The sequence below is a fragment of the Anarhichas minor genome, unplaced genomic scaffold (assembly GCF_050575085.1).
Source record: "Anarhichas minor isolate MPS153535 unplaced genomic scaffold, ASM5057508v1 ptg000045l, whole genome shotgun sequence".
Classification (NCBI taxonomy): domain Eukaryota; kingdom Metazoa; phylum Chordata; class Actinopteri; order Perciformes; family Anarhichadidae; genus Anarhichas; species Anarhichas minor.
In genome coordinates, this window is record NW_027466491.1 from 3,886,015 (window position 1) to 3,957,229 (window position 71,215).

Here is a 71,215-nt window from a genome sequence, read left to right on the forward strand (position 1 = left end):
TAAACACTCTTTCTCACACACACACACACACACACACACACACCCTCTCTCTATCTGACTGTGTTGTATGAATTAAGCCAGGTTGCTATTTTAACTGGGTCACCTCAGTTTTCCCATGGAGCAGTTTAACATCTTATGTAATGTAGCCAATCAGTGTTCAGGGTGTGTGTGAGCAGTAGCAGCAGGCAGCACCGCCATCCGAAGGAACTGGAAACTGTGTTGGCTTAAAAAGCCTCGAATATACAGTAAGAATTATTTTTAGGCGTATGAGTCACATATGCTGGAAGAATGTGATGCCGACACTAACTTCACGCCGTTCTTCTGGAGATGGTTACTGTTCACACAGGCCATATAATAGCATCGTACAATGATCCTGTCAGTGTTTATGACCGGCCGCGTGCAGTCGCCTCATGTTTAGTATTAACGACATTGGCTGTCACTCACTGACGGGCCTCGTGCCGACAGCTCGGCCAATCGGTCTGAGGGAAGGAACATGTTTTCATGTCGATAAATCAAAGTGTTTACAGGAGGATCCACAGTGATGTATAAGGATGTGTTCCTCGTGTGTGTGACAGTGATAATCACATCCAGTTATGAAGATCAGATGAAAGACAGACTTATCCCTTTGATGGGAATGTTTCAGTGAACCCATGTTTTGCCACCAGCACACTTCTCTACATGTTCCGTCAATTAGTTGTGGGCAGTGTACTGTTTATTAGGGTTGTGTTCAGGTGAACGTGGATTTAAAAATAAAACTGAAATAAAACAATGTTTTGGACTATTTGGTCATCTATTTTGCAATGAGATTGAGTGTTTTAAACTATAGCTGCAGCTAATTGTTTTATCATTTAATCTGCAGATTATTTTCTTTCAATGCAAACTAAATGATTCGGATGTCAACCAAAACAGTTTGAAGTATTCAGAAGTTCCTTCCCTCCAGAACAGATCTAAGGATTACAAATACTTGGTTGTTAAATTACATTTAGAATATTAAAATATTCAGAATGTTTCTCGTGATGCTTTTTATTTACTTTGCTCCTCATAATTTTCTCAAAATACAACAGTACACACACTGCTGCTAAGCCCCGCCTATAGTTTTTCCCTCTCTGCCTGTCAGTCAAGCCTATGGTCAAGCCTCAACCCCGCCCCCTTCCCTGACTGCCTGTCTATCAAATTAAGCACCGCCCATTCACTGCCTCCTTGCTCGTCGCGCAAAAAAAAAAAAGCGGCGACCGTTGGGGGAAGAGAGTAAATAGAGAGAAGCCTCAAGATGGCTGACTCGCTGGGCTCCGTTCACCCCACCGGAGCTGCTACTGCGGTAGCCCTGGCGGTCGCCTCCGCCAGAAGCCCGCTCGTCAAGCCGACCGAGGCGAGAGGAGCCCCGGACAACCGCTCGCTGTCTTCCCGGGATTTCAACGCACTGCCGCCCAAGAAGGTCCGAGTCGAGGAGCGGAGTGTTAAGCCCAAGAAACTCAGCGGGGACGGAGGAGTGGGAGGCGAGAAACTCCAGCAGAGTTACGGCAGCAGCAGCGGGGCGGGCGTGTGGAGCGTCAGCCCGGTGAAGACGAGCAACAATCCTCCGGTGCCTGCTACCGGTGGACTCCAACCACCGACTAACATACATAAAGTCTTCAAACAGAGCGATTTCTTCCTCCACAAACCCAAGAAACAGAATAAAGATAAACAGCGTGAGAAGGAGAAAGGAGGCGGAGAGGAGAAAAGGAAACATAATAAAGTATCGGTGACCTCCGGACCCGCGAGTAACAACAACCACAACGATATCAGCAGAATTAATCACACTTCTGCAGTGAAGAGAGAGAATGGGGATGTCATGTTGCCACCGAAAGGTAGGCATCGGTGTATTTATTTTTCTTTAAATTGTACTTAAAAGCGAGTTCATGAAGTTAGAGTTGTTTATTACAAGCAGGTAATAAACACAACTCTATAAAGCCCGGTTCAGTCGATGTTTTCTGCGGGCTATGGCTGCCAGCGCGTTCGTCGCGTGTTCACCCGCTCGTGAACCCCTCGAGCTCCACTACGACGTTCCAGGGCAATAGTCGCGCGACCTGGCCATTACAATTACAACCAGCTGCTGCGGAATTGTTAACGTAGTTAAGTCGTAGCTGCAAAAAGATAACCCGTTTTATTCCTATATGTTTACCAGTAACCGAGTCAATCAAATGTGTTATAAACGGCATAAAAAAGCGATAGTCAACGTAACGAATGTGGACAATTATCATGTTACATTAATGCGCCTTGTGTATTTTGTATTTCCTGCACGCTACTGTCATAATAATATGACAGCCGCCCGCCATTATAGGGTAAGTGTTGTTGTGGTGGAGCACCACGCCCCCCTCTGTAACCTCCGGCTGTATGGAGACAGACGGAGAGCCACAGCGTGTTGTTACTCCATGTTCTACAGGCAGAGTAGATTCATTCAACCACAGCTACGTTACTTTATAGGAAAATACATTTAATCATTAGAATAAAATAATACAAAATATTTATAGTCATCATATATACATTTATTTATTTTTTTACATAAAAGCCTAAATTTATTATGCATCATAAATATATTATACAATAAATACAGTAAATATGCTGCCAATGATCAACATACATGTGGCATCATAGACATAATGTACACTGGCTCATTAGTAAAATTACAAATAGTTTATTTTACAAGATATCTTTTTTGTTCCTGGGGAGGAATAATTTAAAATGACTTACAGGGTCACAGTGCTGAAGCTATTGTCTCATTTGTAAACGTTTTGATTTTAGCTGTTGTATTTTCTGTGGCTTGTTTTTGTCATCGTCAACACCAGTGTAGTGTTTTCAAAATCTCTGCCTTTGCTGTGTGTAAACGTTACTCGTGTGCAAGTGTTTTTAGACACTAGTGGTGGCACTGAACCGACACACACACGCACACATGAGTGCATGATGTCACACCTTTTTTCCAGTTGGGTAGTTTCGGAGGAGCACACCGTGCTCTGAACAGTCGGTAAGAACGCCAGAACGAGACGTGTTGTCGGCCTGTAGCTCCAACGCACCACAAACACAGTCTAGTAAGCAGTCTGTGGTGGATGTGCATCCAAACAGGTAGAGGCTGGTGTGAGTCTTTACACACAATCACAACACAACAGTGGGTATTTAAAAAACAATGTTGACGTTAAATAAACCGTGTCTTTTAACAATTAAATTCAATTTTTTTCAATTCAAGTTTGCTTTATTGGCATGAAAGTTTTGAAACAGTGTTGCCAAAGCATCAAAAAATTAAAACATACAATTATATCAATGCACAATAATATTAATACACAAAAACATTAATATAACATCTACATTGATTATTAATTATATATATATATAAAATAAATAAATAAAGTGTGTGTTTTTATTATGTTCATCTTTAAACTGCTAATGGTGTATGGGAGCGTGTAGAGAATATTTTCTAAAAAAAGACCATCTCTGAACCTGACGGGGGGGGGGGGGGGGGATTGAGATGCAGCCTTAAGTAAGAATACATAATTGCACTCTTTCAACAGCCCCGCTGAGGTGCTCTTGAGCAAAAATAATACTGAACCTGTAATTGCCGTAGTGAGCCGCTCAATGGCCAGCAGTAGGGAAACGGTAATTACAGCAAGTGGCTTGTGAATGTGTTGCTGGAAATCACACATTAATCCGCAAGCAAAAAATGTTTGGAGGATTAAAAAACGCTCAGTTCTGAGCTGCTGGTAACAGTCTGTCAGTCTTCTTCGTTGACTGTGACACACCTCAGGCTTATGGTTACGCTGGGAGAAAAATATACACAATTTTAATGTTGTTTTCTAATATGTGTCGAGTGGTGTGCAGGCCCACCTGTTAGTCAGACGGCTATTCAACATGTGGACACGGCTTTGCTCTGAAGATGATGGTGCCCTGACCTTCTCCTACGGAGTATCGCATCATCATCTCAGTAATATTATTAGTGTTAGCTTGGCGGTTGGAGCACGGCTTAAGCCAACTGGCAGGGAGCAGTGACTCCTGCTTACATTTGGTCTTGAAATAAGAGACACGAGTCCTGACTAAGTACCGTGAACAGGGACACATTACTGCGTTAGGCCGGTGGATCTAGCGTGAAATAAATAGTTTAACTCAAAGGTTACAGGTTCAATCCCCACTGAGACCAAGTTGACACCCGCTGTGTTTACATGTTCTTACATTTACACATTTGTAACAGATTAAGGCTGGTGCCTTATGCAAAACAGCTTGTTAAACGAGTAATATGGCTGTTTAGTTTGTTTTAGGGATTTAGTTATTGGGAGTAGTTGCAGTACTTCGTTTTTTTTTGTGTGTGTGTGTGCATGTAAATGCACCGTGCTGACAGAATCCCCGACCATCTGGACTAGCAGGATGTTCCCAGCGGGCAGGTTTACCTGTCCTGTTACAGCGAGTCCAAAAACCAAAAAGAGCTCAAAATCTATCCGCTTCAGTTTAACGCCAGCCGTGTGATATTTTTACTGCATGTCTTCCTACAATATGGCAACGTTTTATCTATTTGTTAATTAAGATTCACAAATCATCAAATCGCATAATAAGATCCGACAACATGCTAAATAGAAGTTATGTTAATAATATTAAAAGGGCATTGGAACCTTACCGCTCGCAGGTTTAATGGAAATCTTGAATCTATTGTTTTTGATCAGGTTATCCTGTCTCGCGTATCCCAGCATGCATTTGGCTTGCTGACCCAGTGGCTGGGCTACAGCATTAAACACTATGCTGATGTAATTCATTAGTTAAGTTTGAGAACTGGTGATTGGGGGAAGATTGTTGTAGAATTAAATTTAAAAAGCAAACGTAACGAGGAGTTGACTTTCTGGATTAATGAATCTGCGCCCCATGTTTCAGCGGGGACCAGTGCAGTTGGAGTTAGTGAAGTGTCGGCCTCTGGCCTTCTGTCTCTCAAAGTATTTTCTCTCCTGTGATCATCCACACAGCGAGAGTCGCCCGCTGTTCCCCTTCAAAAGCCGGCCGCTGCAAGAAAGTCAGAAAACAAAATCAAAAACACTGAGAAGCAGTTTCACTTGCGTGGATCCCGATGATATCTGATTCATTCACACCTCTGGTGTTGTGTTACGTTGCCCCGACAAAAGTTCAAATAGTTTCCACATGTTTGGAACGTGTGATTCTCCATGTGATAGTCTCCTCTTTCTATAACGACTAACTGCATGTTAATTAGCGAAGCAAACCGACCCACTGAGCTTCAGAATGCCGAGGTGTTTGTTTAAATGTAAGTGTATCGATGTACTTCTAATTGTCCTACTGCTCCTTTTTAAGCCTTTTTTTTACTTTCAAAGCGTTCTCTCTTTTGATCGTGCACACAGTGCGTCCAACCCCACTGTGTGCACTCTGCCCGCTCCACACGTCCACAGGAGAGACTTCTGAAGAACACAGCTTCCTCTTCTAAAAGACGGATCTGACTGAGTTCAAAGCAACAAAAAGTTCTTTGGAAAAGAAAGAGAGAATCAGCACAAGAGCTACTGAGGAAAAAATAATGGGGTTTCTTTTTTTAATGTGCGTTTGAAAGGAAAGAAGGAATCAAAGGAGGAGATGTATAAAAGATTTGATCAAATGAAAGTTATTTTAAGAAAGGTGACGTTGTCTGAGCTCTTTCCTGAACACGCGGATAAGTTAGGGCGAAGACACGTGAAGTGTGTGTGTCTATTGACGAGATGTAGCTCTTACGGTTGTGAGTATCGGAAGGTCATTACAGCGCCGTGGAAACACGAGAGATACGAGCAGAGGCTCGGTGGAGAGATGGATTTGTTGTAGGAGGAAGACCAACACGATTAAGGGAGAGGGTGATGGCCAAGGTGAAGCACTTGGCGAGCGTTTAGTTTAAGGGGTTAGAGGAAGAAAATCGAAGTGAATCGAGTGTGCTCAGCGTAACGTCTGTGTGTGTGTAAATCTTGAAGTGTTTCAACCATCGAGACCTAAAAGCCCTTTTTCTCTCTCTCTCTGCTTCCACAGAGCGCTCCGATGAGGCGACCGAGAGAGGCCGAGAGGAGAGCGAGAAGACGAAGGTCAAAGACGGAGAGAAGAAGAAGCACAAAGCGATAAACGAGATCAAGAGGGAGAACGGAGGAGTCAAGCTGCCGATTAGAGGTTGGTGGAAACGCACACACACACATTAATGCAGACCAGGTGATATATGCAGGACTGGAAGAGTATTTTTATTCAGTTCATAAAAAGCCCAAAACAGATGGTCCATTTGTTTACTGTTTCCAGAGCTCTCAGTCATTTATTGTGGCCTTCCTCTGCAAATGCAGTTGCTTTAGTTATAGAAAGACTTAATGGAGCGATATGGCCGAATAACAGAAGATGAACAACAGACGACAGCACAGTAACTAAAGAGAGAGCTCCAATCCTCCTGTTCATCTCGATCGAACAATTTCCTGGAGAGACGTTCAGCAGCAGCAGCACTATGAGACTCACTTAGGTTCAGTCTGTCTCCTAACTCTGTTCGAGGAACTTCATTATTTTTGCTCAATCCATCTCAAAAAGGAAGTCGTTCTACAAATTGAACCTTCTCAAGTCAAGTTTTAAAGTTTACACTTGATCACATTTCAAGTTGGAGTTTACATTTTTGGTGCAACTATCAAATTGTATCTAGGTTTAGAAATAAAATAAACGTTTAAAGACGGGTTTAACTTAAGAAAATACATCGGAGGGAGGAGAAGTTAGATATTCAGTCAGAGAGAGAGATACCATTGGACATAATAAACACATATAACACATATAAGAATGTGTAAAACATATTGTGAAGCTCCCATCAGACCGTATAGATGTACCTGCTGTGTGCCTCTTACACAACACGTGCTTCGCTGTAGAGGTTTTTCCATCTACCTGCAATCAATTGGCCACGAAGGAGCCATTGCTGGAAGGTTTATTATTAGCAGCTGCAGGCACACGTCAAACTCACACTTAGTCACCACTAAGTAGTTTGACTACATCTGTATTTGTACATTTTTATAGTGCGTTTTAGTGCGTGTCTGAATATTGGATAAGTAGACTATTGTTAATATTGTAATCTGATCCTAAGTTTGAAATGATCTTTTCAAAAAAAAAAAAAAAAAAAGATTTATTATCCGTATCTATATTTGAAGTTTGTACGAGCCGTGAGACTTGCATCCTTATATCTGTTTATTACATTTATATCACCGATCCAACGAATTTATCACACACCGCACATTTCCTCCATATCTCACTGCTCTTCTGTGGATTGCTGAAGGTTAAGGTGTGTGTGTGGGGAGTGAATTGGGGGGAGGGGTGACTTGTGTGTTAAAGAGCTTTTGGATTAGTAGCTTAGGTATTGTACTGCAAATACCTTCTCGCTGTTGCCCTCTTTATTGCTTCCACACACACACACACACACTGCTCTTTTTCATTGTCTTTCATTCCCGCCTTATCTGGCGATGAACGTGTGTGGGGTACAAACTACACTGAAGCTGTGTGTGTGTGTGTGTGTGAATGAGATGATATCTGATATTTGAATTATGCTGAGGCAGCAGCTATCAAAGCGACTCTCTCACACACACACACACACACACACACACACACACACACACACACACACACTCACTCTCACACCCTGTAAATGTATCTATGTCCACTTGTTTACACAACCACTCCTGGCCAGCCAGCAACACATTTCCAAATAGATGTGAACAACTCTAACACATACATACACACACATACACACACACACACACACACACACACACACACTACTAACAGCAGCGCTGTGCATAAATTTGCATGTTCCGCTCTGTCCGGCCTCAGGCTTCGTAGAGACGGTCCACCATGTACGGCATTATCTCCGTTCAGATATGTCACTGGAAAGCGTATTTCCTGGCTCGTTCATATCTGCTTTTCTCAGGGATGCCATTTATTTCACCGCATGCACCCCAGGAGATGCACCCCATCTGGGAGAAGCTATGAGTCATCTGTCCACGCTACAACTAGTTAGGAGTTATTTTTGTTTTATGGGTTTTTAAAAAGGGAATTATCACATTTGTTTTGATCATTAAAAATAAAAAAAAATAAAAAGTAAATTGTGTATTGTTTCTTTTTATTGACTCAGCTTAATCAGCACATTTTCCTGATTCTCTTCACCTTATTTAGATGCTTTTTCTGAGCTTTCGTCATTTTGAGAGGACTTAATTCAGTGAAAATGGTCTTCTTGCAGCGGGGGAATGAAGAGGGCTGAGGGTCGGTTTGTTGATCCATCAGACAGCAGACTTGAATAGATTTCTTTTTTTTTTACAAAGCTTGCATGAATGATTTGTCTCCCTACTCCCTTAAAGCCTTTTCAAAATTACATTACATGTTGATCTTGTGAGAATGTCTTCTCCTGTAAAACAAGTAATACGTTCCTCTCTCTCTCTCTCTCTCTCTCTCTCTGTCTCTCTCTCTCTCTCTCGCTGTCACTCCGTCCAGATGAAAAGGAGAAAGCGAAGATCAACTCTGAGGAGCTGCAAATCAAAAAGGTGAAGAAGAAAAAGAAGAAGAAACACAAAGAGGGGGAGAAGCACAAGCGAGTGAAGATGTACCACCGCTCCTGCCAAACCGTTTGCGCCGGCCTGCTTCTCCTCCCTTCGTCCTCCTCCTCCTCTGATCCCGCCGACAACTCCGTCCTGTCTCCGTTTAAGTCCCCTCTGCCGGTTTACCCTCCGCCCAACAACAAAGCTGCACATCTCCTACCTTCCTCCCCTCCTCTCGCCCCCAAATCCCCCTTTAACTCCTGCCCCCTCGACTCTCCCAACTCTCCGTCGTCCTCCATGAAGACGCCGCAGCCTTCCCAAACCAAACGCCAGCCGCGGTGCACCAACCCCGGCATGGCGGGCCTGGAGTTTGCTCCGTACATCCACATCGAGCACCAGCCTAACGGAGGAGCCCTGGTGGCCCACGCCTACGCATCCCAGCTGTCCTCGCTCTCCATGAGCCAGAGGCAGAGGTTTGCCCAGGAGTTCGTCACCTTAGCGTTCAGTGAGGACTCATCCCAGGTACGGCAGACATATTGATCCACGGGTGTTGAGCTCAGTGCAGTCAAGTGCTTTCACCTTATATAATTTGTTTCATTTGTATTTTTTGTTTCTAATATTTCGATTTTGTTACTGTCCTCGTTTTCCAGGCAGCTCATTACGTCATGGGGATCGTCCACGGGGAAGCCGGCTACCTGCCGGACTTCTTGGACTACTTCTCAACCAAGTTCCCATCGGCTCCGGTCAAAATGGAAATACTGGCCAAGAAGGACATAGAAACCACCACTATGGCTAATTTCTACTCTCAGGTCAGTCGGACACAATCACACACACACACAGAGGACATGTGGGTGGGACACAAAAACGATTGAAGGAAAAGACCGGAGGACTGCTGTATGCAGATGAAAAGTTGTATTGCTGAGGCCATCTGCTGTGTGCATCTGCCTCGATCTGTCCCGCAATAATTAGCGTTTGGCATTTATACTGATGTCCGATTCCTCGGAGTAAATGTCAACATGAACAATGGCGGCAGAGTCGTGTGCCGGACACACAGGCGGGGACGGCTCGCTTGATTGTTTTCGAGAGTCAAAACTAACACGAAAAGTAGTTTTTCTCCTTTTCTTTCCTAAAGCAAAAGTATATACCGTTTGAGGACAACTGGAAAAACAAGAAGTGTGTGTCTGTGTTGTATTGCTGTTGGATTGTCTGGATTGCCTCCAGCCAGACCTCTTCCTTCAGAGCCGTCTCACGTCCATAGTTCACTCATGAAAAGCCTTTTGTTGCCTCAAACCTCCCCGAGTGGCTTCGTATTGAGACACAACCTTCTCTTTTCCAACGCGAGGGCAGGCCCCACCGGCTACCAGACGGACCCCATATTGAGATAAAAAGGACTCAACATGATGGGACATAATATACCCAAAAAATAATCTCCCACACCAAAAGGGGCTTCCCAGGGTTTGAGCCAAACCCAAATGTTGAATTTCTAGTTCTGCGAGAACTGCCGACACACACTCATAAGGCTCGTATATACACCTTTTTGTTTTTTTCCTGTTAAAGTCTTTCTTGGCTAATGAAACTGCCCCGTAGACTTTGTTTCTCAACCTTTCCCCAAATAACAGACAAAGACCAGGCAATCAAGGCGGTCTGCTCTGAGGTGATTGTCCTTTAACCACGGGAGCTATTGAGCTTTTAATATTGATGCTATTGATTTGACTTACAGGTCAATACCAGCAATACTGTGTGTGTGTGTGTGTGTGTGTGTGTGTGTGTGTGTGTGTGTGTGTGTGTGTGTGTGTGTGTGTGTGTGTGTGTGTGTGTGTGTGTGTGTGTGTGTGTGTGTGTGTGTGTGTGTGTGTGTGTGTGTGTGTGTGTGTGTGTGTGTGTGTGTGTGTGTGTGTGTGTGTGAGACTACAGGGGGTAGAGCGGTTTATGTTCTCTTTGGCTCTCCTGGCTTTTCTTTTTATGAAATATTCATGACGTTATTCTGTGTGTTTGTTTCAGTTTCGGCCAGCTCTGCTTCAACAAACGCACCTTTGATGGCTGCATTAATGAAACCTAGATAATGAATGAATTACACATCTAGATTGAGCTTTCCCTGCAAACCTGTGTCCTGAGCTGTTCCTTTAAGAGTAGTGTTCCTTGCAGAGCTAACGTCATTGTCCACTGGTCTTGTTAATTTTTTTTCCCCCCCCCCTCCCTCCTAGCTCTCAGCAGTGACCTTGGGAAGCAGACATACAGTCCACACACACACACACACACACACACTAACAGATGTGAGCATCCTCTTTGATATATACACACACACCACAGGTACGCTCACACAGACAGATTAATGATTTCTCTCACATATTTTTCCTTCACCTCTCTCTCTCTCTCTCTCTCTCTCTCTCTCTCTCTCTCCTCGGCTCTTCTTCTGCCGTTCTCTCTCTTTTATCCCTCTCCTCTTCATGTTTCTTCTCTGTTGTTTGGTTCTCTGCTCCAGATGCAAACAACTGGACAGCTGCTTTCTGTAAATGTGTGTGTGAGAGGAAAAGGCTTGCGTTGTTCTTTGGTGTTTGCTGTAAAGTTCTGCTTATTGTTGGGCTGCTGGAGTGTAACACACAATCACTTGTACTCGATAACGAGCCGGGCGTGTTCAGCCCTTGACTGCAGGTATCCGAGCTGCTCTGTGAGTGTTTTGTATTCAGTCCCTGACTGAAGGCAGGATTATAGAAGATTACAGCACTCTCTTTTCTCAGGGCAAGTACAGCAAGATGTGCTCCAACAGTGAGGTCGTTTGGTCTTTCCGGTTCAGTCACTAAGTCATTATTTTTTAACGACATCAGATTATTCCTCATTCTGATGTCATTAAATTTTATATGGATCTATGCTCGTATTGCGCTCATGTTTATACTCAAAGCTGTGTCAGAGCATTCACAACAATGGTCTTCAGGGACATTCTTTGGAGAATTCTGGAGAATTCTTTGGTAAAATTAATTTCAACTGTTCGGTTTCTATGATATGATGATTCCCTTTAGTACAGTTATTATCAGATCTGATGGAGGCACCAAGCAGTTCACTGATACATTTACTAGAAATGATTTATCAGCAGAATGTTATCCGAAGAGGTAAAGAAAGCAGGAAAAATAACAGAATCTGCTTGTAAAATAGTTGCAAGCATGCTAATTATCAGAGGATCGATATAGCAACAAACTACTATTACCTATGTAATGATATGATGACGTAATGACTGATGAAGTCACTCTCCCGCTGTGTGTGTTGTAATCCGAGTTTATGTGCTTTGTACACGGTGCATGTGAGCCCCTGTGTGTTTGTGAGTTCTCTCTTTATATTTGTGTTTGTGCGCTCACATGCCGGCTGTGTCTGTGGGTCAGCTGAGGAAGAGATTATGCAAGTTGTGCGATTGTGTGTAAAGCACCAGTCAGCAGATAACTTAGTCGTGATGCAGGCACAGTTAATATACAGAGTGCTCTAGAGACGGAGTGGACGTAATGATCCAGAAAGAGAGTTAAGAAACGGACGGACGTAGAGAGGTCTTATTGAGGTCAGGTAGAGCCGCCAGAGGATGTTATGACATGAACTCGGCCGGAGAGAGTGGAGGATGTGTTGAGGATGGAAACTCGTTATAGAATAAACAAGTGGTCACAGGGGCTGCACCAGAGACCAGGACAGAGACAGGCCCGATCTAATAGGGACGTGAGTATTGTGAGGGAGAGAGAGGCCGAGGCTGAGAGAGATAATCTGAGCAAGAAGTAGACGAGGAGGGAGACTTACTGCTTTTAGCCAAATACAGTGATGACAGTAATGATAATTACATATAATGATGTCGGCTTTTTAATCTGGTAAAATTGCGGCCCTTGAATAGAAAACGAGATGCAGTATATTTTAGATGGATGTAAATAAACAGTCGTAATCTGTTGTGTACATGATTTTTATTGTTTTATTGTTACTTGTTAGTATTCATTCAACGTCTTCTGCATGTGTGCAGCAGTATCGGCCCATTTGAAACAAAGCCCAATGTCTCGTTTACCCGTAGAAGTAACCTAAACGCTGTTGGTCATTTGTGCAACGTGCACGGTACGCTGAGGCAAGGAAGCACTGGTGCGCCTCGAACAGTACCGCTCAGAGGAAGTCTGTCACATTTCCTGTTTCCTTCTGTTTGTCTTCACTTATCGTCGGAGTGTGTGAGCGAATCGCCGACTGTTAAATGCTTTCATTTATTTAATACCTCTCCCGTGATAGTGAGAGAGTGTTCCCTTTGCTGACGACGTGGGAGTTATTCTGCTGTTTCATTATGCACCGTGTAAACACACACTGATGAAGAGGAGACAGGCGCTCATGAGCACACGCAGTCGTAAGTACGACTACACTGGCTGAGACACACACACACGCTTGTAAGCATGAAGGCATTTGCATCCATGTGTGCGCACACACACAGTTTCCTCTCAGTATCTAGGTCATTGACTCGGTGAGACTATTTAAAGTTGCGATGTGTGAGAGTGAGTATTTCAAGCCTTTAGTCATCATCGTCTGAGGAGGATATTACACAGATGCAGTGAAATGAAGTGAACGAACGCACCTCATCTGTGCACGATGATCTGGTTTATTTCGTTAATTTATGATAGATTGGATGAACACCAATAGGCAGTTATTCGATGCATGTAATTAGACCGATTTGCGAGTGAACATGCAGCATTCAGCATGCTGACTTTTAAAGAGACCGACTCTACAGTTTGTCTTCTACGTGCAGTGAGGACCGGTTTGCGTCTCCCACTGAGTAATAACAGAATGTTCTTCAAACTACGGCTGAAGCAGTTAGTCGAGTCATGGTTAAGTCCGTTCGGCAGTTGATGAATTGACAATTTTGAATCTTTTATTAAGCAAACATGTTCAACATTTGTTGGTTCCAGCTTGTGAAATGTCTGGATTTGACGCTTTTCTCTGTTTTATATCACTTTTAATGAAATATCTTGGTGTTTTAGATTATATTGTTTGTTTACATCTTGTGAATAGTTTAAAAAAAAAATTATGTCGGCTGATAACGATTTCTTTTGTTGAAGTGTTTTAACTTAGCTAAACGTTACAGTGATCTGTAATCCAGTTGTTGTGGCCATTCTCTACTAATTATCCAGCCTGTATAAATAACCAAGGTACTGGACCAACAACAATCCCTTATTAGAAGTAACACACGCACACACGCGCACCATGAGCTGCAGTCCTGCATGATTGGCCTCTGAGCAGCTGTTTTGGGATTTAGTGTCTTGTTCAAGGACTCACCTGGGAGCCTCAGAGCACCTTCCCCTTCAGTCTTTTTACAATCCATCATTTCCATCTTCATTTCTCCTCCTTCACCTCCCTCCTCCCATCCTGTCTAACCTGCCCTCGTCTCTTTTCACACTCCCTCGCTCTGCCTCCCTCCTTTTTGTCTTTTCACTTTCTCGTATCTGATGGATCCTACTCTGTTGTCCTCTTCTCCTTCATTTTTCCTGTCCTTGCTCTGTCTTTTATATTCCCAAAAAAATGGTATCTTCATTTTCACCTGCTTACCCTCTTCCCCCGTTGCTTTTCCCTCTGAGTTATTTCCATCTTCCCCTTTCTGTCTCTTTGACAGCTTGTCTTCCTAAACTCTCCCTCTTTCTCTCCATCTGTCCCTCTTTCCTTCCCTCCAGTGGATCCTCGCGCTCTCCTCCCTCTGGTCCGTCTCTCTCACCCTCTCTCTCTCTCTGTCTTTCTCTGCCTTGTTGTCAAGTGGTGACTCACTAGAGGCGTGCAGCCAAAGATCAACACACACACACACACACTGTCACACACACACACTGTCACACACACACACACACACACACACACACACTGATCAGCCAAGAGTACAGCATGCACACACAGACACACAAAGACGCTGTTGAGGGCCAAGGGTATGGGAGACACACACACACATACAGACACACTATGCTCTGTCAGCCAAGCAAAGAGCAGCAAACAGTCTGTTGAGTCATGCCAGTGGAGCAGAAACATCAAGTGAAGCCGCCCACACACACACACTATTTCTGTTTTGACACCCAGTAAGATTAACAGCTTCCATGTCAGTGTCTGGTTGTTTTTTTATTATTATTCCTCTGGATTTTATTGCAGTCAAACAATACTAAATGCATTTGAAATGTGTAAACATTTATACTTTACACTGCAACCTGTACCGCTGATTGATAATTGATTGCAGTGTAACCAATCTCACATTGCTGCTGTGGTGTTAAATTGACGTCCCGATGTCCTTGTCTAATGCTGTGTTTCTCCTGCTGCAGGTGAAGAAGACCTTCAGTAATGGAACATACAGAGCCGGGGCAATGAGACAGATCAGCCTGGTGGGAGCCGTGGACGAGGAGGTCGGCGATTATTTCCCAGAATTCCTTGGCATGCTGGAGGAGTCGCCCTTCCTGCAGGTGAGTCGGGACGGGATGAACAGCGGTAATTCTACATAGCAACAGAGCGCTGTGGGATGGGCGAGTGACTGAGGTATGAACTTGATGCGACCGAACGTTTAAATGCGTTTACACCGACGTGACTGTTTGGAAACGGAACAGATGGAAGAAATGCTGCTCGACACAAACATCAACGGAGCGCCTAATATTCTAAGTGACGGCTGTTGAGTTGTCAGGTGTGTCAGCGACTTGATGCAGCTTCCAGCTTTCCGTTCAGGAAGTTGGCTCTCTTGTCAAGTGTGTGTGTGTGTGTGTGTGTGTGTGTGTGTGTGTGTACTTGAGATGTGCTAACTTGCTTTGATTGTTTTCCCCCCTCCCCCTCCTCTCTCTTCTTCTGTCTGGCTGCAGCGGACGCTCCCGTGGGGAACCTTCTCCAGTCTGAGGCAGATGAATCCCACGGAAAGTGACGACGGTCCGATAATGTGGGTCAGACCGGGAGAACAGATGATACCTGTAGCCGATATACCAAAGTCCCCTTTTAAAAGGAAACGGTGAGCACACCACGCTTTACCGAACACACCGATAAAACACACACAAAACCAAGCCAGACAATATTTTTGATCTTCCTTAAACTCTGCAATGAGGCAGAATTAGCCGTGTGTGTGTGTGTGTGTGTGTGTGTGTGTGTGTGTGTGTGTGTGTGTGTGTGTGTGTGTGTGTGTGTGTGTGTGTGTGTGTGTGTGTGTGTGTGTGTGTGTGTGTGTGTGTGTGTGTGTGTGTGTGTGTGTGTGTGTGTGTGTGTGTGTGTGTGTGTGTGTGTGTGTGTGTGTGTGTGTGTGTGTGTGTGTGTGTGTGTGTGTGTGCCTTATTGAGCCGGCCTGCCTCTACTCTCCGCACAGCCCACGAGGACTGATTACGGGGGGAAAACGGTAACAAAGCACGCTCGCACATTTGATGCAACAGCCGTGGTGGCAGCGTGAAGCTTTGTTGTAGCGGAGCAGCGCCGGCCGAGGCAATTACACCCTCTCTGTTTGTGTCTGCCACAGAGTCATTGTTGCTCACACATAAGCTCCGTCTCACAAGCACGGGGTTTCTGTGAGCGAGGCCATTAGAGAGAGAGAGAGTGTGTGTGATGTGAGCGGTATGCGGCTCACCGCTCAGATGAGATCATCGTTGTGTTAATAGAGTCGACATCAGATGCTACTTCACGTGGCTGCCAGCCAAGTGCGGGATAACACACACATTCAGCAGTTATTTCTCTCCCGTCTCTGCTGATTGGTAATCGCATCAATAGTAATATTTTGGGATTTTAAAAAATATATAATTTCTGATTTTAGCGCAAGAATGCCAAACATTCACTGGTTCCAGCTTCTGAATTGTGAGGATTTGCTACTTTTCTATAATATCTTTGGACATTTGTTTTGACAAAAAAAAGAAGGCGTCACCTTAATAACCGTGTTTTCTATAAATTAATCCAAGAGAGCTTCATTCATTCAAACGTTCCTGTGTGAATAAAAGTGGAAGCGATAAAGAAAGTACAGTCACTCTATCAGTAGTCTGCACCTGAATCCAGCCTGTCGAGACATAAACACGTAAAGCATCGGTGGGTGCACAGTGTTAGACGGGGATGGCTTTAAAGAAATGTGTGTGTGTGTGTTTGTCTGTGCTGTCAGAAGCACTTGTGTAACAGCTGGGGCTGAAGGAATCTGTTTTTATAGAGACACAGATGGATAGAGAGAGGCGGTTAAACTATTCTCTTCTCGTCTCATCCCATCACTTTATTATACATCACCATGATGTAAACAAAGTGATCTACAAACCAAGATGCACTCTTCTCTTTCTTTCTCTGTTTTTCTTACGGTCCGTCTTCTGTTTCCTGCTTTAAGTTGATTTATTGTAGAGTTATGATGCCGTTATTTTCAGGAACTAAAGAAAAAGAAGCACTGTGTGTGTGTGTGTGTGTGTGTGTGTGTGTGTGTGTGTGTGTGTGTGTGTGTGTGTGTGTGTGTGTGTGTGTGTGTGTGTGTGTGTGTGTGTGTGTGTGTGTGTGTGTGTGTGTGTGTGTGTGTGTGTGTGTGTGTGTGTGTGTGTGTACTGAATTTGACAAGGAAAGAACATCAGTTTGTTTGAAAGAAATACCGTGATGAAGTATCGGAAGAGAGGACGTGATGTCATTTGTTATTTTGGCTCGTGTGTGTGGTTTCAGTGAGAAGGTCGAGCTGTTGTGAGACTCTGATTATGGTGGTCAGACGATGAAAAAAACCAAACCAAAGTACTTCAGCTCGTAGTGAAGGAGCGCCACGCTGCCAGAGATTTTTACAATAATTGCAGAGCAATAGCAGCAACCTTGGAAAGCGTAACCACAGCCTGCTCTGTCTGTTAATCAGGTGGTTGAGCCACATTTTTTAAGAAAACACCTTTTCTGGTTTCAGCTTCTCCGTCGAGAGGATTCGCTACTTTTCTCTATTTTGTATAATAGTAAATTAAATACCTTTTAGGTTATTTTGGTTGAGCAAAACAAGACATTTAAATCTGGACTTGTAACAGCGTTTGTTGTCAGAGGACGTTTTCCCCTCTGTCTCTCCTTCCTCCCTCTTTACACTCCCTTTACCGCCTTATCCCTCCACTCCCCACCTCTCCCCCCCTTTCTTTATCCCTCCATCATCTTCTCTTCTCTCTCTCCACCACTTTATTTGCCCATAAACGTACAGGAATCCACCTGGACGACTTGGTGCAGAGACGGATTGCCCGCTTGCAATCCTGACGCACATTGAGTCAGAACAACAGGACCTCATATATATATATATATATATATATATATATATATATATATATATATATATATATATATATATATATATATATATATATATATATATATATATATATATATATATATATATATATATATATATATATATATATATATATATAGAGAGAGAGGAGGGAGACTTTAAATATCGCTCTAGATGTGCACGTTCAGCACTCCTCCCTTTACCGCCTCTTCTTTTCAGTGTTTCACTTACCAGCTTTCCTGGTTTTACATTCATTACTGTCAGCCTGTAGTCAGCTCACACACACTGAACTGTGTGTGTGTGAGAGAGTGTGTTTTCATCCCACCCCCCCCCCCCCCTCTACTCTCTGTACTATTTTCCTCTGCTTCTTTCTTCCTTTTCCACCAACTCCTGCCTCTCTGCTCTGATCTCTGAATGAATGCACAATTAAGTGTTCGACACGGGTAGTCTCACTGCTGTTCTGTCTGTGTTACACTCTCGAAGGAATCTCTCACAGACTGTGTGTGTGAGTGTGTGTGTTTCCACTCTTGTTTGAATCTGACTGCAGCTCCAGTGTGAGTCACTGATCCAGTAGTGAGCTGACTGCAGTACTTCTATTGTTTGGCAACGGCGCTCTTTTTTTTTTTTTTTCATGCTTCTCGGTCTGTCTGCATGAAGCAAAACCATCTTTACGTTTCATTATTTAAAATGCTTATTTTATAGAGGATATCACTGATTTCCAGTTTTTCGTCCTCTTGTCCCTGTTAAGTGTTTTGTGTTTTGAAGAATTTAAATAAGACGTTAGATTATGTTTTTGATGTGCTGTGGAACATCTAGTTAGGACGTCCTCATTCGTTGAGTTTCAGATGTTTAATGATGTCCACTAAAAATATGACTGCAATTTAACAATTATAATCATTATTTATTGATTGTTTTCATAAAATGTGAGAAAATAGTAAAAGAAAAGACCTGTTGTATTTTCCTATACTCACGTTTACCCTCAGTTTATGTCCAAATGTATTTAATTTACAATAAGATCAATTAAAAAAAAGAAATTCTGACATTTAGGAAATAAGAACCAACACATGGCATTTGGGCTTAATATATTACTTTAAAAGTATCAAACAAAAATTTATTTTTATTATTATTTGATTATCAAAATTGCCACTAATAGTTTTAGCCCTGGTTTGCTGCAAAGCGCCCAATAATTGTTGCTGTTATGTAGTAAAATTACAATTCATCAGCATCTGCTTTGATATTGGATTCATTTAATGATAAATGAAGTCTGGTGCTTTTATTTTGCCCCAGCAGACAGGAAACAAAAGAAATAAACAAAGCTGCCCTCTCACCTTGTAGTCCTATTTAGTCTTTATTTAGACAGCAGGGAACTAGAGACGGGGAATCTCTCTGAAGAGAACCACAACAAGAGTCTCCACACAGTTCTACAGTGTTTATTATCTGTCCTGCCGCAGCTCCACCAACGAGGTGAAGAACCTGCTGCAGTCGCTGCCGAGGGCCAGCGAGCCCCGAGAGATGCTGTTTGAGGACCGGACCCGGGCCCACGCAGACCACATCGGTCAGGGCTTCGAACGACAGACCACAGCGGCAGTGGGGGTGCTGAAGGCCGTACGGGCCGGACAAAGGTAGGAGGTGGAGCTACGTGTGATCACACTGTACAGGTAGTGATGGCTATCGCACTCTCAGGTAGTAAGAGATGTGTAATCCTTCTTACTCTGGCCCTCCCTCGTTCTCAGCTCGGAGCCTCCTCGTGTAACCAAAGACGTTGTGTGTTTCCACGCTGGTGATTTCCCTCATGTGGTTGAGAGGCTGCAGCTGGACCTATACGAGCCTCCGCTGTCTCAGGTGCGTACATTGCACACACACAGAAGGCATTGCGCTGCTTAGACGGTAGAGAAGACGGTAACTTACTCTTTAGTATGTCCCAAATCAGACCGGGTCGTTCCTCAGTCTTTAATTACTCACTTTCTGTGTAACACAGACTTTAGGTGTAAAGTTAAATTCATCTGTGGATGCTGCCACATGGTGGAGTAAAGTTGAACTGCAGACGGGATGAGTTTAATTTAATTCAATTTATAAGGATTTCTGGTCCATAAATATGTATTTACTGTACTAAAAGGTTGTACAGAGTAATTAAATATATTATTCTTTAGGCTTAATTTTGGAGCGTACGTCCCCCCCCTCTCTTTACAGTGTGTGCAGTGGGTCGATGATGCCAAACTGAACCAGATGCGTCGCGAGGGCATCCACTACGCCCGCATCCGCCTGTGCCACGACGACGTCTATTTCATCCCTCGCAACGTGGTCCACCAGTTCAAGACCGTGTCGTCCGTCTGCAGCCTGGCATGGCACGTCCGCTTAAGACAATACTACGATGGAGAGGAGGAGGAGGAGGATGAGGAGGTAGAGGACGTGAAGGAGGAGGAGGAGGAGGAGGAAGAGGAGGTTGAGTTGAAGGAGAAGGAGAGGAAAACGGCGGAGGAAAAAGAGGAGGAGAGGAGAAAAAAGAAGAGCGAGAAAAGAGTGATGGAGAGGATAAAGAAGGAGGTTGGTGTGGCAGAAAACGGGACGTTGCCGGCGGTCAAAAAGGAGGAACGGGATCATCATCGCCCGCCTGTCTTGTCTCCGCCGGCTCTCTCAGTGGACTCGAACACGAGCGGCGCTCGAGACAAAGAGGTGGACAAGGAGAGGGTGAAAGGAGGAAAACCCAAACGGCAGGATTCACCTCCTGCAAAGGTGAAAGCAGAACTTCTGGCGCCTCCTCTCTGCAAGAACAAATCGCCTTCATCACTCCCTCCTGCGTCTCATCCTCCTCATCAGAACACAAAACCCAAAGCCGCATCGTCAAAGCACCTTCATCATCACCACCACCACCATTTGGACGGTAGAATGATGTCTTCCAGTGCGAAGTCCTCCTCTTCAGCTCCTAAGTCGCCCATCTCCAAGTCTTCCTCTTCTTCAGCCGTCGCTCCTTTGCGCTCCCCTTTAGCTCCTCCATGCTCTACCTCTTCTCCATCTTCCTCCATGTCCACCTCGGCTCCATCTCCCCTGACTCGTCCCAAGCCCGCAGCGGACTCGCGTTTCTCCACGCCTGCTCCCTCCAGCGTGTCTTCGACTTCTCGGCAACCTCCCTCCTCTCCGTTGGACCGTCCGAAAGCCTCACCCCGCCTGAACCCGGACGTCCCGTCGGACGCACGGACACCGTCGGACTTTCGGGCGCCACGCGGGTCACCCGCCGCGGACACGCAAACGCGCACCTGCGCGAGTTCGCAAGCCGACACTCGGACGCATGCGGCGGCTCGAGCGGCAACAGACTTGTGGACGCAAGCGCTCCACGAGAGGTGGGGTCACGGCGCCAACGCCAGGATGCCCGCGGAGCCGCAGATGCATCCGGCGCACGACCCCGCGAGGCAAGGACTTTACATGCAGCAATACGCGCCCCAGCATCTCCCGCCTCCCCACCTCTCTCACATGCTCCCGCCCTCTTTCTCCCCTCTCCTGCCACACTCTCATCTCCTTCATAGGCCGCCGATCCTCCCCCCGAATCCGCTGTCCAGTCATCCCGCTCAGCCCCAGCCTCTGAACTCGTACCACAGTCAGAAAGCGGTTCACATGAGCCAGCTGCACCTGCATCCGCCGCACCAACCGAACATCGGCGCGCCGTCTCAGCCGTACTACCAGCCTCCCAACACCCCCCTCGCCGGCTCCCAGTCTCTCCTCCCCCACCTCTCCCAGCACCACCAGTTCGCCCCGCACGCCAACGCCTTCTTCCCCCCTCAGCATCCCCACTTGTCCCCTCACCACTTCCTCCCCCCTCAGTCTTACCTCTCTCAGCCCCCCAGCCCTTACCCGCTGCAACCGCAGTACCAGCCTCCGTCGTTCCCTTACCCGCCTCCTCCTCCTCCTTCCTCCTCGCCGCCTCCCCCTCCTCCTTCTCTTCCGCCTCCTCTTCCCCCTCAACCCTCCCCTTCGGTCCTCCTCCCGCCCCGAAGCCACGAGGAGCAGCAGAATCAGATTTTATAGACGTTTTTTGTACATAACGATGCTGTTTTTAAACGACTGTACATGTAGAAGGTTTTATTTTGGTTGTGATGTTGTAAAAAGGAAATGACGAGGAAGACGGTGTGTACCGTGATGAACACAGTCGGACTTTATTCACCTCAGACCTCTTGACTGGACTGATTTATATTATACTGAATGCTTTGTGGGTCACAGATATTGAGAAGTGATTGCATTTATTAGTAGTTTTGATATTTCAGTCATGTGTGGCGGCACCAGTTTGACTTTGAAGAAGATAATATTCAAGCTTACGGTTTGAGCTCCTCGTTCTGCCAAAGTGCTGTCTGCTTCTGTTTTTTAAGTGAGTCATCAGAGGTAGGAAGGAAAAAGAAGTAATTATTGTGTCAGATATTTATATACAAAAGGTCGTGACGACGACATTTTTGTGAAACTTGCAGCTAATGCTTCCATTTTCGTGTTTTTTTTTCTAGTTTATACTTTGTGCCCAAGACTGTTTGTGGAATAATGATATACACACTATTGTATTGGTGTAATGTTACGACAGTTCCTCTACTAGATTGTACGGATACACCTTAAACATTACAATATATCACAGTATGTTCCTCTGATATTGTACTTTGAGCAATAATCTGCTGAATATAAATACAAATGCATTTCCCCAAATAAGTATTTTTATTCTAATTTCAAAGCCATTGATAACAGGCCGGTCGTGTCCTATTCAATCATGGGGTTTTTGTAATCAGTCCCTGTGGTGTTTGTGTGGTGTATTTAAAGCTGGAACGAGCAGCCGGTAGTTTCATAGTTACCACACAGACATCACAGTCGTAACAATCTAAAAGAAAACAAATAAGCACATTTCCAATAAATGTCAAACTACTCCCTAAAAGTATTGCGATTGTCTTGTACCGGTAGCCCTGAACACCAGAGCCGGAGCTCTTAGTGTAGTTTAGTGTCTGTTGGATGTGCACCAGGCTCTCTCCTAATTTTGGAAACAGCACTTGCTGTTCAGCCAAGGACACATTTGACCCAGCCAAGGCTGTGAAACAGACCGGCCTTCAGAGTCTCAGGAAAAGAAATCCAGTCAGGACACACATCCACGAATATACTGGTCTCCTAAAACACAATCCTGAATCTTTAGTTACCTTTTTAAGGTTACTGTTCAGGGATAAGAATAACTGAAATGGATGTATATCCACTACTGTTGATATTATTGAAGATACTAATTATGTCGGCGGATCAACGGGGCAATTTCCGGTTCTTCCGACACTATTAAGTTAATCATTCCGGCCTCAGACATCTCTGATACAAATGCTTTTATTCTTTATGGACACAGAAGCTACGCTGTCGAGAATTCTTTCCCAAAGCACTATTTTAAGTATTTATGTATTTATCTGAAGCAGTGTGGAGCGTCCTGTCTGTTGTAATGTTTTAGTTATCAACCAGGGACTGGAGTGGCCTCTTGTTGTTTTTAAAAAGTACAATAAATTATTCAAATTCTGTTAGCGACAACTATGAATATGTTTTTCAGAGTGGTAACGTCTGATCTTAGATCTTAGATTTTAGATTTTCAGATCTGTCTCATTTTGATGTTGAAAACTTTTTTTATTTATTATTTTTTGTCATTGATGTCTTGATTTTACCATCACTATCGGAGTATAGCCCACATGCTAATGTAGCCCACAACATTTCCCCAGTGCCTGTCCTTAACTGTGAACTACTAAAATGGTCCAGAGCCGGAGCGAGAAGGAGTTCTGTCCTTAAATGGAATTTCTTTTTTTTTTTTAGGAGTCCCAGATTTAAGTTTTCCCTGGAAAATGAGAGCAAAGCCTTAAATTGGTCTCTAAAGCTGCTGAAAAGTCTCCAAATATCTGCGGCGTAACTCGGGATGACTCGGCGAGACCGTGTCCTGAAAGCAGGCTTGTGTTTCACCGCCAGCATGGAGAATCTTGGAAAAATGAAACTTAAAACTTCAGCTCTCTTAGTCAGTTTGACTCCGAGGACTTCATTTCAGAGACAGAACTCTTCCCCTTGTGGCTTTGAGGAGAGCGAGGTGATATTAATAATAAGCACTCGATGCCAGTTGTAGAGCGCTCTGCAGCTCTTTGTATGCTTTTTGGGTTTCAGATGTTACAGAAAATAAATGACAGGAACGTCAATATTTTTTTGTACAAATGTGACAAAATTATGGTTGAAAACAAGTTTTCATGGGCCGCCGTTTGTTTTCACAGAGTTTATTTATCTCAAGAAATTTTGTTTTTTTTCTATTTTATTTCTGTGATTTGTAACTGTCAGCACTGGAGTGTACATACGATGTTTTGTAAAGAGGAAAAACAACTTGTGGTGTGGTTTCTACTTTAAATATGAGCCTAGCTAATAAAAGGTTCAATGTATGGAACATGTTGTGGTCCGACTTGATGTTTGCTGGTCTGCTGGTCGGGAAAAGTCCTCAAAACATTTGATGCATGTTTGAGGTTTAAAGGCACTTGGTGGAGTATTTGACCACTAGTAGCGCTACAGAGCAGTGTTTCTACAAGTGGAGTCCCTGATTCATATGTAAGCCATCGGTTTCAAAAAACAAGTAAAAGCACAATTAGAATCTAAAAAATATAATAGTTCAAATGAGAGCTAAAATATACACAAATAAAATATGAAAGTACTATGAATTACATGCTTTTGTGTGGCGTATACCCGCCTTTGTGGTCTCGTTGTGTATTGCTGTTATGCAAGCCGCCCACTCACTGCAGTCTGCAGCAATGAGCTCAGCAGATTTACTCTGCGAGATGTGAGCAGACGACTCAAACACACCACAGTGCAGTAGAGCCCCATAATTGTGTGTGTGTGTGTGTGTGTGTGTGTGTGTGTGTGTGTGTGTGTGCTCAACTGCGACTCAAAACAGCCTTTTTATTTTACTCTCTTTTCATCCTTTCACACACACACACAGCAGGAATAACAGCGGAGCTCAGCTGACCTTTACAGACTGGGGAGTGGGAGTGAGGCAGGAAGTTGGGGCAGAGAGAGAGAGAGAGAGCGTTTGGGAGGGAATACTTGGAAAACATCTTGAGATACACAGACTGTCATTGTACTAATTATACAGAAACGGTACTCCTCAATAGTGAAGCTGTGAAATGAATGTGGGCTTAACTACATTTCCTACCCCTAAAACACTGAATACAGGAAGTATTAAGACCCTCCACAAGTAAAAGTGCTTTTACAAAAATATAAAAATACTCTATAAAATGTATAAGTCCTGCAGTCAAATTCTTACATAAGTAAAATGATGATACTATCAGAAAAATATACTTTTAAGTACCAAAAGTATTTTATATAGTATATATTGATGTTTCAATGTGTACTTTAGGTAGCATTGTACTAGTTTGGATCTGGTTTTTACTCCTTTATATAAAGTTTGTAATACTTTTTTATTTTACTTTTTACTCTATTTGCTCTTTTTTTTAAAAAAGATTGGGTCATTTCACTTCTTTGAGGTCAGTACCTTTACCTGTCAAATAAATGTAGTGTAGTAAAAAGTATTATATTTAAATGAAATGTAGTGGAACTATCAAGTAAAGAACAAATACCTCAACATTGTAACTATGAAAAAGTACCTGAGTAAATGTACTACTGCATAGTACTTTACATAGTACTAGATGTTGCAGGACGAGTGCAGCAGGCTGAAGTTAATTTGCATTAGCAACTAGCATGCTAACCCCACAATACTTTGCTTTATATAGCCGGTACCTAACTCGATCCTTCTGAGTATGGAAATACTTGAATGTGTATTTGCATGACTGTTTGAGACAAATACCCACAGTTCAATGTACATAAATCCATTTATTTTTTACGAGACGTGCATTAAATATCAAACACTTTCGACTCATCAAATCACTTACTCCTCATTTCAACACAGTGCAAAGAATGTCTTTGAATTACTAATAAAAACAATTGAATGGCACAAAACAAATGTCACTCATGCAGTGTCAGCCGTACCATAAAGTTGAAATATGGAACCATGATGACAACACTAGAAACTGCTGATAAAAGTATTGTGATGCACATTTAAACCCTAATAGTTAAACATAATATACAGTAAGAAACGTGTTCTTTATCTTCATACATGTCAAAGTATGTTTCCTAGGGACCTTGTACCAACAGTAATAACAGCTCAGTGATCTTCATGGAGCACGTGATGATTTACAAAAGAGACCTTGTACAGAGCAGGGAGGGCAGCCCGCGGGAAAATGCTTTTATGTCAACAATTTCTTAAATTATGCAATTGCAGCTAATCCGAGCCGCCGTCGTCGCTTCAACACCTCAAGTTAATTTATAACTTGTGAAATAATATTTGGCCAACTAATCTCCACAGTATCGGGAATGAAAAGAAGTTTGTGCTTAAATACAGCCACACAATACCTGAAGCATAATGTAGCAAAATGTCCAAGAGTACCAAGAGTTGATAGTCAATGTTATGAAACTGAAATACAGGAAGTCACAACTAAACACCACTCAGTTCCTCCCTGTGTGGTGCTCTGTATGAGAGCAGGCGTGCCAGCTTTTTTTTTTTTTATATATATATATATATATATATATATATATATATATATATATATATATATATATATATATATATATATATATATATATATATATATATATATATATATATATATATATATATATATATATATATATATATAAACATCTTCAGAACAAAAAGCAAACATCAGAGGAGCTTATTGTGTCTTCCAGTGTTAGATTCACAGTAGTCTTATACATTTACAGTTGATCCCCTTTTGGCATTCCTTCGTATGGAAAATACTGCCATTTTTTTGTTTTGTTATTTTGAACACGAATGGACAGACAGCAGACTCCACCGAGGTCTGAACACACTGATTTGTATTTCTACACAAAGTCTCTTCTTCTTAAAATGAATACTAATGTCTGAACTGATGATTGCGTTGGTGTGTAACGATGCATCCTTTCCTAGGCCTCCCTCCTTTCAGGGAAGATGTTCATCCCCAGCTCCACCAGCGCCCCCAGCAACATGGTCCACAGCGGTATGCACACGAAAGTCAGCTTGACGTCGGCCAGCTTCTCCAGCTTGGCGCACAGCGTCAGGCAGAAGCCCAGCTTGAGCAGCATGGCCGTCAGGTACCAGGTGCGCAGGCGCAGGTCCGGGGAGCCGTTGCGCGGGTCGTACCCGGGCTTGCAGCGGCCCGCCATCTTGATGGCAAGCATGAGGATGAGGATGCCGTCGAATACCCAGACCGGGAGGAAGATGAGGAACCAGTTCCACTGCACCTGGAGAGGAAGGAAAGGGGAGAAGATAGACATAAACAAGGTGATTATTTACCATTTGTTTCAGTGTGGATGGGTCCATTTGTTGCTCGGGTGAAAAGATGTGAATCCTGAGAGGATGGGATTGAGTAAACACACCAGTCAATGGCCAAACTGCTAAAGTATAGGGTGAACAAATAGGAAGCTTATAAGGACACACTGACAGGCATCAGGAGAGAAAAACCTTTACCTTCCCATCCAGTTTCAGGACCAGCATGATGAGGAAGACCAGGGTGAAGACCCAGGTCAACAAAACCCTCTGAGCCAGAGACATCTCACTGACTGGAGACACACAATTAAGACACTCATGACTGTGACTCCAGCAAGAAAACAGCTGATTATAGCTATAAACACCTCCAACCACATGCCACTAATACTATCTAGCATCAATTTTAAATCAATTACTTTCAATCATCGATAGTTAGCTTGTGTTATAATTAGCAGCTAGCTTTTATAGCTCGATAGCATGACGCTAAAGCTGGTGTTTTAATGTGAGACATCGTCTGACTTACTTCAGCGTGTTTCTACATCGGTGGTCGTCATTTCCGTCTCCCTGTGCGGCACAACGCGACACCAAAAACTCACCGATTCTTGATAATTCACATGATTGTCAACAGACGTGTCCGTTAACGACAACAGACGGAGGGTCCGTTATCTGTGGCCACGCCTTCTGGAAGCCAATTGGTGCTGGTTTTGTTACGTCACGTGTGTTTAGTCTCCATCATGCGTTGGGTCGTACCGTAACATTTTTGTAAAAGCGCAAACTCGTTGTCATTTATTTTGTTCCTGTAGTGTGTTTTAAAGTCCACTAGAGGTCGGTAAAGTTATATCTACCGCTCACGGTGGTTGTGTGTATTATGCGATTTACCGAGACACCACATTAAACGGTGAAATTAGGCTCTGATATGTATTTGCTTTTAGGTGAATTTGTTGATTAGAGTGTCACGTGAGCCCGCTTTCTGTCGTTTACACTTCATCGCCGACGTTTATCGGCTTACATTATTTTTCGTGGCGCGTTTATATGGTGTTTTACGGGCCAGGGCTGAAGTTGTATTGTAGTACGAGAGCCTGAAAAGGAAAAGCTAGTTCTTCAAACATCGGTGAGCAGACACCGAGCATCTCCTCCAGACACCAGGCACCAGGCTGGCTAGCTCAGTGCAGCGTTAATCACGTTTATAAAGCGCAGTGTGGATCCGTGCAGGGACATTGGAGCTTCCGTCTCTGGAAAAGAGGTAAGACTGAGCGGCTGCATGTTGATCAGGGTTTAATGGGGCCAGCTGTGTGGGGCTCTTTGTGCCTGCCGGTAGCTTAACGCTAGCTCGCTATGTTGTTAGCGTGACCTGAGCTAGCGTCATGAGGAGGGCAGCGTGTGTGAACTAAACCATGGAAAGTGTTTAAAAAAAATACCGTGAATGCATCCTAACGGAGGCTAGCTACGCGGTTAGCTGCCTTTGAACTGATTCATAGCTCTGCACAGGTCGTGATGTCCTATTTAGGAGTGAAGGACACACTGTAACGTTACTTCACAGCTGTAACATTACCGACTCAGCTACTTCACTTTCATTTACCATTATCTAGCCTCACCTAAATCCTACTATACCAGCAACAAACCATTATTCCCATTACAGGATTCCCCACGGTGAGGCACCTTAAATCTAATTTCATAATTTAAAAAACAAAAACAATCTTAACACAGATAATCTGGCACACACACACCAAATGTTATCTATGTAATGATTGCTATTTTGTGTGATCTACCTACTTAATGGGTCACACAAGGTGAGATGCGTAAGGATCCGAGTGGGTTTATTGGGTTCCTTCACTAGTGAGGCCACTAGACTTAAGCTATGCAAAACATTGCATGGCAGGAAGACGCCTGGAAACCAATACATCTGGACATTTCAGAGACCGGAAGATGTTAAAAGCTTGCATTACTACTAAAAACATTACCTTCAAAATCAATCAATTATTAAAATAATGGGTTTTATGTCAGTCGACTAATGGATTAAGGTTATTTCAGGTCTAGATTCTACTCTATTCCATTATATATATATATATATATATATATATATATATATTCCCTCTACTTATCTTGTGTCCCTGAGGTAGCAGTGGGGGGGAAACAATCTCAGGCGGTCAGGCTCACAGTTTGGCAGGTCACTTGATTATCCAACATGATTTGCCATCCAGCCAGCCCGTCTGTTCTCGTGTCCGACTAACGCTGTCATCACTCACCCACATTTTCCATTGCGATCATAATGTCACCCCTAAATAAACCGGTCCTCACTACTCTGACTGGGTTCTGTGTACAAATCCATAATGTTAACGTGCAGCAGAGCCGGGACAGACAAATATATAAAGCTTTAAATGACTATGTTTCCCATCAAACCTGTAGTTTGTACACAAAATATGTCCATACAGGCTGAAAGAGCAGAAAACCCAGATCACACTGTATTAGATTAGTAAATCAAGTTCTAAAACAATGACGCAAGCAGAAACTAACCGTCTACTGTCGCAGTTGTTGGACGAGACTGTGCTTGGGCTGTAGCCAATCATTTATTAATACTTTCATGTCACCTGCATACTGTCTAGTATGCAAATCAGACACGTGTGCCAGCATTGTGTAATCATAAGATTTCAAGACGTACTTAACTATTTCTAAAAATGAAACACTTATGAATATCACTGCTTTGTAACAATGAAGCAAACTAATTTGATTTCAGTCGGGTATGTAACTCGCCACGAGGTGCCACCTATGTCGTATAGTTCAGTGGGAAACGGCAGGAAGCTGCACACAGGTAGTGTGTTTGTGACTTGTCGATAGACGGGAGATGAAATCACCGTTGCTGCTGCTTATAGTATGTGGACAAGACCGGCATTGTGTTTCATTCAGCGGGTTACTTTACAGACCTGGGATTCCCTAATGCGCACCTGCACGCACACACACACACACACTTGTGGATGGGACTACATAGCCTTTGAGACATTGATTGACAGCCCAGCACTTGTCAGTCAACGCAGCAGTGTGTGTGTGTGTGTGTGTGTGTGTGTGTGTGTGTGTGTGTGTGTGTGTGTGTGTGTGTGTGTGTGTGTGTGTGTGTGTGTGTGTGTGTGTGTGTGTGTGTGTGTGTGTGTGTGTGTGTGTGTGTGTGTGTGTGTGTGTGTGTGTGTGTTATTCTAGCATCCATAGAGCCAGACTGTAGTCTATTGTCTGACCAGCGTGTTCCTTTGTATGTCTTTGTCCTCCCAGTCTGTCTCTCTTTTACTTATTCTCTCTCTCTCATTATTTCTGCCTGTCTCTTTGAGGATGCTGTGTTCATTGTGCAGCTTCAATCTGCCTGCAGAGCTGGTCACATCACCCGCTGCACTGTAGTTACATCACAACACGGACCGCCATATCGTGTTGTATTATTACAGCTGCAGAATGGCCTGCAGCACAGCGATATACTTCATAGAAATATAGCCGTTTGGGTGTGGAGAAGTGCCCCATTACGAGCTCTGCGGTGCTGCAGTGGACTGACGGGTTGAGTTAATGATAACTCGGAGAGCGCTGTGTTCGGATGAGCCATTGCTGCTCAGGTTTAAGTCTATGAGAGCAAGTGTCACAGATAGGATGGGGGATCTGTAGCAGCTGGTTTGACTCTGGACTTGTTAACTGTAGAAATGCTTCAATGTGGTTTGCTGATGATCATGTGGACAGATGCCTTTTTCACACAGAAGACATTCTGACATGTCACAGGAGGGTAAAGCGTCACGGTGGTGCAGTGGTTGGCACCTCGCAGCAGAGTAAAAAATACCCAAATCAGCCACGGTTTCCCCCCTCAAATTCAGCCTCAACATGCTGGGAACCAACACCAACGCTGCTGGAGAACTGGGGCCGTATTGCTGGGCCCGCTGGAGGGGGAAGGGAGGCCCGGGAGAACCAGAACCAGGTCTGCGTGGAGCCAGACTGTCGCACCCTGCTGCAGTAAAATGACCAGTTTTCTAAAGAGACTCAACCGCTTTCGTCCTTTGGGGCAAAATGAAAGTTCCTCGTTGTAGCTTTAAGGAGATGTACAGTGCAGTGTGACTACGAGTTACCCTCCTCGTTAGTCTGTCATCAACAGGAAACGTGAAGGATAATTGGTGACTACAAAGAACATGTTGATGGTGATGATGCCGCAGTGGTGTATAGTCACGAAGTAGAAATACTTCGTTACTGTACTTAAGTCGTTTTTTTGGATATCTGTACTTTACTATTTATATTTCTGTTGACTTTTACTTTTACTTCACTACATTTTGCAAAGAAAACTGATACTTTTACTCTGATACATTTCCCCTGAAACCTTCGTTACTCGCTACAAAATCAAATCTATCTTTAGAAACAAAATGAATCATGAGACCAACGTCGGGGACTGTGGTGGAACAGAGACTGCAAGCAAGCAGGTTTGGCGAATCAGTTAAATCATTGGTTAATCACGTTAATGCGCAAAACAAGCGCTCTCAAAGCCGCGGTGTTTAGATTCCCAGTGATGCCCAGGATGCTACATGCTATAGCTAGCGAGCGACAACACGAGTAGAACTCCACACAGGACGGTGGGATGAGGAGAGGTGGATGGGTCAAACAAACACTGGTGTTTCCTCCAGGAGGCCGCAGTTTGTGCCGTGCGTGAAACGAGAAGCCAATGTTGATTTATTTGTGACGTGACTTCCGTACTTAAGCAACGCCACTTCCGTAGATATTTTAACGCAAACCACGATCTTTTCCTAAACCTAACTAAGTAGTTTCATCACCTAAACCTTAGTTGTTTCCTGTGAAGATGGAAGTTTATTTTGAAAAGACAGTATGCGTGTAACAAGCGAAAACAGACTCATGTTGCTGGACTTTTGCAGGAAAAACGCACGAAAAATGAGGAGTAACTTTTCGTAAGATATCAATAAAACGGGGATGAATTTATATCATTGTATAAAGAGAGTGACATGAGAAGATCAATCTCATGTCTGTAAGTTAAATCAGCTATAATCACTCTTTTAAAGTGATTAGTGACTCGTCTAAAGCATTTAAAAAAAGGAATAACTTCAATAGAATCATTCTATACAATGTAGCTTCTTTACATTCTACATTCTATTAGAATGTAAAGAAGTTACATTCTATACAATGTAGCTTCTTTACATTCTACATTCTATTAGAATGTAAAGAAGCTACATTGTAGCTTCTTTACATTCTACATTCTATTAGAATGTAAAGAAGTTACATTCTGATACAATGTAGCTTCTTTACATTCTAATAGCATGTAAAGAAGCTACATTCTAGTAGAATTGTCTTTTGAAGATGAACAGGACATTTTTCAGTTTCCAGTAATGACTGGGTTGTTACTTTAGTATTGATCATGTTTTGATATTTGAGTCATTTTGTGGATGATCAGATGGAGTTATGATGGTAGCAGTCGCCCAATTGCAGATTCAACTTGAGCAAAACCTTTTGCCTATTGTGTTCAAATCAGGCCCATAGGAGTTTACAAGGCAGGTGTCCTTTCTCAAAACACTGACCTGATGCATCAAGTGGATATTCTTTGCTGAACATAATATTATGCATTTGCCCTCTACATCCTCTAGTTGGAATGAGCATACTTATAAACACACTGTTACAACTCCTTCATAGTGTCATATTGCTTTTCGGAGAATTATGATGTTAAGTTCATAGTAGATGCAAAAGTATACTTATGTACAATATATTATGTTGAACATTGTTGCTCCTGGATGGATCACAGCCAACCCAATTATTTTCAACACAGCTCCATGTCCTTGGTCATGGTGCCACAGCACTTAAAAGAATAAACTTCATAATTCTCAAAATTCTGACCCTTTGCTTTTTTATTAACAGCATTTACTTGTACTTTTACTTTCAATACTTAAGTACATTTAATATCAGAAAATTACTTTTGATACTTGAGTACAATAAATATCAGATACTTTAAGACTTTTACTCAAGTAGTATTCTAATAGGTGACTTTTACTTTTACTGGAGTCATTTTCCAGTAAGGTATCTTTACTTTTACTCAAGTATGGATTTTGGGTACTTTATACACCACTGTGATGCCGGTTGTTTTTCTGACTATTCACAAGAGCTACATTGTTCGAAAAGGTCGACTGTTGGGATTCTTTGCTGCCTGATGTTATTCATTAATGTTTCTGAGAATTCATACTGTGTCTAGAGGCAACGTTTGTGTGTGTGTAGCTCAGCAAGAGACATGCTGTTCTGAAGCTTCAATGTGCAACCTCGTCAAAGTCCACTTGCACACCCCCTTTTCAAACAGGATGAAGTTGTAGTTATTGACCAAATGAAGTGTGTCTCTTCTGAATGACATGTTTTCATCTGTGTGCGACACACGCAGTCATTGCTTTGAATCTCAAATGTGGTCTTTCCCACAAAGTCTTGACCATCTCTCTCTCTCCCTATTTTCCAAATGTCCAGCTCCTGTCCTGATTTGGCTGTGAGGACGAAACACCAGTCGGCTACGCGGCCTGACAAGAGGTGTGTGTGTGTGTGTGTGTGTGTGTGTGTGTGTGTGTGTGTGTGTGTGTGTGTGTGTGTGTGTGTGTGTGTGTGTGTGTGTGTGTGTGTGTGTGTGTGTGTGTGTGTGTGTGTGTGTGTGTGTGTGTGTGTGTGTGTGTGTGTGTGTGTGTGTGTGTGTGTGTGTGTACTAGTTTGTAGCCCCCCCCCCCACATTAAATCCCACATAGTCAGTTTTTGTATGAGCGCCATATGCTTCAACAACTTATGTTTTGTTGCTGAGAGGGTGTCAGCTGCCCCCACACACACACACAGTAGTTCATGAGTACTGTTTATTATGTCTGCGTGAGAAAGATTGATTGAAAAATAGGAGAATGTGGAAAAGGCCATACTGCCCCTCTGAGGGGAGCGTGAGAGCCGAGGCTTTTTCTTGTTCTGCGTCTGTATTGATGTGACTCAGTGTTTCCAGAAATGTATTCTATTGTCACAAATTTGATAAAAACCTCCGAATGATACACAGATAGATAGATAGAAACATGATTTAATTATTATATACATAAGATGATTGATTTGATCTTTAACTGGGACGTTTTGAGACGGTCTCCCTGAAGAGAAAAGGCTGTTTGTGATTTTCGGTGAGATTAAAGACTGAAGTTCATTTCATGCTTTACTGCTCATTGCGTGATGGTGTGTGTGTGCTGTTACTATATGATCATCAAGCCCTGTATAGGTCAAGTGTAGTGTCAGTTGAGATTGTCAGGGATTCCACCTACAATATGGAAAACCTGACCCCCACCCCTCTGCTTCACACACACACACACACACACACACACACACACTCTCAGAGCACCTCCGACCCTTCACCGTCGATTGAGCAGCGTCACAAACACTCACTTACTTAAACACACACTCACGCCCTCCCCCCTCTGGCCCAACTCAGAGATGTAACCTGCACCCATCATGAAATATGGAGCACCCAGAGAGAGAGGGAGAGCAGCTTGTGTTACACATCACGAGTTACCAGACTCATGGTGGAGGTCTCCTCTTGTCCTCTCATGTTTTCATTAGACATCCCAGAGAAACACTACACTGATAGAAAAGCAGCAGAAGAAGAAGAGTCGTCTTCTCTATTCTGACGTTCTGCGTAAAAAGTGCTACTCTGTCATTGGTCGGTGTGAAACAGCTTTCCTCTGATAGAGATCAGCGTCCGAGGACCTTCCTGCAGTATTTGCTTCAAGCTCAGTTTACATCTAAACTGCCACGTTCTGCTTCTTTTTAGTTTTTTAAGGCTAAATTTAGCCGCTTCCATGGATGAAGCCACAGTGATGGTTTTCTGTTAGATTTATAAGGTCGCCCACCCGTTCACTGTTTCATATAGAGAGCACATGAAGCCTGTCACGTGATGTTAAAACCTCCGATGACGAAGGAGCGTATGTAGCTGCACATCACAAGGTTTAGGAAGCGTACCGACCTTAACGTGTTGCTCCTCTGCTCAACTTAAGATACTTCCACAGAAACGGTGTCGCGTTATTTAAACAGACACTTCAGTCATTACAAATGTTTTTTCCCAGGGCTTAATAACCCTTAAATGACATTTCATAAACATTGTAATAATTTCTTCTGACATTGGTGGAGGCGCTCTTGACTGCCGGAATGTTTCGTGACTTGTGATTTTTCTTAATAAAGAAGAAGAGAGCACATAAAATATTAATGAGAGCTACGTTGTAGTCGGAGCTTCACAAATGAGGTGTTTTAACAACTTGGAACCGAGAGCAAAATGTAACCGGTTACGGGAAACCAATCCGAGTCATTTGCAATAATGTGAGACATTAAGAATTGAAAGAGAGCGAGTGTGTGTGTGTGTGTGTGTGTGTGTGTGTGTGTGTGTGAGAGTGAAAGAGAGTAGCTGTGAGGTGTCGGATTAAAATGTCTGGCACGGGTGGCAGCTTGCGTAACCAATTACCTTAAATGAAATGAGGAGAAAAAAAAACATGGCATGACTTCCACATACACACCTACTTTCCATTAGACACACAAACACACACACTCACCCCGCCCTCCCTCTCGACACCCATTTAGTGTAGTGATTTTGTGCATGTGTGTGTTTGTGTGGCTGGAAAATCCCAATAGACTCAAAGTTTTAGATTTTAAAACTGAAAAATAAGAATTTTGCTTCATTTCTTTCAACATATGATAATAAACTGAATATCTTTGGGTTTGTTAGTCGAACACAAGAACTTTCAAGAACTTGGAGGAATTTGAAGGCACCACCGTCGGCCTTTTTATAGATTCCTTTTTATAGTCGTCAGAGGTTCATTTGGCCCGTCAGAGAGATGATGTTTACTCGAGCACACTCGGAAACACAGCGGTGAAAACCAAGAGCTGTGATTGAGTGTAAGAAGTGTCTAAAGGTTAAACGGAGGCCAGGCGGCTCTTATGTCATTCAAATGCTGAAACCGGTGACTTATCCAATATAATGAAGGCAGAACAGGAGTGTCTGCAAACTGCCAGTCTGTCCCCACGGTGCTTTAGTTAGTGTCTGCGCTCTAAAATCACTTCCTGCTCTATTTGAACACTGGGCTGAGTGTTATCGGACGCTCCCAACAAACCATCTAGCTTCAGGAAATAACCTGTTTTTTTTTTTATTTACCAAAAGAATGTTTCCAATATGAGGGAGCTCAGCTTCACAAAAACAATCCAGATATGAAACATTTTGTATTGAACTCAACTATAGACACACTGTGATATAATATGCAACACAAATAGTCCATCTGTTGGAGGCGGCTGAGCCCTGTCTTCTACGTCTCGCTCGCTTTTTATACTCTCTTTTCTCTTACCCCCCCCCCCCCCCCATGAAGACACACACACACACACACACACACACACGGTCACAAAAAGAGTCCTCATATAAACTGTGGCCTTCATAATACACACTGTCTTAGTTGACCTCTCTCTCTTTCTCTTTCTGTAAATGGGTCAGTTCAGACAGACTATTGGTCGGACAGACTTGGCAGCCTGATGGCTGCAGACGTGTGTGTGTGCGTGTGCGTGTCTGTGTGTTAGTGTGCTCACTGAATTCTTTGAGAGCTTTGTAATGGCCGTGCGTTTGTGAAGCTTTCTTGTTGATGCGAGTTTGCCGTGAGCAGAGTAATCGGTATGAAAATGAACTGGAGAGGAATTCATTAAAACAGTTTTAAAATATATGATTTGGGGTCAGAAATGTAGCCTCAAATCTAGGAGGTTCTCCTAGACATTATATATGTGACCTAAAAAAATATATAAATATATATATATATATATATATATATATATATATTTATATTTATAAATATATATTTATATTTATAAATATATATTTATATTTATAAATATATATTTATATTTATAAATATATATATATATATATTTATATATATATATATATATATATATATATATATATTTATATATATATTTATATATATATATATATATATATATATATATATATATATATATATATATATATATATATATATATATATATATATATATATATATATATATATATATATATATATATATATATATATAGGTCACAGGATTCATAGGCGTTGAAGAGAAAACAGCTGTGTGCGCGTCTGGTTTCTCGGCTCCGTTCCCTAAATACTCCTTTAGCGAACCAGAGTGTATTTTGGGAACACTGAATGTGTGGTTTTGGAAAAAATGTGTGTTGGAAAAAGAACTCACCGAGCCTATTTCCTCCTGATGTTTTCCAGCATAAATAACACCCCGGCGCATTACAGCTAATCCTGTGTATGAAGTCACATTAGGCAATAGTATGCGACGTGTGTGAGTTAGTGCCGGCATCCCACAGAGCTACGTGGTGAGGATGTGAAGCCTTAAAGCTGCCTGAGAGTTAAAAACAGAAAACATTGCTCCACTAATGACGGGGTGTAGCTCTTATTGGTTTGTCTGTCTGGATGAATGTCTGTTTTCTTCTTCTCTCTCTGGTCATGCTTATGATTGTTGTGCAATCTCTTCAAAGCAGCAGTCGTTGCTCTGCAGTATTTGGACACCAACGCATCTTTTTGATGTGGTTTCATCAGCGACATTAGTTTGATCTCATTACAAGCTGCTCTCTTCCTCTGATGTGTAAGCTAGCCAACACAAGTCCTATGACACTAATATTTTTAATTTCTTGCTTATTGCGAAAAGTTTGAATCTTTTTTCAGAGCAGCAAAAAAAGCTTGTGAATGTGTGATGGTTGGGTTACTCTCCAGTGTGAATGAGAGGTAAACTCTTTCTGTCTCTCGTGTTTATGTGAACAAAGGAAGGAAACGTTTCTTGCTTCCTCACCCTTCATACGGGGTTTGGTCTTTACATACATCCTCCTTCTTCCTCCCTTTTTCTTGGTCTGTCCATTTTCCCTTTCTTTCACCGCCTCTATGGCCTCTATCTCCGTCTCTCCAAAAGTTTTAACATGAAGGCCTCTATTGACACTGTAAACACATTAACTTGTGTAACCACTGCACATAAAAAGGACAAACCAGCATAGTGCATACCAGCATCCCCCTGTTAAGTTGAACTAAATATGCTTTATGAGTAACCGCAAAAAACGAGTGCATAATATGTGAAGAATAGAGACGTTCAGCAGTGAAAGATAGAGGAAGGAGGGATAATCGTAGACGACGAGCAAGATACTCTCTTCCTGTTGCTAAAAATGTCTCTGGCCTTCTTGGGCAAAAGTGCACACACACACACACACACACACACACACACAGGAAGAAATGCACTCACGACTCTGCAACCTCATGAGCAGCGTGCATGCAGCATTTAGCGATACAGGGATTTTTAGAGTTTTGTGCGTTGATCAGCTGGTGCTTTACCGTCTGTGGGTGTGTTTAGTTGATACACCGGCAGACGTCCGTGCTCGACGTTAAAGAGGTTCACAGTAGACATTTTTCTCTCTCCTTCCTGCTGCTGAGCTTCACATTCTCACATTCTTGACACGCCGAGCTCGCGTGCGGCTTTGAACACAAGGACGGTGACACACTTGCAGTTAATACTCTTCATTTTGTTTGTGCCGGCGACTTATAAACACTTAAACTGTTGCGGTTCGCTTGTGGGAAGATAAGCTGCGGAGCTGACTTAACGGTCCAGTATTATGACCCTCCCACACGTTTTCTTTCAAAGTAAAGTGCAGCACAGACTGCAGATGGCCACACAATTGGCTTTATTTTGAAAAATAGAGTAGTGGCACTTCTAAGCACACAGATATTAGAAGGAAAAGGGTGACTCATAATTCACTGGAGACGCAAATGTGAGGGATTGACTACCCGACGAGTCTTCACATGCACAGCAGGACGTCTTCACTCTTTAAGGTTCAAACTCTGAGTGGAAAGCTCGACGAATAAGAGAAAAAAAAAATGTGTTGAGTGATATCTCCTGATAACTGACGAAGCCAAAGGGGAAACCGGTAAGCTGCTGCTGTCCTTAGACCTCCATCACTCTCCATCCATCTGCCCCTCCATCACTCCCACAGCAGGACAACACTTTGCACTTAGAGAGAGAGAGAGAGAGAGAGAGAGAGAGAGCTCTGATTAACCAAACGTTTGGCTCCTCGTCTTCCACCTCCACCCACGTGTGAGAGGTTTCTAATTGTAACGTTTGAGCCCACATAAGCAGTGGGAGTTTGCTGTTCTCCGTGTCAAATGCAATTTGAAGCTCAGGTTTTGTTAAAGTGGATCCAGTTAAAACTCCGTCTGCTCTGGTTCCTTTTTTCTTTCTTTTTTTTAACCACAACAAACGAGCTCACATCAGCAGACGATCCTGTTTCAAAGACATCTTAGTGTAATCACACTCAGACTGTAATTTTGTAATTTTGTGTCACAATGTGATTCAGTGGAAACAACCAGGTCGGCTAATAGAAAGACAGTTTTTGTTTCTGTAAGATGGGTGTCAAGGGAGATGGCTGGCCTTATTAATACTAGTGTGGGAGGGAGGGGGGGTCATCCCTCCCTCTCTCTCTCCCTCTCTCCTTCATCAGTTGGACACACCTTCCTACCAGGTATATAGACCTCAGTCCTCCTCTTGTGCTCCTCATTACTCACACTGCTCTCTCTCCCCCTGTGTGTTGTGTGTTTCCAGTCTAAGATGCCCTAGGCGGGGAGAAGGGGAATGTAAATGGCTTCCAAAGTAAAAGATGCTGTGGTGTGGTACCAGAAAAAGGTAAGACGCTGTACTTTTTTTTATTTTATTTGCATTGACATGCTGGCTTGTGTGTTTGTTTTTGCCTTTCACAAACCAAGAAAACTATATTAAAATATCTGTGGCAGTGGTATTTTTGCAACCTATGTTCTGTTTAGTATTTTGCGTCTATGCTTTAGGAAATAAAGTGTCACTAGGGAGCCACATTGGACAAGTTAAAAAAGCTGTTGAAAAATCCTTCATCTGTCAATGTTGTCTTTGCATGAACAAAGTCAACGTTCAGCTGCATCTCTGTTTTCTTAAGCTGAGTTTGCTCCGTTGTCATGACCTAAATATGGAATTAGGTCTGTCATTGTAGCTGAAACATTTGTTCATTTTTCTTAACACGGCAAGATATAGAGTTACAAAAAATAAAAAAAAGTCATTACATTTTCGTGTGCAGACTCTTTCTGACGCAGTATTTTGGCAGCGACCTCCTCGGCGCTGTCAGCAGCAGCGGAGTCGGTCCGCTCGGCACAGTGTGAAACCAGGCCGGTGTTGTGTGTCTTCTTGTTCCATGGTCTCAGATATCAGATCCTCTGCTGGACTCCAGCACTGCTCCCCCTGCAGCTCTCGGCTTACACACCCCGTCTGTCCCCACATAACCCGTCTGTCCCCACAAACCCGTCTGTCCGTCACGACCCCGTCTGTCTCTTCTCAGGCCTCTTCTGCTCGTCCATTGTTGTTATTCCTCCTCGACCTCTTTTTTTGTCCCGTCATCACAACCTGTCGCTCTCTGATCTTTCGCTTGCACCTGGCAGACGTGGACGTCAACTTAAGCTTTCACTGGAATCCGATCGCTCTGAAGATGACTCGTATGAGAAGTTAGAGCCTCTAATTAAAGGTCTGAACTCTTAAACACGGCTGTCTGCTCGAGACAAACTACTATTTTCAATTGAAAATAGCAGGTTTTCTCAGCTTTGCGTCTTTATTATGGTTCTTAAAGAAGTCCTGAATTTAATTGCAGGTAAAGTCTTTAATTAGACCTTTTCAGCTCTGCAGATCCGTAATATTAGTCCAAGATCTAAAACTGAAAATCAATGTTTTCTCTTAATTGTTTTTGATAAATCTTGATTGTGTGTCTTGTGTGTGTGCGTCTAGCTCAGCTTGTCTGGACAGAGACGCACCAGTGATGACAACCGCTGAGTCATGACTGTGAGAAAAGCTTTTCTAATGAGCAGATGGCACCTGTCTGGCTGTCCTCAGGGCGCCTTTGTCTCTGACGTCTCTCTCAGAGTAAAGTTCCGTGTTTTTAGAACACACTTTCTCTGCTAGACGTCATAACCGGAGCTTTCAGGTCTGTGCTGTTTGAGTCAACAGGACAGGATGATTTTGTTCCAATGGTTCAAATATTGTCTCTCTGCTAACTATTAACGGGCTGACCAAAACGCTGCAGGTAGACGAGCCTCGACGGGTAAAGGCGGGTCCATTGCAGCTCGAAAAAATTCCGTCAAGTTCATGCCAAACACGTGATTGAGAGAGAGAGAGCGAGCAGGAGAGTTTAGCATTAAGAAACTAGAACTATGGTAGAAAAGTCTCAAACCGATGGGGCAGGTTTCTTTTTGTGCATTGTCAACAACGCGCTGTAATGAGACCTGAAGTCCCACTGACCTGAAGACATTGCAGAGATCCTCTTCTCTCCAGCCTACACGCTCCTATGACTCACAGTATATTCCTGACTGCGCTATTCCTGCAGACCCGGCTGCATATAGACTCTGTGTTGTGTTTTATTCCCACCACGGTGCCATGCAGTCTAGATCAGCTACAGCACCAGACAGACATGCTTGTTTTTTGTTTTTCTAAATGTCTGACACACAGTGCTTAATAAAAGTCTAGTGTTGCCAGCTTCCTGTGTGCATGTCGGTGATATATTTGAGCTTAAATACATCGGCTTATAGTTTATTCCTGTGTGGGCTTTAAGGCCTTTTTTTAGGACATAAGCACCTTTAATTCATATCCTTGGTATGTGGGCGAGATCTGTGGACGTTAAGTCTCGGTGTGAAGAGTCTGTGTATGGAGGACATGACTGTATTTAGAGAGACAACACATGATCTATCAAGTAGCTTCCTGTGTTATTTATATAACATTTATTATATCAAAAGCTGTCTTTCTTTCACCTCAAAACATGTCTGTTAATCTGGATAATGCACCCACAGTTATTGGACTTTTCTTTCCGACAGCTTTCCAGACAAAACGGGCATAAAGTGCTGAGGTCGACTCTTATTCATTTGCTCTAATCTTCCAGTTATTAATAGTAATATTGGACCTGAAACGATTAGTAGATGAACAGAAAATGAATTGACAACTGTTTCGATAATCTAATTTCAATTGTTTCAATCACTTTTGAAGCAAAAAAAGGAACAGAAATTGGCTCGTTCCACCTTCCTATACATGTCTTTCTTCTATTGTTATTGTTTCCAGCCTCTACGTTTAAGCGAGTGGAGGGATTTTTCAACCTGACACACACCTGTCTGAGCTTAAAATAGACCTTACACACACACACACACACACACGGTCACACATGAAAACGCAGCAGAGGGTTAATCTGCCGCCACAACCAGCTGTCTGACCCAAACGGGTCTCCAGTCATTTCATCCTTTTTTTTGAGTCTTCACTTCATTCACACCTTTACTGTTTCTTTCTTCCGGCCTCGTAGGAGATCACAGATTTAATGACGCCATCTTTGATGGAAATTTTGAGGTTCATATATAAAAAAATTTATTTAAGACTGATGAAGATTAGCACGTAGTTTTGGGGATTTGGGGTGAAATTATTTGTTGATTAATTGATAAGTCAACTGTCATTCATTTTGATATCCAGTTTGTTGAACATCATATCCTGTATCTCTGTAAACTGAATATCTTGAATGAATGACTCATCAAAAAAGACAAATGGACGGATAATGAAAATAATCCAGAGTTTTGAAATGTAACAATTGATTCATTCAGTAATTTGCACATTCCGCTCTAAAATATGAGTATCCTTGTACACACACCAGCTAGCTCTGTGCGTTTCTTATAGTGCCAAAGCTCACCCCACCTCAACTGACATGTGCACATAGGTGACTCCCCGAGCAGCCGTGATTTTTCCATCACAGCCTGGTCCACAGTGGAGAGTACCAAGGTTTATAAAGTGTGTACAAAAAAATCCCCGCTACCTGCTGTGACTGGAAATAACAGGCGCGAGAGACTGAACCGAAATAATGAAGTCGTGCGCTTTGAAACCAAAACAATGAGCAGAGCTGGGTGATGATTCTCTATTGATTTATCACTACGAGTTGCACCTTTTTTTTTTTTTACGACACTTTTTGATCCATTGTGTAGCAGCTTTAAAGTCAACACTCAAGACTGTGTGTGTGTGTGTGTGCGTGTGTTTAAAAGGCAACATGCACCACTAGTATCTGATAATCCAGTTTGTGGTTAACTGGAAGCCACGAGTTTGAACCCCAGCTCATCTACAATAACATAGAGCAGTTGAATGGAAATGATTGTCACTGATACACGATTGTTAACGTGTTGATCTTGTGATCATCTGCTGGAGACGCGCTTCAAAACAAACCTCTTCAAACCAGCATCTCTGTGAGAGAGACGCCCTCCATTGCAGAGGCAGTTGTTGTATAACTCTGTTGCTTCGCCGACATAATCCCCCTCCCGCCCTCCCTCTGTCTCCCCCCCCCTCCTCCCTCCTCCATCCGTCGTCATGGTGACCCCAGCACTGCCGCAGCGGCACACTTGTCCTCGTCTCCTTCCCCATTTTTTTAGTTTTCATCATTCAAAGACTGTGTGTGTGTGTGTGTGTGTGTGGATAAGAGGATCTCCAGTGTTAATTCCACTCGGTCAGATCTCAGTTACGGCATCACGCCACGATGTAACGAGGGATTTGTACGTGTCTGAGAATGACTCCTCTGTCCATAGCTGCCCTCCTCCTTTATATTCTCCCTCTCTGCTTCTTCATCTTCCTGCTGCGTAGTCTGCTCATGTTTGCCCTCTGGCTGTCCGCCGCATACACTCCAGTGTGTGTGTGTGTATTTTTTTAATAGGTTGAATGATGTGGAAAATTAGCCGGCCCAAATGACAGATAATCAGTCAGACGGACGTCAGATTTAATGCTCTCCGGTGCCGAGAATATCCCATTTGTTCACAACTGGTGGAGCCTCAGGACCCACGTTTGTCAAGAAGTCCCAGTCAGGTTGTCAGATTGTCAGATTTTTATATTGCAAGTTATTTTGCTGAACGAACAGAACGTATCGCGGCACTAAAAGAAGTACATTTGGGGTCATAGCTCATAGATCAGCTGTTCATTCCTGTAGCAGAAATAGTACTTATAATAACACTGAGAGCTTTAATGTGTAGTATCTGTTTTCAGTATTGTAGATGATATGATAACGTCAATTTTACAAGAAATGGCTAATCAAAGGCCTGATATATTCCGGTGTGTGTTTAAGTTCCAATTTTGCTAACTCTGTGTCCATGACGTGGAAACGGATGAACTTAAATAGTCGTCTGGGCTATTTCAGTAAAGGCACAAACACTTATTATAGAGAGAGAGATATAAAGATATTTATAAAAGAAGCCTTTTAAATGACATCATGAACACTTTCTCTTCTCTCCACCCATTATTCCGTCTCTCTTCATGTTCTTCTTTGCTCGTCTTTGACCTCCCTTTTCCTCTTCTTCTCGTCCTAACCATGTTTAATGACGTCTCATTAAACATGCAGACTTTCCACTGGCGTGCTGAAATTGGCACCGTCTGATCTTGGGAGTGCGTTTGTTTTGTGCGTCCTCAGGGCTCGATATCTGGACTAGGTACAGATCCATCTAGTCCCCACGATAACGGTCCATCTCTGTGTTGTACTGCGCTCATCAAAACACACTCTGCATAAGTGTGTAGTAACCACTCCACTAGCCTCATACACACACACACACACACACACACACACACACACACACACACTCTGCAGGTCTATTGATCTCTGTGACAGTGAGAGGTGGTGCTGCATGCATTTCTCCAGAGTCTCATTTCCCCCTTCACCATGTGTGTGTGTGTGTGTGTAGATCATACTGTCAGAGAGGGTTTCTTTTCTTCCAGTCGGCCATGACTCTATTGGACCAGTTTCACAGGTTCTTAACTCAACTTTAGAGACAATAAAGCACGACGTAGAGACGGAGAGGTGACGGTGAAAGAATGCTTACTGTAGATAACACTGTGTTGATTGTGTGTCAGATGTGTTCTACTCAGCAGGTGTGGGTTAGTGCTAAACTATGTTAACCTTTTCAACTCCAGCCTAACAGAACTGTAGAGAGTTCAAAGATGGCCTTAATAATATGGAAAAGTAATGCTAAAGATATCTTGTTCTTTTTCAGAAAGTCACAAAAAGAGCATTTTGGGGAAATGTGTATAAAATGACACACTAGACATCCAGACTATAAAAACATTGAGTCACGGGTTGAATATTTAACTCGGTGTTAACATTGTAAATGTAGTTTCACTGACGGCTTATAACAAGTTGATACCGAATATGTAATATTGTCAAAGGTTGCGGCACAATAGGATTTTTAATAAGCTACTTAACGAGCGTATTGTGTGGAATAAAACTGGGTTTAAGGGGTTAATAAAAAAAATTCGGTAACAATAAACACTGATACGTTAAAATCCTAATTTGTGGTGAAATGATTCATCACCGGTCATGTAGTGACACGGTTGTAAATATCCAACTTGTTTTATGAGATCAAGACGGCTCCAGATGTGAAGCAAGAGCTTTAAAATCCTGAACTCCCAAACACAACACGACGCCAACCATAATGATCTGTTCCTGCCGACTCATCACAATACTGAATATCTGTAGTTATGGGGATATAATCCGTCTTGAAATAATGATGATGATGTGGCTACGGGGCGTTGGCAGTTCACTTTGATTTTAACTTTTTTAATTATACGTGAATCCTTTTATTAAAGGGAAGTGAAGCTTTGTGCTGCGTCTAAGAAAACCTTTTATTGTGCTTCGGAGCATTACTTCTAGACGATGACGTGTGCATCTGGAAACTAGAACCTTCTGTTGCTCGTCTCTCCCCAACTCACCAGTAATCATTCCTCTCGTCTGTTCTTCCAGATTGGCGCCTATGACCAACAGATATGGGAGAAGTCAGTGGAGCAGCGGGAAATAAAGGTACGTTTGTTTCATTGTTGGCTTTCTTTTCTTTTTCTTCATCTTCCTGTTTGTTTTTCTTTCTGTGCTCTGCTTCGTCTAAGTGTCTCTCCTCATCCTCTATCTCTTCTGGCTCCCTTTTTGTCAAGTTGTTCTCGTCTCCTCTTTGACTCTCACTCTTCCATCTTCCTCCCTCTTCTTCATTTTATTGCCTTTGCTGTCTCTCACCATGCTGCCAGTTCTTTTTCCAATGATTTCTTTTTAACACTCTCCTCTCTGCCCTCCCGGCTGGGTGTCCACATGCCCATCTCTCCTCTCTTCATCTCCATCCCCCTCTTCTTCCATCCGTCTTTTCCTCCTTCTCTCTGCAGTTTATTTCTCTGGTGAGTATACAGCGGGGGAGGACGTCCCTCTTGTTGTCCCACAGTGCACACCTGCTTCCCACGCTGTAGCCAGCTAGACCGTGATTGGTTGGTTTGATCGCTCATTTCAGTCGCCATGTGTTTATTAACCCCCACTCTGCAGTCACACTGTAGCAACACTGCTTCGTGATTGGCTGCAGGAAGAACTTGTCTTTTTTTTTATTTTTTTTTTTAGCTGCACCCAGACAATTAAGGGAACTGAGCACACAGACGGATTAGCATGAGTCACGTGATCAGGGTGGCAGTTTCAGGGTGTAAAGAACTGCAACAATGCAGACGTGAAGGTCAGCACAAATTTAAAGATTGACGTAAGACAAAGCTGTTATTTCAGGGTTATATGGCTGCATTTCTGTGTGTTCCTCCGGGAATAGACCAAACAAACTGAGGTAGGGAGGTACATTCCCAGCTTCTAGTTAGCAGACATGTGCATTTGCTCCCTCGTCTTCCTTGTTTAATTATCATATTTTATTCTGTTGAATGCGACATTAACACATAGCAATATATCATATCATAATACAGCAACACTACAAAATAAGGCATATATTAATTATCTACACAATTGTGGCTTTTTGTTGGGATCTTAAGCGCTATGATTTTCCAAACCGTCGTATGTAAGCAGGTTAAACCAGGAACAGGGAAGTAGTAGGAAGTGGAGACACTGCAGAGAGGTATTGTCAATGGAAACGGGAAAACAAGATTCTCTTTGTGTCACGTTTACGTTCAGTTTTAAGAGGTGGTTTTCTTCCACTTTCTCAAAAGAGGACTCCACCTGCCGACATTACCCAAAATACAACTCGGCCGTCAGAGTTGTTTGGCTCTTGTGGAGTACGATACATAATAATTACCCCCATGTGCAGTGCTCCATGATATTACTTAGTGGGTTTAAATGAGAGGTTTATGGGACAGAGTTGTGTGTGTGTGTGTGGCTTGAAGCTCTTAGTCCAGAGCTGTGGAAACTAGAGCCTCTTCACCTGTCTGCTGTGACATCTCACCTCCCTTCTCAGAGAGAACGAGAGATTTTCTTTTAACCAACATTCCCAAATTTGGGTCCGAGTACCTGATGTAGGCTTCTGTATTTTTAGGGCAGGATTACATTTAGTTTAGTTGTTTTTAAATGAATAATTGTGACAGGAGATCTTTAATGTGTACATCTGTATAAAGATGGCCTCTGATGAGCAATATCTGCTTTCTGTCCCCGTACGTCTACCTCCTCCTTCCTGCCTACTGTACCTCTTGTCCTGTAAACGGCGGTGAGAGACATTGTCTTTAATGAGCTCAAAGTCCACACACACATAAAACACGAGGCTGCGACCTTGGTTCTTCATCTCTCGAGTAATTGGTTTCTCAGCTTGTATCGGCAGAAGACAGCGCAGAGTTTATCTTTGCATAGATGCACAGTGTGAACTCTTTATCGTAATGTTTATAGCCTCATAGAAAATGTAGATAACCAAGTTGTCCTTTTAATCTCGCGGAGGATACAGCTGTCTTTATCATGCTGTAGATTACTATTTTTAATTTCTTAAAAACTATGTACAGTGTTAATTTTCAAAAGCACAATAGATGTCTAATAACAGACGGCTCTGCTGAGGAAAACCAGTCGCCACCCGCTGGTACAAACGGGAAACTACAGCATAGCCTGCTCGGTTTGTGTTCGTATTTTCATTGTTGAAATACATTTTAAAATATGTGCTGTTTCCTTGATAATGAATGACATTCATGCATGTTGGACCAGGTCACCGAGGCAACATCACAGCTTGTAACTGGAGGAGAAACTAGTTTATAAAGATAAGAGACTCCGAGTCTCTCAGAGATAAGAGCTGGCCAGGCGAGATATTTGTGAAGGACTTTAATGCTGCGGTAAAGCTACTGCCAAGAGGAAGCTATTGATCGGCTTCTTTTAGCCCTGCACACACACACACACACTGCATAATAGCTTGCTGGTTGGGCTATTTGAAGATAAGGGCCCCCATCAAGCCATTTACTGATAACACAAGACCTGATTGGCCTGTATGTAAATATTAGAATGAGCCACTCCGATCCAAGTGGACAGATTTGTGTCATTTCACAGTCCTGTTGAATGTGACTTACATCCTGAAAATGTAAAGTGTTGAAAAATGTGCCTTCGAGTAGAGCAGAGTATTGATTGAAAGGTTTTTGTCTTTAATGTTGGGTGCTGATACTCAAAAGATGTTCGTCGATAGCTTGCTTTATTCAATATGAATGTTAAATGATTAGACAAGACTAGGTTATGAAAATCGCCTAAATAATGTCGTCTAAAAGGGAATTTTGACTGGTCAAGATAGAAGTACAAGTGTGTGTGTTCACATGTTGTACAATACACAGCACTGTGGTCTCTGTTTACTCGGAGCCATTGATAAGAAACCTCATCAAAACCAAGCTATTGTCAGGCTGCTCATAGTAACTCGGGCATTGTTGTAGTTAACCACACACACACACTTACACACACAACCTTGTACTTCTATCTTTGTCAGGACACTCATTGACATGATGCATTAACGCCCCTTACCCTTACCCGAACAGTCAGGACTAAATGTCCGGGTGACCTGGTAGGCCCAGTCTTTACAGCAGCGGCCCGGGTTCAGATTCGACCCGTGGCCCTTCGCTGCACGTCGTCCCCTCTCCCCGTCCCGTCTCTTCCTCTGTGCTCAAATTAAGGCAAACTAAACTAAATTAAACTCAATGCCTGACCCCCAACCTAAAACTAACTCTAACCTGAACCTTGAATCCAGGTCTAAACCCTCAGACAGGCCTTTGAAGGTCTGTTTCAAAGTGAGGACTGGTCTAAAACTCAAATTCAAATCCTTACAAAGATAGCTGTACAAGTATACACAGACACACACACACTTAATTGTTCATTTGTATTTATTATTTTCTGCTGTCGCTGACTGAAAGGCAGTCCTTGCACCAAATAGCATGTCAATTTCATAATTTACAGCTGCTCATAAAGTTTCAGTACAGTTTGTCATCACAGCTGACCTAGCAGTGACACACACACACACACACACACACACACAGTGTAATACCATTACAGGAGGAAGTTACTGGTTGGCACAGGAAGCCAGTGTGCCACAGGGGAGTTTTACTCCCAGGCTCATAAACTGCACAAAGCACCAACTTTAAAGCTATAACTTTAAACCTCAGTGAGATGAATGAACATTTAGACCGACTCAATGCTGTAATGTGTATAAACCTCTTTCCAGGTCGTGCTGAGTTAAATCTTGTAGATGTGCGAGTAGATGCTAATGCAGTGAATTCAGAGCCATTAGCCGCGTGAGCCTCAATGCACGGTGTGCCTCCTCAAACACTGATGGTGTGTGTGTGTGTGTGTGTGTGTGTGTGTGTGTGTTCATGAAGGCATAAAGTGCATGAGAAGCCTCCTGTAGTTAAGTTCCTGTGTGTGTGTTTCTGTGTACATTAATAATGTGTTTCTCTGTTTCTTTCCTTGTCTGGCGTTGACTCCGTGTTGCTCTGTCTCCCCCTGCAGGGCTTTAGGAACAAGCCAAAGAAGACAGGACATGTCAAACCAGACCTTATAGACGTGGATTTGGTTAGAGGTGAGAAAATATTTTGTGTGTGTGCAAACTTCCTTTCCATCAAGCTAATTAGATTAGATACCTCAGAGGCTTTCTGCAAAAGCTAAAAGATACAGAACATAAAACACACACACAGGAGAGAGGATGAATAGAAAGAGGGGGATGGATCTGCAGAAATGAAAAAATAATTAATTAACTAATTAAGCCAGAAACTAAGTGTGTGTGTGTGTATTTTGTTCTCTTCCTCCGCAGGTTCAGCGTTTGCCAAGGCCAAACCAGATAGTCCGTGGACGTCCCTGACCCGGAAAGGCATCGTCAGAGTCGTCTTCTTCCCGTTCTTTTATCGATGGTGGATCCAGGTTACCTCCAGAACCATCTACCTCTTACTGCTGGCTCTCTATCTGCTGCAAGGTGTGTGTGTGTGTGTGTGTGTGTGTGTGTGTGTGTGTGTGTGTGTGTGTGTGTGTGTGTGTGTGTGTGTGTGTGTGTGTGTGTGTGTGTGTGTGTGTGTGTGTGTGTGTGTGTGTGTGTGTGTGTGTGTGTGTGTGTGTGTGTGTGTGTGTGTACATAGTTCGAGTAGCATCGTCGTCAGTGTTTACTGGTATCTCGGCTGAAGTTAACCTCATTAGATGTTTGAATCTTTTACCGAAAACCAAGTTCACAAAATGTTAAACAGCTTCTGCTGTGCGTCTTATCTGCAGCTTTTCTTAGAACGCACATGCGGTATGCACAATATCTTGAAAGCGCAGTGTACTCCCAGGTTACACCTACACATCTGCACAAACGCTGCTCAGATGTCTGAGCAGTGTTTTGCACCACATACACCACGAGGCCCTTTTTAGCCCCGTCGAAAGCAGACTGTTGTTTTCATCTCTCTCTCTAACCCTCCGCCCTTCCTGCTAACTTCCCCCACATGCCGCATAACAACACTCGCAAACCTTCCCTTTTTGAATTATTACCACATTTTCATCAAGTTCATTTTGAGCACCAGAGTGCAGATACACAAACCCAAGATGCAGCCGTTATGTCATTTGTTGTTGCTCAGTTGCACATCCAGCAGACGAAGCATCACACGTGGAATCTTTACCCGCTTTTTGGTCTCCACAAACATCTGGAAACGATGAAGTTTGAAGCTGTGAAGAACTGCAAACAACATTTAAACTTAAACATCTGATTTCTCCGTTTCTATTTTTTAATGGATGCCATTTTCCAAACGTGCAGTTGCAGCAGCAGCCCTGTACGCGATCATCCCCCAGCCTCATGGGATACCGACCACCGAGGTGTTTGGAGCCATCTGGCTCATGTTGCTGCTGGGCACCGTCCACTGTCAGATCGTCTCCACCAGGACCCCGAAACCCGTCTCCAGCAGCGGGGGGAAGAGACGCAGGTAAGATCGGGGGAGAGAACTGAGGGAATGCTGTCTTATGAGGGAAAGCGGTGCAGAAGATAAAAGGGGAAATGATAAACCGAGGTGGAGAGTGGAAAAGAAGGGAAGTAGAGATCAAGCCAGGGAAACACGGGAGGAGATAAAGACGAGAAGGGGAAATGGAGATAAGCAGGAGATGTAGAAAGTGCTGGATTGCGTTTGTTCTCACTGTTTGCTTTCTGACAAGTTCTCAGTCAGCTTCTTTCACAAAAACTCAAACTGAATAAAAGCATATTCATCACGGAGAGACTTCCTGTCAATATCAACAGACTCTTTCCAACGTAATATAGTCTTCATTTAATCTTTCTAAATGAGTCATTTTGACAGTTCTTTAAAGGATCTTTTACTATCTCTAGGATTACATGCCGGCCTTGGAGTCTCTCCATGATAAATGTAATGCCGCTGGTTAAAGACAGACGGGATTGATTGTGTGTGAAAGTAGGACGTAGCTTGCTTTACTTAGTGTGTTTTTGTAGTTCTTAGACTTGCAGTTTGTGGTTCTCTCTCTGTCGGTTTGCAGCTCATCAGTGTGTTGGCTGCTGTTTCTGGTTCATAATTATTTAAAGACAATTTTCAGACTCTTGGGAAGAAAATTGGACCATGCCACATTTTTTGGGAAAGGGTTTTGGAAGGAAGCGAGTTAATAGTGTTTTGTGCCTTCAGTGAATACATTTTGGGTCTCTTTTTATTAAGGAAAGAGGAAAAAATCATAATTGCACAAGACTCTGTTCCTCTGTACATTCCTCTATATCTGTCTTTCTCTCTTCCTCATCCAAGTCTTGTAGTCCAAGACATTTCATCTCATAGACAAACAGAGAAATCAGTCTCCAGGTCAGAAACTGCATACGATCTCATACATTTATTATACCGAGGATTCACTTCTCCTCTTATCAAAGTTTACGTACATATACTGCAAAAGTTGATATAACGCAACCAAAGGCTATAAGTGGAAATGTGACGTTTTCTAATCGCATTGTTTCAAAGCTACAAGCTTCAAATATCTACTTTTGCAGAATAACAACCTAAATGAGGGTTTTGGTAGAATTTGCCTTTTTACTGTATCGGCGTCTGTGTCTGGCGGGTGTTAAAGTTAAAGTATTATTCACTGCTAACACTAGTTTACATTATAATAAGACAATGCAGCCAGGGTTCCCAGTGGACACACTGCTTTAGTTCCAAGTCTTCTTAGTCTCCTCTTTAAGTCTCTCTCCACTCTCTATTCTTTTCAAACTGAAGGAAGTTGAGGAAGGCATCTCAGATGGAGGTGCATAGGGAAGGCGACGGGTCTAGCACTACCGATAACACACAGGAGGGGGCGCCACACTCCCACTCAGCCAGCACCACATACAGCCTGGGCACTCTCTTCCAAGATTTCTGGCATGATATCTGTAAAGCTGGGTGTGTATTTTCGTTTCTCATCTTCCTAAAACGAGATGATATACTAACACAGGACTGGGGTTCAGTTCACCGATTGATCCAGCTGTAAAGTTCTCTCGTTTTTGCCAACTTTAGTGAGAATATTATTTATTTTTTGTTGGTAAAATCAATAAATTTCATCAAATAATTACATTTTGTCTCATTATCTTACTGGTTACTCTTAAACATGTACTCTTAATGTCATCATTGTTTTAACTGAAACGCCAAGAACTGAACCCCGGCCTGGAGTCAGACCTTACCTCGGCTTCGTCAGCTGCACCGTCTCTTCCTTTCTTATCACATCGTTCACTTTTATCTTCCCCAATAAAATTGCCCAATTTCTCATCGGTCGACCTGAATACATCACATTTGATGTTGATAAGCAACATCGTCTGCACAACTGTTAAATTCCCGAGCCACCAAATTATAACAATGAAAACATTCGTTTGTCTTTGGCGCCACTGTGTCAGTGAGGAACGAAGGGGCCGTGCGGCTGACTTTGATGTGCATGACTTGCTGACCGAGCTGTGTGTTTAAAAAGAAGCGTGGGCCGTGGTTCTACCAAAAACCATCTGAGAGTTCTGCTCTCTAAAACAATTCTACGCCTATAAAGTGAATTTGACCGTAACTGTCTTACGCCCCAGGCTTCTACTTTGACCAGCTTCAACAACAGTGTGGAACATTCAGAGCACTAATTAACTTCCTGATTTGGTTTCTTCATCTATCGATTTATCTGCCACGCTCACTTCAGCACTCGGTGCAAGAGACACCTCCACCTCAGTCAGTTATCTCTCTGTTACACTAGGTTTTGCACGTTGATGACACTATAGTTAATTGATTGTCAGTGCTCCAGTACATCGCGTTTTGCGCAACATTTTGTCCCAAATATCGGTGTTCGTTTTGTATGAATGTTCCACAGTGATGTGTTGAATGCTTCCTGTTAGTGTGACTTATCTCACCGCATGAACTTCACAACTGCTGAACTCACTGCCTCGTTGTGTGTGTTTTATCTAAATATCTGTCTGTATCCATCTGTCCATCTACACACGTCTATCTTTTTTTCTATCGATCTCTCCTTCTCGCTGGTCCTTCTACCTGTCCTCCTTCCCTTCCTCTGCTTCCTCCTTCAGATCCAAGAAGTCCAAGCTGTCCATCGACAAGTCGACCGAGACGGACAACGGCTACGTGTCGCTGGACGGCCGGGTGACGAATCGCAGCAGCGAGGAGGGGCTTCAGCTCCACGAGCAGCGGTGTGATTTGCTGAACCGGGCCGATGAGGTGTGCTGGAACTCTCACGTCCAGCCCGCGCACATTCACGCACCCCTCGGCACGGGACTGATGCTAGCAAGCGGCAACAAGGTGATCCATCTGAACCAGAAGCACAAGCACTGTTTTGGCGACAGACCCACAGCATGTCTGTCTCTGCGGGATGTGGCTGATGCGTGGATTCTGTCTTTTAGGAGCCAGCATCGGATGAGGCGTCCAGCGAGGAGGACCCTGACGCGTCCTACAGCGCCCTCCGCAGGGGAGTCGAAAGGATGAACAGCGACTCGACGCTCAGAAACCGCAAGAACGCACACCACTACAAGAAACACTTTGCTGTGGAGGTAAACGCACACAAAAGGCAACCCGTGGAAACGGGACAAAGGCATCGTTTCATATCTTTCTAAAAAAAAATAAAAAAATAACAATCCTCTCTGATGTCTGTCAGGACGTTCCCAAGTCTGGCACCAGCTGCAGCTCCAGATGTTCTAGTCTGAGGACTCAGGACTCGGAGAGCACTCGACACGAGTCGGAGACAGAGGACCTGATGTGGGAAGACTTCCTGCACTGTGCCGAGTGCAGATCCTCCTGCACATCAGAGACAGGTCTGCAGATGAGATTGGCATAGAACAGCTAAAGAAACATTTGTGACTTGTCTGTTTGAATGACTGTCTTGTTTTGATGACCCCGCTAAAGTCCCTGTTCATCGATAATCTTTTGGTGTTTGTAGTGGAATTAATACTGTGACTCCTTTTCTTTACAGAGGGAGAAGGAGGAGAGACGCCCGTCTGTCCTGCTAAAAAGGAATACAGAGACGACCCCTTCCACCAGGTCTGTAAGGCCTCTTACATGAGACGTGTGGCTCGCTTGGTGCTAGACAGTTTTGATGATTTGCACTTCTAAATGTAATGTAAATGTTTGTGTGTGTGTTTTTGTTTTGTGCCCTCAGGGTCACGCTCCCTGGCTGCACAGCTCCAATCCCGGTTTGGAGAGAGTGAGCGCCATAGTGTGGGAGGGAAACGAGTGTAAGAAGGCCGACATGTCCGTTCTGGAGATCAGCGGGATGATCATGAACCGAGTGAGTGACGATTCTTGTGGTCTTAAAGGAATCGCATACATCTTATGTCTTACCTACCTACGTTTGTGCAAAAAGACAACAAACTGAGGCAAAGAAGGATTCACTTTGTTCTGTTTGTCCTCCTCCCTACACAGGTGAATCTCTACACGCCTGGTATTGGTTACCAGGTCTTTGGGAACGTGGTTTCAGTGACGCTCGGCCTCACACCTTTTGTGTACAGGTACTGCTGGCACGACACACGTCATCTAAATATAATACATTTAAGGAATTGAGGGATTCAAGACACGTGCTTTCTCACTAATAGTTAGAAAAGTACAAATATTGTCCCGGTTTACTTACGTCGGTCTCTGTCCGTCTCCTGCAGGCTGGCTCAGTACAGCGACTGGGATCAGCTGACCACGCTCTCGGCCAATGAGCTGCTGTCTGTGGCACTGGGGGGCGGGTCTGGATCGGACGCCTTGGTCATCACCATGGTAACCCTCAGCTTCCTGGTACGCGTTTGCCTGATATGGCTCTTCTTCTTCCTGCTCAGTGTGGCAGAGAGGACCTACAAGCAGGTGAGACAAAGACCTGCTGAGCTGTTGCTTTTGATGGCGAAGCTGCGAGAGTTCTTTACTTCAGCACAACGTTTCTGATTAAACTGATTATTGTTCATGCGCGTGTGTTTCAGAGGCTGCTGTTTGCCAAACTGTTTGGTCACCTGACTTCGGCCCGCAGAGCCAGGAAGTCTGAGGTCCCCCATTTTAGACTGAAGAAAGTCCAGAACATCAAGATGTGGCTGTCGCTACGCTCCTACCTCAAGGTTTCCTCCCTTATGAAATATATATATCTGTTCATTCGGGAGTTGGGCTCATTCACGGCTGTGGGGATTGAAACTCAAAGACATAAACACACAAGTGTAACTCTGGACTGTTGCTTTTGCAGAGACGGGGTCCTCAGCGTTCAGTGGATGTGATCGTGTCGTCTGCCTTCCTGCTTACTCTGTCTGTCGTCTTCATCTGCTGTGCCCAGGTAAGTTCTGAGTGGGTCAAACCATTGACATTTATAAATTCTACACATAGCGGCTTTAAGTTCATCAGTAAGCCTTGACGCCTTAGACTGAAAAAAACACAATTTATACCAAAATAACCACTTTTAAATGAACTTTCCTCTCTTCTTCCAGTTGCTCCACATCCATGAAACGTTCCTGGAGTGTCACTATAACTGGGAGCTGGTGATCTGGTGCTCCAGTCTGTCTCTGTTCCTGCTCAGGTTCGTCACTCTGGGCTCTGAGACCAGCAAGAAGTACAGCAACACCTCCATACTGCTCACCGAACAGGTACACGCAGAGTTTACACGCGTAACCCCACAGCCGAACATTGTCTCCAAACACTGACGTCGATCCATTGTGTGTGTGTGTGTGTGTGTGTGTGTGTGTGTGTGTGTGTCACAGATCAACCTGTATCTGAAGATGGAGAAGAAGCCAAATAAGAAAGAGGAGCTGACACTGGTGAACAACGTCCTAAAACTGGCTACCAAACTACTCAAGGTACCGCCCATCTTCAAAACTCTTTCTGTTGTGATACCTGCACCAACAGTCTTTTTATGAACTTTTAAATATGCCTTAAAATATTAACTGTTTCTTCCTCTCCTCTCCTCTCTCCTCTCTCCTCCTCCAGGAGTTGGATACTCCTTTCAGGCTGTATGGTTTGACGATGAACCCTCTGCTCTACAACATCACCCAGGTGGTCATCCTGTCTGCCGTGTCAGGAGTCATATCTGACCTGTTAGGATTTAACCTGAAGGTAAGTGTGCCAGGTCGGACCAGAAAGCGGTACTGGAAGCTTGTGACGTTCCTCATTGGGAACAATTGAAAAAAAAAAAAAAGACACTTGCGCTCAGAAAACGACGCTATGTGGACACAGCCCATTGTTGTGGAAATGTGTCTTATTGTTCAACAAAATATTTGTTCCATCCACTTAAGACTGACTGAAGACCACGCCGTGTCTCCTTCGGTTTATTTGATGATTTGAGGTTTTAGTTGGTTCATATCTTTAACAATTGAAATGTGCTCATAGTTTCGTCTCACTAGCACAAGCACAAATAACACTGCCTGTTTGTGTAGCTTTGTGTATTAATCCTGTTCCTTTACTTCCTGTTCACAGCTGTGGAAGATTAAATCGTGACAGTGAACGGAGAACGGGCGTCGGCCTTCACTCTCACTGACTGACTCGCTGAATGCTCGTCTGACTGATTTAAACGGGTCGACTGACTGAAAGACCGAACGTCTCGACATATTGGAGTGCTTTCACCGTCAACGTTCTCACTTTGTGCAATTCAAAGCCTATTTATTTACCCACTCAGTGTTTTCTACTTAGGGTTTATTTGAATTGTAGTTTGTTTAACGTTTTGTGTTCTACGACACAAACAAATGCTATATTTGACCTGTCTACAGCAAGTGTTAGTATTATTATTACTAAGCATAAGTTATGTTTAATGTGACGGTTTAGGATCTCGGCTGCATTCGCAACGGTTCCGTTTTCATTTCAGCTCATTCGCACGTTTGAAGGCAAAAGTATCGAGCTGCCGATGGGACAACTATCATTTTATTGTAAGTTTTCGTGTCGTTATTTGCTATAACGTAAAGTTATTATTTATATGTTAAGTACATTTTAAAACTGAATTTCAAACTGTTACAACCGTGAGTCTTCTTTTTGTTTTTTTAGAATACACATCCTACTCCAGTGGTTTTCTGCAGACAAAAAATGAATTTGGTGGAAGATGAGTCTCCAGTTGAATTGCAACCTAATGGTTTGAATAAATAATCAAAACGTATCTTTACAGACGCAAGCAGAGCATATCCTCATAAAACTACAGTTACAAGGGTACTTTATGACTTTTTTGGTTCTTAGTGGGGAGGTGAAACGCCTCGTGACATCAGCAATGCAAAGAAACAATCCTCCAGTTAATGGAAACAGACCATAGACGATAGGTGACATTAACACAAACCTCTGACGTTTAAAAACATCCCTTTTTACTGACTTCAGTTTCATGTCCCACATCAATGGATTTGACAGTATTTCTGGTAATGCATGTGTGCTGTAGTCACATGTCCTCACAGAAATGATCTGCTTAATATAACTAAGCAGAGCAGGCCGACTTTTAACTTTTCAGGGCAGATTAGGACATTAGCCTATTCCTCTCGCGTGAAGCTACTTCCTAAATTACTTAACATGAGATCACTTCCTTTTGTTAGATCTGAGTCACATGTGGTTTTGTTGTTTTCGTGATGATCCCGATTTGTTGTTTCTGTGTAAAATAACACAGATTTGTCTCTCAAACTGACACTGTGGCTGAGGTCCAATAGTCTTTTCTACTTCGATACTTCTAGGTCATTTAACTCGGTTATACTAAGTGGCAGCCATGATGAGAGCTGGTTGGATTCTTTAAATGCTAAGGAAAGGTGCATCAATGCTTCCTTTCTTATCTCCTTTATCATACGGTACGCTGAGCCGTCCTTGATGAAAGAAAAGGAGATCATGCCGTCCCCCAATTCCTCGAGGCGAATCCATGTCAATAACATTCGCCATCGCATATTTCCGTAGCCTCGTATAAGTGCAGTCGTATCCTCTTAGCACAGCGGTTTTCAGTGTCTTTCCTTGACCGGGTGATGTTTTTCATTGAGATCAAGGAGACGGGTGTTCGGCAAAGACGTAGTTTGATTTGACAGCCTGTGTCAGAATTCTGACACTCAAAGAAGAAGGCGGGACAATAAATGAGTGATTTCTGAGTGTTAAAGTTCTGCTCTATATAGTGCCCCCAAATATTCCACAAAGGGAAAGTGACATTCTATTCTAAAATATATAATTATATCGTACAACACATTCACATACAAAAAGAAAAACATTTCATATTAATCAAAAAGGAGGTTTCTTTATATTTTCCTCATGTTGCAGTTTAGCATCAAGTGTAATTTCTCTCCCTTGAAGCCAGAGGTCAATGACGTGTATGACAGCGCACCATAACAGCATGAATACTTTAGTTCCTGACATTTTTTTGGGACTGTCTGATTGGTCAGTTTTCGTCAGCCAAGATTAGACGGCTCCATCATCTCTACCAGTTAAAAAAATTCAGTTGATGTATAGAATTAGATATCACAGAGCTGATTAGACGGGCGGTTCATCTGCACGACAATTGACGGTAATAAAAAAGTGAAAGTCGGCTAGCCTCTGTCTGTCACAGGTTTCTGAACACTGCAGTTAAAGCAGGTCTGAACGAAGATATGCACTTTAAAAACAGATTTAAAATGAAAGTATATAAATTACGTCATGTTTCAATGTCAAGAGATTTTCTTTTTTTGTTTGTACCTCACCAGCTTAATGTGTGTGTGCTGTTCAAGCGAATGCTAGCTCTGAATTTATGAATATTTTATTGACAATTCACATCACTCTGAAGTAAATCCCGCATGGTACAGGAAGCTATCGTACCCACAGAAAATATCTTAAATGTGACAAAGGCTTTTGTTGCCTCAGTTAATGAGTTAGCATTCTGCTAACTGCTAGCATAATCATCTTCAGTGTGTTTGAGGGAGAAGACCAAAGTGCTTATTTTACTTTTTGTTTATCTCTGCTGGAAAAAATAAATAATGCATTTGCAGCATTATGCTTTAAAATATATTTGTTTCCCTTTGGAAATACCTTTTAAGTTGTATTGTTTTTTTATTTGGCATTGTGCTTTTTGTTCTTTCATCACTCATTTGTAAAGGTTGTTTCTCAGGCTCGTTGGGAAGGCATGATTTACTGTGTTTGAGGAACAAATAAGTTTAAAATGTATCTAGGTAAAGGACTCTGATGTTGTCATTCTGTTTTCAGAGTCTAAAAATTTCGATTTTTTTTTTTGTGAACTGGTCTGTCCACAAGGTCTACATTTTTATAATAAAAATAAATGGATGTTGACTCAATGATTGTGCTGTATCTACTGCTGGAGGGATAATGGAATTTCACAACAGTGTACACTCAAATATGAAGGAACAAAACTGTGCTTTGACTTTCTTATGACATTATGCTACGACATTTTTTGTAACATACAATTACTTATTATTGCATACACTGATTCATGACTTATTTCGACATGCTATACTATGACTTTCATAAGACGTTTTTTGACATACTATACAAAGAAATTCTTTTCACTTTTTCAGACCTACTAAACTATGAATGTTTACTATACTATTATGTTTTTATAACTTTTTTTCGACATGCTATACTATCAGTGGTGTATAGTAACGAAGTAGAAATACTTCGTTACTGTACTTAAGTCGTTTTTTTGGATATCTGTACTTTACTTTACTATTTATATTTCTGTTGACTTTTACTTTTACTTCGCTACATTTTGCAAAGAAAACTGATACTTTTACTCCGATACATTTCCCCTGAAACCTTCGTTACTCGCTACAAAATCAAATCTATCTTTAGAAACAAAATGAATCATGAGACCAACGTCGGGGACTGTGGTGGAACAGAGACTGTAACAAGCAGGTTTGGTGAATCAGTTAAATCATTGGTTAATCACGTTAATGCGCAAAACAAGCGCTCTCAAAGCCGCGGTGTTTAGATTCCCAGTGATGCCCAGGATGCTACATGCTATAGCTAGCGAGCGACAACACGAGTAGAACTCCACACAGGACGGTGGGATGAGGAGGTGTCGCACGAAAAATGAGGAGTAACTTTTCGTAAGATATCAATAAAACGGGGATGAATTTATATCATTGTGTAAAGAGAGTGACATGAGAAGATCAATCTCATGTCTGTATATCACTCTTTTAAAGTGATTAGTGACTCGTCTAAAGCATTTAAAAAAGGAATAACTTCAATAGAATCATTCTATACATTGTAGCTTCTTTACATTCTACATTCTAATAGAATGTAGAATGTAAAGAAGCTACATAGAATGTAAAGAAGCTACAATGTAGCTTCTTTACATTCTACATTCTATTAGAATGTAGAATGTAAAGAAGTTACATTCTAGTAGAATGGCCCGTAGGAGTTTACAAGGCAGGTGTCCTTTCTCACAACACTGACCTGATGCATCAAGTGGATATTTTTTGCTGAACATAATATTATGCATTTGCCCTCTACATCCTCTAGTTGGAATGAGCATACTTATAAACACACTGTTACAACTCCTTCATAGTGTCATATTGCTTTTCGGAGAATTATGACGATAAGTTCATAGCAGATGCAAAAGTATACTTATGTACAATATATTATGTTGAACATTGTTGCTCCTGGATGGATCACAGCCAACCCAATTATTTTCAACACAGCTCCATGTCCTTGGTCATGGTGCCACAGCACTTAAAAGAATAAACTTCATAATTCTCATAATTCTGACCCTTTGCTTTTTTATTAACAGCATTTACTTGTACTTTTACTTTCAATACTTAAGTACATTTAATATCAGAAAATTACTTTTGATACTTAAGTACAATAAATATCAGATACTTTAGGACTTTTACTCAAGTAGTATTCTAATAGGTGACTTTTACTTTTACTAGAGTCATTTTCCAGTAAGGTATCTTTACTTTTACTCAAGTATGGCTTTTGGGTACTTTATACACCACTGTATACTATGACTGTTTTCGACATGCTATACTGTGACTGTTTTTGATTTTATGACTGTTTTTCGACATGCTATACAATGACTGTTTGAATTTTTTCTACATGCTATAATGTGACTTTTTTGACCTGCTATACATACCATGACCCAATCCCAATCTCCACCCTTACGGACTCACGGACTTCGAGGCGCGCTCCCTCGATCCCAGCTGACATTGGGCGAAGGCAGGGTACACCCTGGACAGGTCGCCAGACTATCGCAGGGCACATATAGAGACAGACAAACATTCACGCTCACATTCACACCTACGGGCAATTTTTTACGAGTCTCCAAATAACCTAAGCTGCTTGTCTTTGGACAATAGGAGGAAGCCGGAGAACCCGGAGAGAACCCACGCTGCCACGGGGAGAACACCGGGATCGAACCCGGGCCCCTTTTAGTTGTTTTTTGACACTAACTCATAATAGGGGGAATTATGTACAGGCAAGCTTTTTATATCATGCACTTTCATGTCATGGTTAATTGTTGTGCACATTTCAACCACTAACAAGACAGAGATGACAGATTTAAAAAAAACTTTTTATTAGAACAATACAGCAGATATAAAGGTCTATTGCAATCAAACACTCATCCCATCATAACGGAACATGTGCTTCAACAGACAATTTGCACTCACCAAGAGAAATAAATTAAGGAACTAGATAAAACAAAAAATGGAGAACAGAAAAGAAACACTGAGAAATTGTGTTCAAATTCCTGCTCAGAAAAAGCTTCCATCAAATAGAAACGTGCAAACCTCAATTTCAAACAATCATAGACGTACAGTTTATGATAAGCTCAGAATTGTTGCATCTTGTGTGTTTCTATTGTGCTGGAGCGAGATTTTGGTATTGCCAGAAAACACATTTTTAAAAGGTTCCCCTTGTTTTAATCACCAAGTCTCCATATACGAGGCAGTTCATGTGCCCTTAAAGTAGTTAACTGTATCAGATCTTAAGAGACTTGTTTTTTGACATTTTTAGGACGAGAGAGACTTGGTACTCTGAGCCTCTCTACTCCAACATCACATGACTTCTGGCTAAATGCAAGAAATAAGTGATAAATAGTAGAAAAGAGAAAATAAAGTATAATAATACCAAAAACAGCAGTGAATGAATTATAATGCAATCCAATCAAAAAGACAGAGTATCCAAAGGAGGACTACAATGAACAAAAAAATAAATCATAAATATGACTCTGGGGCCTTGTTATAAAAAATATCTTTAAGTTATGCTCGACATGTTTTCACAAATCAGTTCAGGGCATGTACTATAAAAGAGTCAACTTATGTTGATGACATGGAAATTAGTTTTTTGACTTTAGATTTGGTTTAAAGCACAACTGTTCACATGGGGAACGTTTTATTCATGAGGCCTGATTTGAGATCTGTTCTCCAGCTTTGTGATGCTTGACGAACACGAGGGAGCCGGTTAAACACAAAAGTGGAAAATACCGAGTGGAGGACAGTCGTTGAGCCGTCTCCTCCTTTATATTTCGAGTTTTTTAGGTCAGAAAAGTGACTAAGTTGTCAATATCAGCGACTTTTGAAGTTGCTGTTTGTTAAATAAGATTCTGATGCTGTGCTGTATATTTCCTCCTTGCCTCCACTAGTCGTCCTTGCATATACAGACTACATGAAGTTTACATGAAGCACTTCCCACCAACCGCAGTTATATTGTATTATTCTCACCATTGCACCTCAGTAAGTGTAGATATAACACCTCCATTTTTTTTTTTCATATATATTTCATACAAATCTATAACCCAAAATTTAGAAATCTTATTTACATGGAAAACATTATTTTTTTTTTTTTACTTTTAAAAGTGACTATTACCCCCAGATCCCAACCTTCACCACCATGGAAGAAATCCACTCAATTATTTTTCTTTTTTATCCTATTCTAATGCTCTTAAGTGTGATTTAGAAAACATCAGCAAAAACACTTCAAAATGTATTTTTTTTTAAAGCCACAATTATGCTTCCTTTTCAAATCAAACCATTAAACTCTTAAATGTCAGAACTCGACACAGAACAAAATGTAGCACTACTGAAGGGAGGCTTTGAATTCCTTGCCTCCCTCACAAAACACACAGAGATATTTCCTTTGAGAAAGCAGAATCTCAAAAACTGGTCTATAAAAACACACCATCTTGGAGCGGTTTTATAGAAGCAACAAAGCCAGAAGAGGTGGAGATCGACAGAAAGATAGACAGACATACGGAGGGACAGAAAGAGAACAAAAACCCTCGTCAGTCAGTTTTAATGGCGCCCCTTTGGAGGCAATCCTGTGTACTACGCACACAGACAAGCCACGTCGGTCTTCAGTTTAGGGGGAGAGTGTGTGTGAGTATCTTAGGTTTTGTGTGCGTGTGTGTAAAATGTGCGTGAGTGAATGACTGAGTCAGTTTGTGTGCGTTAGAGAGTGCCGTCCTCGGCGCAGCCGCCTCCTGCCTTGTGGCGAAACTCCTGCAGGTTTGAGACGCCGTGGAAATGAACAAAAGCTCCTGCGACCACCAAGATGTGAAACAGCTGGTGGGAGTGGAACTAGGAAAGAGAGAGAGAGAGTAAATTAAACGTGTGTGAGAGACAGAGCGACATAAAGAGAGGTATTGGTTTTGCTTTTACTATAAGGAACTTTCATTTTGTGTCGATTTCTGCCGTCCCTGTGGACGAAAGTTGTAGTGTTTACGAGCACCAAATTCCCTTTAGAACGCCTCATTTTACTGCAGAGGAAAGTGGCTTCAACTTTGAGAACTCATCCCTAATATTTTGTTACCCTGTGTGTGTGTGTGTGTGTGTGTGTGTGTGTGTGTGTTTGTTTGTTTGTTAGTCACTTACCCAGATGTCACACTTGCCAGGGAAGAACCTCTCCGGGATGCGAGCGGCGTACAGACAGGCTCCAGTGATGTAGAGCGTCGCCATAAGCAGCAGCCAGCCCATCTGACCCATGGTGGTCGCTTTGATCAGACCCTCGCTGATGACAAAGTGCAGGGAGGGAACCACGCCACTCAGACCCAGACCCACAAACACTCCTAAGTGAAAGAGAGAGAGAGATTGTCAATACTTACACCGGCATTATAAGATCTGTTTTTGGCCACTCGAGGGCAATCACAGAAAGATGCTAACACAACAGCCTCTTACGGTATACTCGCATCAGAAAAATGTTACAGCAAACATGTTAGCTTTAGACTGTCTCAATCGATTGAGGTGAACTGATTGTCTGCTGATGACAGCGGTGAGAGTAAAGTTGCGAGCTAAAAAACAACAACGAAACAATCGACCCCATTCACATTACACATGGTCATTTGATCCGTTGCTAATATGAAATACTGCTAACATATAAAACTGAGATTAGAGCAGCTTTAATGTACAAAATAAAGCTTGTATCACGTCACTATCTCACTCTACCTGCTCTGACTCCTCTGTACTGCGGCTTGGCAAAGAAGTCACACTGGGAGACGGTGATGGCGGCCAATCCCAGTATGCACACCACTATCAGGTAGATGAAGCAGGGCTGAGGGGAGCAGTAGAAGGAGTAATACAACCAGGGGACGAATGAGCCCATGATCAGGAAGGCGATCCCACTGTAGTCCAACCTAGACACAGGGACACACAGAGTGGACGATTACAGACACTGGAGATGTCCATAAGGACATTTTACTGTAGAATCTCAGATAGTGAAGTGTTTACAGAATGTGCATCTTACTTGGAGAAGACTCTGGAGACGCCCTCAGAGTGGCAGTAAACTGTGTGGAAGAGCCAGGAGAAGGAGAGGCAGAGGATGGCTCCCAGGAAAAACACTCCGATCACCACCTTCTCCTGGAACGGAGCCACAAAAGACATGTTGGGCCTGAACATGTACATCAGACCCAGACAGAGGAAAAACAAACAGCCTGCAGAGAAAGCAAATCATAGGGAGAGACAAGAAGTGAGAATTCAGTATTAATCAAGATAATTAAATACAAATATGCTGTCTGCCTCTAAGTTAACCAGAATGTGCTAATTTATGTCAATTTTAAATGCAGAGGTACAGACATATCACATGTTTATTCAAACCAAACACACCAAAACAGGAAAAATAGCATCAACAGTATTCACTATTTACGCAGTCTCACTCAAATCACAAAGGCATGCAGGTGCAGTATCTCTGTTTAACCACTAGGTGGCAGCAGGAACTCAGACAACACTTAACTGGCTCTTTGGCTTCAACTAAAGCTAGAAACAACAAGCAGCTTTAAACCAACGTTGGCAGCACAAACATCCAACTCATTCTAATGGCGCTCAGTCAAAATAAAAAAGCATTAGTGAGTGTGTGTGTGTGCTACCTAGCAGATGTGTCCAGATGTTCCCGGTCTCCGTGTGGATTCTGAAGATGCTCTTGAAGCAGGCGCGGAACGAAGGCATGGGCGGCCTGTGGCCGTGAAGCAGATAGTCGTTGTCCTTCAGCCAGTCGGGGAGCACGTCGTGAGGTATGACGCGCCACCGGCCCTCCCACACCTGATTGGTTAATAAAGGACACAGATAGCAACATCATGCTGAAGTTTAGAAAATCAACCTAAAGGCTGGTGAGAAAGGTAAATGTTAATTAGAAAATAACTCCGGGTCAAATTGCCTTTCATTAGAAGCAGCTGGTTGTTTACCGAATGTCCTTGAAATAGTGTGTGTGTGTGTGTGTGTGTGTGTGTGTGTGTGTGTGTGTGTGTGTGTGTGTGTGTGTGTGTGTGTGTAAGAGGAGGAGTACAGTATGTGATCACAAGTGTGTGTAGTGTAGGTGTCAAATGAACAGTATCATGGTCAAGTGATGAAAATATATAAACTGTAGTCCGACACTCCAAACACCCTTAACGGAGAGAACAGAGAGAGAGACTCCATTGACAGTTTCTCTCCAGTGATTCATTTCCCTAATTTACATCCTGCTGTTTGTAATTTCAGCAGACTCTCAGTGTGCGTGAGTGTGAATATTAGTCCGAGCTGCTGTATTAAGTCAACATTCCAGTAGTATCATCTTACAAACAGACACTCTAACGCTTAATGTCTGCCTTTTAGTTCATTTTCATTTCAAAAATAATGAAACATAGTTGATAAAGAAAACACCTACAAGACATAAACCGGCTTCTAAGAATTAGTGAAATCCCTCAAACCATAATGATGTTCTGGCAAAGTAAACGGTAGAAGAACAAACCAATCTGCTGTTTTTTTAGTAACTCTGCACTCCCAAATGACTGTAAAACACTTGTGACTAGTAATCTGTTTTTTTGCAAGTGACTGCCGTGTATTTTGGACATTTTCCAGTTTGGCTTGAGCCCAGACTCACTAAACATGTCGTGTATAAGAGATAACGCAGAGCATAACAAAATAACAAAATGCAAAACCCCAGCATATGCAGTCTGTTTGGGACACAAACTCTGTTTTCGTTGTGTTTTTTATGGTTTCATTGGTTTATTTTACTATGTGGTTTATTAAGTGTTTGTATAAAACCACCGTAGTAAAACAAACATCTCTCTTGGGACGATAATCTAATTTAGTTGGCGGTGGATTTAAAGGTGTGGCGCTCCAAAACATCTGTATAGATAAGTTAAGGATATTTCTTTCTATCATTTTAACATGACTTAATATGCATGCACCTGTGTGTGTGTGTGTGTGTGTGTTCATTACCTTGTGTACAAACTCCTCCATCCTCTCCATGGCATGGTGAGCCTGCAGCAGCGGAGTCATTCCCATGAAACCTTCATCACTGCTCCTCCCCTCCTCTTCCTCCTTCTCCTCCTCTCCTTCGCTTCCTCTGTCGTCCTCTTCATTTTTTCTTCTTCTCTCCTCGTCGCACTCCGGGACCCTCTGACAGGAAGAGACACGGACACATTGTTAGGACAGAGTGATTTTAGGACATTTTCTCTCGTCTTTTAATTATTTCAGCTTTATTGGACAGATGAAGTGAAATGGGACTGGAACATCAATGTCCTGAATTTAATTTGAACCTGCTGCAAACGCATAATATCCATTTTCAGAAATGTGTGTGATTTATCAATTCCCAGTACGCATAATCCTAATATGATCAGAAATGTTCTTCATACAGCCGAGTCAGTGCACCGAGTCACTGTAAAGAACGCACAGTGTGAGAACTGAATTAATGCAGATTACAACACCGATTAGTGTCAATTGGGCTTTTCGCTCCAATTGTATGCACCGTCATCAAATCTGATTACTAGAATTAGAACAAGCTAAAGTTAAAACACACCAAATAGCTAATATTTGGATTGAACAGATCCGTTCGTCCATTTATGAAGAGAAGATTAGACAGGCGGTGTGAATTCAATCCAACACAATAGCCGTCACAGCTGGGGACAGAATTAATGCGCTGCTTTTTGATAAATACAGTCGTTCGTCGTAACTGACAGACAAACAGTTGAGCGCACACTGATCCACTAAAAACGGTGATGTCGTGTTTGGATTCAGGTATAAAAAAAATAAAATGATAATGTGCTGGCACATCAACAAACACTAACACAGACACACAATCTTCACCACAGACACACACACACACACACACACACACACACACACACACACACACACACACACACACACACACACACACACACACACACACACACACACACACACACACACACACACACACACACACACACACACACACACACCTGAAAGGAAGTAATTAGAAAAAGATGGGCTTTTATACTCAAACAACAAAAGAAAAGAACACAGACAAGAGTGAGAAACTTAGATAAAAGCAGTGAGACAGAGAAAGATAACAGAACGAGAGAGAAGTCCTGTTGTATATATAATGCATGACTAATAATGCATTAATGTATAATGCATGACATTTATATGTCTCACATATTCAAAGTCTGTAGACGGAACAACACTTTCAGGTTCCTAAAGTCAGACTTTGTTAGTCTGACATCTGCCGTATATAGTAAGAAAGAGACACTCGCATACACACAAACAGCTTAAAAACACACCTGAAGGCGAGAGACTGTAAAACCACAGCCTCTGAGATAGAGGTGAAACCTGCCATTGATTCCTGCGTGTGTGCATGTGTGTGTGTGAGGGTAAGCGTCAGTGATGGAGTATACTATGTGAGCAGAGGGTATCCGGGTGACTGCCAAGTAGTCACGTGTGCTCTGCAGTCTTTGTGTGTGTGTCAGTAATAATAGCCTCTCGTGTGTGCCCATGCAGGCATGTAAAGAAATCCAGATGCTGCCAGTCTCGCTGTGGGTTGTGAGATTATTGTTGAAGGGTGTGTGTGTGTGTGTGTGTGTGTGTGTGTGTGTGTGTGTGTGTGTGTGTGTGTGTGTGTGTGTGTGTGTGTGATTTTGTTGGGGGACATTAGGGTGTCCTCTAGGTGTACACAGGATGCTACCACTACATCATATACACATGATGTTGGCATGAAGCACAGTGATACACATGACGTTCCCACCGCCATTTCCCACAATACATACAGGGACATAGGATGACAGCTACTGCCCTGTAACAGTAAATGCTCCCAGGACGGATTGGAATAGAGGACAGTGTGTCACACACACACTCACGTAGATAGAGGGAGAGAGAGAGGGAGAGATGGATGGAAAGCATTTAGCCTACAAACCTGCAGTGTTAAGTGATTTACGATCAGCCACCTTCTCAATGAAAACAAGCCTTCACACTGAACCACTACAGTCGCGCTCGGTTTTGTTTTTGCTACGTGCGGTTTGTGAGAAATAGAACGACAAAATGTGGGCTTGCTGAAAATGAGTCGCATCACTCTCAATCTCTGAACCCCATCGGCTATCGGTCTGACCACTAGAAGCCTCTGGGGGGGGGGGGGGGGGGGGGGCAAGGGGGCCAGATTTCTGGGGTTCCGGTGTAACCTGCAGATTAAACTGGCAAACGCTTCCTTTTCTGTGCACTGCTCTTTTGTTTACAGTCCGATTAGCAACTCGAGATGCGGGACTGGAAGTGGGAGATGACGTGCAAAACCAGATATTTTCACAAGAAGCCAATTTACAGATTCTTCAGAGGACCACATGACACGCGCAGGGTTTAGCTGGAAAGAGGAAGCTGTGGTTGTCTGCAGATATTCTGAGAATGACTGCACTGAGAAATATTCAGCTGTCAGCTTGAAAAATGAACAAACAAACTGATTTTCTCCCCCAAAAACGTCTGTTCGGCTGCACCAGACTTAATCCAGTAAGTGGAAGCTGCGGAGCTGATGTTCAGCAGCAGGTGATGCAGGGAGTCTGGCTGTCAACTGCTCTGCTGAATTTGCTGTACTCAGATCTAACAACAACTCAAGAGTGAAGATGCAGACAGGAGGCCCGAGGGCTTCTTGGAAGTGCGGCTATCCCTAACGCATTTAGACGCTCGTTACTTGGACGAAGGCAGTTCGTCCGCCGCACGCGATTCCACCCCAGCTGCCCGGCCTTCAGCAAGTTATTACGGCCGAGGTTGCGGGAGTCAAATTCCTCTCTGTGTGAAAGTGGTCAAGGATATGACCACATGTTTCCATTCTCAGCACTGAGAGATCACTATGTACAGTAACAGCTCATCGTGTGCGACTAAAACCGTCTGGCTGCTCGTCTGACACAAAGCCACAGTCACAGGCGTCGAGTAATCAGGATCTTGTTGTTGTCGTACTTCGGTAGAGCGCAGTTTTCTCGGCAGACATTTTTCTGGGAAAAGCCTGAAGGGACATTTATAGAACCTGTAAGAGGGGAAGCTAGTGTATTATTAAAGTAAACATTTGGCTGTGAGTGGAGTTTGGAGGAATCTGAATACGTATGATTGGAAGTTAATATTACAAACCTTACATTGTCTCCATATAAGAAATCTCAGAGGAGAAGTGTGTTCGCAGTACAAAGTCACATAAGCATGAGCTAAGCAGCTAGTCGTGAATGAAATACAGACACGGGAACAACAGAGGACTGAGGAAACCCCTCGAGACGCATGGTCTGCTCAAGATTAAATGAGGCAATCTCTCCCTCTGTCCAACACACGTACTTAAAAAACATAAATCCAGCTCCCCTCAGACTCATTTACCATTCTGTGTGCAGACCTGGCTAATGACTACTGCACACACACACCTGAACTACTCTGCATGTGTGTGTGTGTTGAGCTCTACAGTCAGTTAGTGGAAGATAAGTTTAAGGAAACAAGGAAGGGGAAGACATTCGAGGAAAAATCTTCCAACGAAACATGGAACTTTAGCTGGCAGTTTGGTGGAGGGAGGGATCCGGGAAACGGCTGCCGGCCAACCAGAATCCAGCTGAAACTCTGTGGACCAATGACAGCAGAACTAATAACGGACCAGAGAGTGAAGAGCTCACCCCTGTACACAGAAACCCCTGCACAGCACAGACGGAGAGATTCGACATGTGACTCATGCTCTCTTGGGATTGTAAGAATTTGGAGAAAGACACCACCACCCTCAAAAACAGACAGTATGTTCCAAAACACGCACATGTGTCCGACT

General features: G+C 42.8%; 4 protein-coding genes across 7 annotated transcripts in view; 2 read left to right on the plus strand and 2 right to left on the minus strand.

Moving 5' to 3' along the window:
• Positions 1–1,198: 1,198 nt before the first annotated feature.
• On the plus strand, positions 1,199–24,142 carry LOC142971132 (uncharacterized). Its single transcript, XM_076111763.1, has 9 exons — positions 1,199–1,847; positions 6,010–6,144; positions 8,479–9,044; positions 9,173–9,331; positions 14,819–14,956; positions 15,344–15,486; positions 19,182–19,352; positions 19,464–19,572; positions 19,921–24,142. The coding sequence occupies exons 1-9, from the start codon at positions 1,271–1,273 to the stop codon at positions 21,748–21,750; spliced, it is 3,828 nt and encodes a 1,275-aa protein (XP_075967878.1). The 5' UTR covers positions 1,199–1,270; the 3' UTR covers positions 21,751–24,142.
• Positions 24,143–26,425: 2,283 nt separating this feature from the next.
• LOC142971017 (transmembrane protein 60-like) lies at positions 26,426–27,742 on the minus strand. Its single transcript, XM_076111589.1, has 3 exons — positions 27,594–27,742; positions 27,272–27,363; positions 26,426–27,045 (listed from the first exon to the last, which is right to left on the minus strand). The coding sequence occupies exons 2-3, from the start codon at positions 27,353–27,355 to the stop codon at positions 26,728–26,730; spliced, it is 402 nt and encodes a 133-aa protein (XP_075967704.1). The 5' UTR covers positions 27,356–27,363; positions 27,594–27,742; the 3' UTR covers positions 26,426–26,727.
• Positions 27,743–28,145: 403 nt separating this feature from the next.
• Positions 28,146–60,045, plus strand: LOC142971074 (protein PHTF2). Of its 3 annotated transcripts, XM_076111676.1 has the most exons (22): positions 28,146–28,313; positions 33,536–33,595; positions 39,704–39,784; positions 45,912–45,968; positions 49,875–49,944; positions 50,176–50,334; positions 51,145–51,310; positions 52,127–52,180; positions 52,586–52,747; positions 53,896–54,124; positions 54,226–54,372; positions 54,477–54,633; positions 54,792–54,859; positions 54,978–55,106; positions 55,241–55,326; positions 55,471–55,663; positions 55,777–55,908; positions 56,031–56,117; positions 56,269–56,424; positions 56,539–56,634; positions 56,765–56,890; positions 57,251–60,045. In XM_076111676.1, the coding sequence occupies exons 3-22, from the start codon at positions 39,740–39,742 to the stop codon at positions 57,269–57,271; spliced, it is 2,340 nt and encodes a 779-aa protein (XP_075967791.1). In that variant the 5' UTR covers positions 28,146–28,313; positions 33,536–33,595; positions 39,704–39,739; the 3' UTR covers positions 57,272–60,045. The 3 variants fall into 3 exon arrangements, with proteins under 3 accessions (XP_075967791.1, XP_075967792.1, XP_075967793.1); XM_076111677.1 differs by lacking the exon at positions 52,127–52,180 and having other exon boundaries at positions 28,148–28,313; XM_076111678.1 differs by lacking the exons at positions 52,127–52,180; positions 52,586–52,747 and having other exon boundaries at positions 28,148–28,313.
• Positions 60,046–62,268: 2,223 nt separating this feature from the next.
• Positions 62,269–71,215, minus strand: part of adipor2 (adiponectin receptor 2) — a 19,218-nt gene continuing 10,271 nt past the window's right edge. For both annotated transcript variants that reach the window (XM_076111445.1, XM_076111446.1), the window contains exons 3-8: positions 67,399–67,578; positions 66,069–66,240; positions 65,450–65,636; positions 65,152–65,339; positions 64,582–64,775; positions 62,269–64,287 (exon numbers count right to left, since the gene is read on the minus strand). In XM_076111445.1, coding sequence (XP_075967560.1) covers positions 64,159–64,287; positions 64,582–64,775; positions 65,152–65,339; positions 65,450–65,636; positions 66,069–66,240; positions 67,399–67,578 — 1,050 coding nt within the window. In that variant the 3' untranslated portion in view covers positions 62,269–64,158. The remainder of the gene's footprint in view (positions 64,288–64,581; positions 64,776–65,151; positions 65,340–65,449; positions 65,637–66,068; positions 66,241–67,398; positions 67,579–71,215) is intronic.

Coding starts and splice junctions, on each gene's coding strand:
- LOC142971132 (XM_076111763.1), top strand. CDS start 1,271: ATGGCTGACTCGCTGGGCTCCGTTCACCCCACCGGAGCTGCTACTGCG. Junction 14,957..15,343: donor AGGAGTCGCCCTTCCTGCAG/GTGAGTCGGGAC, acceptor GTCTGGCTGCAG/CGGACGCTCCCGTGGGGAAC. Junction 19,353..19,463: donor GCCGTACGGGCCGGACAAAG/GTAGGAGGTGGA, acceptor CCTCGTTCTCAG/CTCGGAGCCTCCTCGTGTAA.
- LOC142971017 (XM_076111589.1), bottom strand. CDS start 27,355: ATGTCTCTGGCTCAGAGGGTTTTGTTGACCTGGGTCTTCACCCTGGTC. Junction 27,046..27,271: donor TCCTGAAACTGGATGGGAAG/GTAAAGGTTTTT, acceptor CTTCCTCTCCAG/GTGCAGTGGAACTGGTTCCT.
- LOC142971074 (XM_076111676.1), top strand. CDS start 39,740: ATGGCTTCCAAAGTAAAAGATGCTGTGGTGTGGTACCAGAAAAAG. Junction 54,634..54,791: donor CTCCTGCACATCAGAGACAG/GTCTGCAGATGA, acceptor TTTTCTTTACAG/AGGGAGAAGGAGGAGAGACG. Junction 54,860..54,977: donor GAGACGACCCCTTCCACCAG/GTCTGTAAGGCC, acceptor TTGTGCCCTCAG/GGTCACGCTCCCTGGCTGCA.